This window comes from Haliotis rubra, unplaced genomic scaffold (genome assembly GCF_003918875.1).
Source record: "Haliotis rubra isolate DU_JTF1 unplaced genomic scaffold, ASM391887v1 Scf674, whole genome shotgun sequence".
In the NCBI taxonomy this organism is placed as follows: domain Eukaryota; kingdom Metazoa; phylum Mollusca; class Gastropoda; order Lepetellida; family Haliotidae; genus Haliotis; species Haliotis rubra.
The window spans coordinates 29,732-101,820 of record NW_025767384.1 but is presented as its reverse complement, the minus strand read 5'-3'; the positions used below and the strand labels follow the sequence as shown (position 1 = coordinate 101,820).

Sequence of the window (72,089 nt, the reverse complement as noted above, 5' to 3'; positions counted from 1 at the left end):
GACGCTTGGGTTCTATGTCATTCTAAGACTCATCAAACAAACACTAAATACAAAATGTAAAAATTATCACCGAACACGCCGAATTGATGTTGCCAAAACCAGATTAAGACTAGCAAATTGCAATCTTAATCACTATCTACACAAAATCAACCCTCATCCAAACGGCACTTGCCATATTCCTGAACCAATAGCCCACAATATCTTTTACTGTTCAAAATATAATAAACAAAGTACCCCATTTACCAATGCTTTAAAACAGTACCTCAACAATGCTAACTCTTCTGATCTCAAGCACATTCTAATAAATCCCAAATAATTCAAAAGAATTCTCTCTTTTTATCAACTTCATTTTTTAACCTTTTATATGATTATCATTATTCACATAATAAATATGTTTTTAAACATCGGTCGGTTGAAAAAATACAATAATAATGAGAATAACCATTTACTACACTACATCTATATTAAATTCCAAATCTCTATTACTCTTTACCTATTTCATATGTTATACCTAGTAATATTAGTAACACCACACTTTTAAAATTTATATTTTTGTTCCCCCTCATTTCTTATTCAGTGTACTACCCTGTCGCCGAAATATTTTAGTTGTGCGTGCGATGTTAAATAAAGCAAATAACTAACAAACTGACCATTTCACTTCCAATACGCATGACCATCATATTACATCCTGACTTGTTTCGTGCACTGCACCTCAATGAGAAACAATTTTACCCTTATTTTGAAAGTGATTGGGTGAACAAACTTGTCCAAGTTCAAAAGTTTAAATTGTAGTAATTCTTAAAAACAATAAAATGTCACTGCACTTGGCGATCTCCAAATTCGAAAACAATACAAACAATCGTGTTTCACGTTAACTGTAGAACCAACCGTTTAAGGGTAGGGATTAGGAAAGGGCAGAGATGTATATTCCCTTGATTTGCATGCGCTAAGCGGTGAATTTATATTACTTCCGGGACATACGTGCAAAACTGCGATTTGCATATAACAAAACCCTTTTGCCTGTTTGAATCGCGTACAGATAGGCGTCCATTAAAGAACTGGCATTGTTCGTTATTGTCACATTGCTTGTAATGCCAACTCCTAATCTGGAATATGTACTTCGATGAGTTTTAATCAAGCTATCTAAACCCTCTATCATAATATATGGCGTCGTGCGTTAATGTATATTAAAAGGTGAAACACATGGAAATAATCAGCATACTGATTTTGTTTATTCATGAAACATTCAATACAAATGCAATATCTTCAACTGAAACAAATTCACAAACTGGTTGTTAACTGGTGTGGTGAATACACACGACCTGTTTAGACATTTGTAGCTTTATACAACATTTACATAACATTATACTAACCTATGACTACACAATGCCATAACACTAACCTGTTACAGAAAGGGAATTGGAGAAAAATGAACTTGGAAGTTGTGACAATGACTACGCAAGTTAAAATGCCAGCTTGAGAATCCCTGTTTGTACTCATATATATTTATAAGGGAAAGAACCTGGAAAACAGTCGTTCAAAATATGGCAAGATCACAATCAAACGCCAGAGACCTGCGGCGTCTTCCCAAGCACACTTTCTCCTTTGTGGAGAAATACGCAGAGGACATAACATAAGTTTGGGAAACAAACATTTCGAGAAAGGTTTTAAGTACTACTGTGAGAGCATACCATTCGCAGCATGCAAGGCGACCAGTCCAGATCAGACAGACGTTGTCTGTTGTTTCCACATCCTGTCCAAACAGTCACGATGGAGGAGCCTGACTGATGAGTGAGTGAACATGGATTGCATTCACACACTGTGCAAATATATATGGATGTATAATTATGATCTCTACTCCATAAACACATCTACATAAGAACACTAGAGCGACCATGCGATACATCAAAGCACAGTGAGTGAGTCCCGTTTGTAGACATACAACATATATATATAAAACCAGTCTGCCTTCTGAGGAGATTGCTCTTCACGAGTGCCTGCAACATTTAAACATAAAATATAGAACCCATTCAGAGATTATTCTTTTGTGGTAATGTATGGCTGTGAGGGTTCATTCACAGTTCATCAAAGTTTTTTTTATAATCTAGTGCGTGCAGTCGATGATATTGATTTGTAGAGAGCACGTTAGAGGTTTATGCATGGACGGGTTCGCTTTGAGTTTCCGAAACATTGGGGAAATATGTAATACTGTCGTCGCCATGCGTATCACCAGTTACATCGACGCTGGTAATGACCAACATCTTCTAGAGACCGATGATCGTCGCCGCCGACGTCAAACCACGTCAGAGTCTGCAAGAAGCAGCTATTATAGTAATCTTCGAAGGATCTGCAGACGATGTCTTTAGCATCGACACACAGCTCTGCACATTCCGCAGAAGTCTTAGAATGGATGGTCCTGATGTTGTGTCCTCTGATTGCCAGGTTCACGAAGAGGGTGAAATCAGATCCAAACGACGAGCATTCTGTAAAACAATAAAAGATATTTTTGTATGATTGTGTATTTCACTCTGTGTTATAGGACTGAAATGCCGACAAAAGCTCCCTTAAAAGCAACACAACCATTTGGACCTAAAACGACATCAGGCCCAAATCATTCCTGTAGTTTATTGATACAGAAGCCAGTGATTCATATTCTGGTGAGTTCAGTTTGACCCCGCGCTCAGCAATATTCCTGCTATATGGCGGCGGTCTGTAAACAATCGAGTCTTGACCAGACAATCCAGTGATCAACAGCATGAGCATCGATCTACGCAAATGGGATACAATGGCATGTGTCAACCAAGTCAGCGAGTCTGACCACCCGATCCCATTAGTCGCCTCTTACGACAATCATGGGTTACTGAAGACTAACTCTAACCCGGACCTTCATGGGTGGATTCATATTCTAAGCAACTATCTACACTGTTGCCCAGTCATGGCGGTTACTAAAACAACTATGCTGAAACATAAAAGGCATTTATTACTTTTACTGAAATGTGGCATAAATAACTTGTATTGTGAATATACCGAATACACATGGCACAAAATATTCCAAAAGACGATGCTTATGATGTCCAGTATATTTTAAAGTGGAATAATGTGGAGTCATAACAAGTACACGCTTAAACATATGCATGCACACACTCACATGCATGCACGCACACGCACGCGCGCTCAAGTGACAATAAATGGCTGACAGTTATATAGAGGCTGATGGGAAAGTATTAAATAACTTGCCCCGTTTAACTGCATGGGTACAGTTGTAAAATGTATTTCCGGTATCACGCCGTAGGTTGTTTACCTGTCAGCTTCCTGCACGTAACGCTGGTCTCGTCCAGGTCGTATCCGATGGAACATGTGCAGACACCCCCAGAACAAGTCCATCCAGGAGGTACAGCACAGTCGCTGTCCGTCACACATGTACCGTTATCTGTAAGACACAGAAGTATATTACACACAGAGTGAGTGAGTGAGTTAAGATTAATAGTCACATCGGCAATATTTCATCAATATCGTGACTTTAATAAATTACAAATTCATAAGAAATGCAACTGAATTATAAAAAAACCTGTCGACGAAGGACAGTAAAATAACTAGATTATCACAGATAGAGAATTAAAACTAGCGTGTAACTGTAAAATTTAACAAGTTTTATGAACAATACAATATAAAAACGGGCTTGAGATCACCAGCAACTGAAGGTAGGTCACCATACTAGGGACCGTGTATCTTTGCTACATTAGCCGCTGGCGTTTGTGGGAAAATGTAGCCACAAGATAAAATGACACAAATACTACGTTTACAAATCTGGTAATTATAAATTTACTTTGAAAGTTATGAGACTTACATATCCCTACAGGAGGACAATAATTTTACAAAAATTCAACCCCCCTGTGAGGATACAGCCACTAACAATCAAATTGCTCATTTAAACTACCAATAATATATATATCTATATACAAAACATATCAATCAAAATTTATCAAGTAAATCTACTTCTTTTAGAAATTCAATGATTAAATGATAATTGACATTGTAAAAAGATCCTTCATTGTTTTGACACTGAAATATTTATCCCTTGTGATGAAAAAAATATTACACACAGAATGTACACAATGTGCACCCTGGGTGTGCAAGATATAGAGTTTGTACTTCACCATTGTGGATAAGGAGCCCGAATTGAAAGTAAACTTGTGATGGGTTAAAAATCAAAGTGACTGAGAGAGTTTAGTTTTACGCCTCTTTTAGTAATATTCCAGCAACATCACGGCGGGGAACACCAGAAATGGGCTTCACATATTGTGTGGCTACCCCACCGCCCCTTAAAAAATCAAATCTGCAGCACAACAAGTAATATTAAAATGTAATAATTTGATGTGTGAACTAAAGCTAAGAAACTGAAATAGATCGCCTTTTCGGAACGTTTTAGTGAGTGAGTGAGTGAGTGAGTGAGTGAGTGAGTGAGTGAGTGAGTGAGGTAAAATTTTACATCGCATCGGCAATATTACAGCCATATAGCCATAAAAACAAGGTAATCAATTGAAATAGCTGTCGACAAGGGACAGTAGAACCAACTAGACTATCACAGATATATACTTAAAACTAGTGATAATATCTAAAATACTCTAACTATAGAGGACGATACAATATAAAAACAGGCTATTGATCGCCAACAACTGAAGGTAGATCACCATATTAGGGTCCATTGGGACTTACAGTGCCTTTGCTTCTTGCATGGACCCTAGTTGGAGGAACGTTTTAGCCAAGTCAGTGCAGCTTGTGTCGTTAAATGTGAAAACATGCAAGTGTTGCTCAAATCCCACCATATGCCTCGTGGACTAGCCTCGTGTTTAAAGATATTGCTGGCTGATCTGATACCTTTTTCTGATGCCCGCAGGATATATCACCAATGGCAATAAAGACGCACAGTTTCGTTTTTTAGTCCTGGAGCCTGAAGACATTTGGGCAAAATTTCTTTTGCCGCTATGCCTTCCTCCAGAAACTGAATTGTTACCATTTTCAAACTATAAGCGTTGATGTCTTTCGTTGATAATTCCTACTGCCAATGAAGAAAAAGGCTACAAGGAACAGAACTATTCAGACATGCTCTTTCAGATCTACAACTAAATACATTGAGGAAACAATAATTTCCAGATATATGTAGTTGCGTGTATTTTCCTATCCGGTCAATGAAATAGAGATCCATGTGGCTTTTCACCGTAATATTTAACAATAACACTGTCTCATACATGTACGTACATGGTGGAGTCCAGCTTGCCAGTGTGGCTGTTGAAGTTGATGCTGGAACCGATGTGGCCGCCATAGGAGATGTAGTAGTAGTAGTAGTAGTAGCAATAGTAGTAGTAGTTGATGCCGGGGTGGTGGTTGGGGTTGTAGAAGCGGTAGTGGTAGTAGTCGTTGTAGTTGATGCAGGGTTAGTAGTAGTTGATGCCGGGAAGGTGATTGGGGTAGTAGTAGCAGTCGTGGTGGTAGTTGTAGTTGATGCAGGGGTAGTAGTATTAGTAGTAGTAGTAGTAGTAGTAGTCGTAATCGTAGTAGTAGTAGTAGTAGTTTGTGGTATTAAGCCCCCAATACGTACACATACATGGCTTTTAGCTGTGTTGACGGGGATGCACATGTGCTTGGCATTGCATGGTTGATTGGCACATGGATGAACCTACAAATAACCATATATACACATGATAAAGTGCGTGTGAGAGATTCAGAAGCACGGCAGCATACAACGCCCGACGTTGAAAAGTTTGTATTCTTACGACAAACATGGGTTGCTGACAAGGGTTAAAACAAGGATCTTCACCGGTACCTAAGGGAAGAGACTGTATGCCGCAATTCCATTATTCATCCCACGTAGAGAGATACTGTAAGGGACAGATTAATGGTATTGCCAGTTGATGCAAGTTGTTTTAACATTGCGCATGCACACCATCAAGACTGGGTTAGTCATCACTGGTCACGTGTCTGGTTGACCGCACGTCCTTGAGAGATATAGTCGTGTTTGGCGACGTCGAATATACATCAAATCAAGATCAACCTGAGACCTCATAAAAGATTTGGGGCGGTGGGGTAGCCTAATGGTTGACGCGTTGGCTCGTCACGCCGAAGATCCGGGTTCGAATCCCCACATGGGTACAATGTGTGAAGCCCATTTCTGGTGTCCCCCGCCGTGATGTTGCTGGAATATTGCTAAAAGCGGCGTAAAACCAAACTCAGTCAGTCAGTCATAAAAGATTTAACGGTGGATCGGTTAGGGTGTGGGTCAGCACCACTAGGACTGAGCGAATCCTATTCCATATTGTGGAAGGGATAGTCATTGGACATTACACCACTTCTTTCCTTTGGGAGGACAATTATGTCTATGAGAATTGCCGACCCAAAACAAATTCTTAGTCGTCCGCCTGGCTTTAAAAGCAGGCAGGATAAGTGGAGCCGACAGATATCGGGGAAGTTCGCGGACAGACCAGAATACCAAGAGAAGACCAAGGGAGGGTCAATCCGCCATCTGCTTCCCAGGTGTCAACCTGATTTCGCCGCCATTCGCAGATAGCATCCGTCAGACGCTGTTCGCCCTACCTCTCACAGTTGTACTGCGAGAATAAAACCACCCATTCTTTGTACGACACAACGACTCGTGTTGTTTGGACAGCATCAAAGGTGTTAACGTTGCTTATATTCTATCCGTCGGTTTCTCTGGACCAGAATCAATCATTTACAGGCTGTCGTGATACAGGGGAATATAACCAAAGTACACAAATTCGAATTAAATACGGGATTTAATTCCGACGACTGCAGTCGAAGAGCGGTCTGTAAATGATCGAGTCTAGACCAGACAATCCAGTGATCAACAGCATGATCTGCGCAATTGGGAACCGATGACATGTGTCAACCAAGTAAGCGAGCCTAAGAACCGGATACCGTTAGTTGCCTCTTACGACAAGCATGGGTTACTGAAAATCAATATTCTATCCCGGACCTTCACGGGTCTAAACTTGATAAAATGATAATGAGCTCAATGTGAAATTTAGTTCAATATATATGAGAAATACAATTTTAATCGTTTTCTTTGTCTCGGACCTACGTTAGCATACCGCCGAAATATACAAGTAAAATACAGTCTGTTACCGGTCCAATTCACCCTGGCCAAGCCTCTCTTGTAAATCCAGGCAAAAATATATTAAATAAAATTTCTTGATCTAATTTTTCAATTCTAACATCTAACACACACCCCCACACACCACCCAATCCCCACCCCCATCCCCCACACCCACCCACACACATACACCAGTCATACATACAATACATACACACATACCTGCTGTATCATCTGTTGGATATCAAGTTGATATCAAAATACATACTTACATTGAAACCTTTAGAACATGGAAACAACGTATGTTACGAGGCCTTGAAAATCAGATCAGACTAATTGTCCCTTTAATTTTCACTGTTTAAATTAACTTGAAACAATTTTCAGAAGTTCACCATTAGAGTTAAATTCGAGTTAAATACGGGATAGAATTAGAGTCGAAGAGTTGCCGTGCCTGACGAAACCTGGCCGAGTCATGTCGAATGGCCCCCAAACCGAATTGGCATGAAATATGAGTGAATGCTTTTCTCCATACAAGTATCTCTTGTAAATCCTGGAATTTTTTTATAATAAAAACCCTTGATCTAATTTAACAATTATAACAAAAACGTTCTCCAACCACACACACATATCACTCTCTCTCACACTCACTCACTCACTCACACACACACACACACACACACACACACACACACACACCATTTTCAATTCTAACATCTAACCCCCCCCCCCTACCCCCTATCACCACCACCACTCAATCCAACCCCGCACCCCACCCTACACACCAGTCATACATACAGCACATACACACATACCTGCTGTATCATCTGTTGGACTGGTAGATACGGGTTATTGTCAGACACCTGCAAGGTTTCCCTGTTCCCCTTCTTTGAATCCAGCTGACACTCCCTGGTGGACGATGACCAGTTGACCGAGAGACATCTTGACGAGTACACACAGAGTCGGCTACACTGCTGTTGGGTTGTCCTGAGAAATGACTGGAACACAGATTCGGACAAAACCACATCCTGTGTTCCATCTATCTGTCCCTCTGATGCCCGACACAACGGAAAGGGTAGCATGAGGACAGCTACAAATATTGGATTTGCATCCATTTGTTCCCGTGCACAACGCAGGTCTAACTCGTCTCCTGAACTAGTTGGTTATAATGCAGAGACACGTGACTTCTGGAATCGATACACCAGATTCTTGTTTCTCTGTTCTCCTATAAAAGCCTTTATAATACAGGATATAAACAATTCATACATGAACTTCTCAAACATTGTCTTTAATTCCTTGTTCGGGTTTTAATTAATAATGCTTAGAAAACGTTTAGGTATGGATGCCTTTTAGGACCATTCGTGAATTTTTCTATATTTTTGTATGAAATTTCAAGATACAAAGTTGAACTTTCAAGATAATTTGTTATTACCTATTCTCTTCCAACAGAGGTTACTCCTGTCATATCTTCCTACGTAACCTCTGTTCTAATACGGCCCTTTCATGGTGTGAGCGTTCAAGACTCGTGATTGGAGGCAATCAGATTTAATTGTGCAATCAGCGACGTTGTTTCAAAGGTGATCATTCGCAAGGCCTCGGTAATTTCCGTATGCTTCGAGAAAACTAAACTTTTTCCCCTGCGCGATGCGCAAACGTTTCTTCTAGACAGAACTCAGTCATGTTATGGCGGATCAGTGGCGTCTCCATCGCCCTCGTTGACAACGGACAAGCTAGCCATTAAACGTCTTGTGTGTAACATCAACACAAGTCCCCGGCAGATGGTGGGGTGGGGTGGGGGGCGGGGGTGTGTGTGTGGGGTATTTGTGGCCCCACATTTGCTTGTGTTAGTCAAGTTGAATCTAAGTCGATGTAACACGTGTTCTGATTGGATAGAAAGAAGGAGATAATTCGTGTTGCGATCTTTTGCCGCTAGGGGATTTTACGAGAACCGGGAAATATGGCCGTATTAGAACAGAGGTTCGTAGGAAGATATGACAAGTAACCTCTGTGGGAAGAGAATGGTTATTACCCTAAGAAATGAAAATACATTTGAAGTTAATTATTTTGAAAATTCAAGACCATGTGAATCATGCTGTGGGCCAGCATTTGGTGATTGTCTCTTTGACAGGAAGGATGGCTAACCCAGCCAGATCTCGGGAAAACACAGATGCTATTAGCGCTGACGCAGTAAACGCAAGTGTTGAAAATATGCAGTTGAATATTAGTATTATTGGCCCCGTTACAAGCCCCAGTGCATGACTCTTTGGCTCTTCAGTTATAAACACAAATTGCAGCTTCTCACTGCTATGTTTTGCTTTATGTTATACGGTAGCGGCATTGGACTCCCCCACCCATCACAACTCTAGACGTAACTTCCCTCTGCAGTTAGCGCCGTTTTAAAAATTCATTTTACGTATAATTTAATAGACCAATGTGCGTGTTTTGGCTATTGCGTATAAAAGCCGTATAGAGTTTGTTGTGTGTGTGTCCTTTCTAAGCAGGGGCGGTGGGGTAGCCAAGTGGTTAAAGCGTTCGCTCGTCACGCCGAAGGTCCGGGTTCGATTCCCCACATGAGTACAATGTGTGAAGCCCATTTCTGGTGTCCCCGCCGTGATATTGCTCGAATATTGCTAAAGCGGCGTAAAATTAAGCTCACTCACTCACTCTTTCTAAGCAAATATTTGCCTTCCCGTTTACCATTTTGTAAACACTAACCGAAAGTGTCATAAACCCATGCTAAATTATTTGGTAATTTACAAACCTATTTATTCCAATGTTGGCTTTGTTTTAAGAACAGCATCATGACAAATTGTATTTCTCATATCTTGACCAGACTTGTTCATCCTGTCCCGGTGTGCTAGTTGAACATACATACATATTGTTGACCTACGTCTGGCAATATTGGACCAGATGAGGTGATTGTTATCACATGGCCGACATGAGTATCAATATGGTAACAAAACATACATAAATACAAGCAATAATTTTCCTTTCCTGCTAAATGAGAACGGGTGTCATAAAATCAAATTTGACCATTACCATTCACTTCTTTGAGTGGCATTTTCAGACTTTGGAGAGTCAGATAAGAACAAACGTTATGGATGAACAAGCAGATTGTGGACCTCAGAGTCAAAGCCACAGGGATGTCGACGACGGTAGTAGAAGCAACGAGTCATGTCGTTATGTCGTTTAAGGTATGTTGTTTGTGCCAAGGAAGGGCATCCAGATTGTTGACAGCTGTTGAAAGTTCAATGTAGACGAGGCCTCTTAAGTGGTCGGTCTTGAAACGTCGATGTTAGCAGGCAGATGATCGTAAATCCAAAGTAGTCCCGTCATACATGTCAACAACCATCCCTTCTATACCTATCACACAGTTCCAGAGAATTCCATAAATAGCAATTCCGCACCACCACCATCTAGAAATTACTGGACTCCCTCCGTCTTCCACCCAAGACTGGAAGCAAAACAAACAAAGAGAGTCAACTCCTAAACCTACTCTTAACAGGTGAAATTACATAGCCTAAGTTCAAGATGCGAGTTCAAATCCACATTCGGCGCTTTAAACTTTTGTGACCAATAATTATAGGATAATTTTTTTATTATTATCATAGGATATATATACAGCGCACATATCCACGCAACTAGTGCATGTTCAAGGCGCTGGTATTTTTTCCCCTCGATCAATGGATGTCAATCTCAACGTCACATCGTATTATCAATCTCAACTCCCTGGGGATCATACAACTCTTGCTGCCACTAGACGCACCGAGTTGTTGTGGCTTTCTCATCCTGACGAGATACCCATTCACAGCTGGGTGGACTGGGACACATAGTTCACTGCACGTTGCTTTACCCGGAACTAGGTGTTTGCACGTATTCATGTGGCCACCATCTGGTCATATACCAACTGATTCGTGGGTTCTTTTAAGTGTACAGGTTTGTGTACTGTACACTAGGGGTTGTGACAACACGGAAAGAGTCTGCACACAAAGTTCACTCCAAGGTTGTTACACCCGGTCACAGGTGGGCTCGATCCCGGCACCTCAACCTCGCTGGATCACTAGCCTGGCACAGTAGCCAGCTCGCCCACCGAGTTCATTAATTTGACATTACAATTAACAAAAACACATCCTCTTAACCGTAGATAGAAGATCAGAGCTGTCATTACCTGACCACTTAGCAGAGCAAATAGCTTTGACTCTAAAGATGCCCAGATGGCAAAAAAAACCCACATTGGTTTCAAACTCAGTGGTAACACAATAATTCTCAAGGCACTGCACGTAGGGATTTGGGATTTAGATTAAATTTATGTAATTCCAGTCAGTCACTTACATACACACACTAAAACACCAGGCACACCATGGTTTAAATCATTTAACTGGTATGCGTATCGATTTGAAACAGTAAGCGGACCCGGAATATGTACTTAAAGGGATTCAAACAGAGAAAGCTTAGAAATTGACGATTAAATTTTAAGATCAACTTGGTTTACAAACAATACAGTAAATGTAATACAATGTAATACAATGTAATAACGAAGTGATAATAACAATAAAGACAATGTTTCCCAATCTGCAACAGAGGCAAAGCTTACGAAAGCCCAGTGGGGTCACGTTTGTAGAATTTACTATTTTTCAAATATGGTGGTTTTTTTTCTATACAATGCGAGTTAGTCGATCATATTTTCGTAATTTGAAATTTCCTTATTTGTGGCATACAATATCAAAAATTTATTCCCATATTTCGATTATCCCTCTTCCCCCCGAAATTACATTGTGAGGTATTTTCTCGCTACTTACTTTATTTGCTCGTTATATTAATTATGTAATAACGAATATTTTCCAGACAATTGAAGGATTATTGCAAACCTCGAAATTGGAGAAAATAGTCGCGACAACGCATGTTCAGTGCGGGTCCGACCCGTGTTGTACTGGACTGATTTCCGTTGAACCTGGGTGCTGGATTAATACAATATTATCATCGTATTTTTAATATTGTCAGGCTTTCAATGTCCTTAGCTTCCGTTCGTATTGCCGAGGTTGTTTTTGTTGTTTTGTTGGTTGTTGACGCCGAACTCAGCAATATTCCAGCTATACGACTGTTGTGTGTAAATAATCGAGTCTGGACCAGACAGTTTACTTACTGACACCATGAACATCGATCTAGGCATGTACCAACCGAGACAGAGTCCCTTTAGCTGCCTTTGAGAAATGCATGGGTAAATGAAGATCACTTCTTGTCAGGATCTTCACAGATAAAGTCCTCGTGTCAACAGTTCGAATTCAAGATTCGTCATGTATAGATGCTGATTTGTTTGCACCTTTCCGTAGGTTTTATCAGCTCATGACCTTTTAACGCTCAGTCTTCTTCTTCAGTTAGAAACGGAAGTTTCAGACATAATTATTTGAATGATCGGGCCCTAATATATGAAGATAGAGCTCTGACTTGATGATAAATGTTTGTTGTTTAATTGTTAATCCCTGGGATTCTTTCTCTAGCTGTGTATACTAGGCCAAAATCACTTGATCTACAGAATATGTTTACAATAACACGTCATAGAAAGAAGGGCAATGGGGAGGTCCCGTGGTTAAAGCGTTCGCTCGTCTCGCCGAAGACCTTCGATCCATTCACGACATGGGTACAATGGGCAAAGCCCATTTCTGGTGTCCCTCGTCGTGTTATTGCTGAAATATTGCTGAAGCTGCTTAAATCCATACAGATTCACTCATAGAAGGTTGGCAGAATGATAAAGATCTGCACGAAATGCATTTTACTTTAATATTTTTAAGTTTCTATAATTCCTGAATCCGTTACCCATCAAATAAGTATTCAGGAACCGACATTGTATGTTCATGTATGCTCATTTATGTTTGATATTATTTGCGGCATCCTCGATAATCTTCAGGGTATACGTTACGATAAATCTCCACTATAGTGGATATTATCGAGGATGTATTTGCGGTGGAACAATTATAATGCTCACTCATTAGTCAGTGAAAAAACTCTTTAGTTACTTTCTCATTTAGCAGGAACTTTGAAGGAGAATCATTAATCTTAAATACTCTGACCTCAGCAAACAATACCTGATATGCTATACCTTTAGGATATATCGGATATTTAAACAAGGCACGAGTAGCCAACGAAACATATTCCTTTGGCTCCGAAAAGCAATACAGTTGGGCGAGAACTCCAGGTTTTTGCGAGAAATCTTCCATCCTATCTGTACAACTCACATACAACTAGGGTCCATGCAGGTAGCAAAGGTAATATAAGTCCCCATGGTCCCTAGTATGGTGATCTACCTTCAGTTGTTGGCGATCTATAGCCTGTTTTTATGTTGTATTGTCCAAATAAAGCTATGAGTTTTAACTTTCCACGCTAGTTTTAATTCTGATTGTGATATTCTAGTTGTTTTACTGTGCTTTGACGACAGGTTTATATAATATACACATGTTTCATTTCAATGTCAAATATGCGCTCGTCCCGATATGGCTGAAATATTGCCGATATGACTTTAAATCTTAACTCACTCACTCACTCACTCACTCACAGTTCACACAAAATACTACATAAGAAGTATACACTCCTGACTTTGGACATCGGCATTGAAACCAATCAGACAGTCAAGCGATGCACAAGACATCCATAAGCATATTGTTTAGGCTATATTCTACCTAATTGGGTTGAAGACACGGTTAAACCCTGTTAGCTCCAACCTACTAGGAGATTAGGAGTAATATGCAGTTGGAGACAAGCGTTATGATGTTGTAAGACCACCGTGTCGATAAATACGATGAATAATTTCCTCGAATAAAACATAGTTTACCTAATGCTGAAGTTAACTAGGCCAACATCGTCACGCGACATAATTTATACATATTGCGTTAATGGTGTAAACGAGGTTCCACTGTATAATGTTGGCAAGGGGTATTTTTCAACTCAGCATTCAAACAAACACTCATGAATAAGTGGGCAGAGCTTATGTGACTGGGTAGCCTACTTTAGGTACAAACCTTTTCAAGTTTGTTTCTGTTTGATAAACTGGTTGCACTGTGATTTCAAAACCAAAACCTTGACTGTATTGATTTTTCCATCACAACGGAAAAATATTTCGATGTGAAAATTGTCAAGGATCTCTTTAATAATGTTATTTATCATTTTATTATCGATGTTTTGAAAGAAATAGAATTATTAGATGAATTTTGATTCAAGTTGTGTAAAAAGATAAATATTTTATGCTTGGTAGTTTAAATAAACAGTTGATATTGTTAATGGCAGTATCCTCAAAGGGGGTTAAAGTACTGTAAAATGATTGTCCTCCTGCGAGGGTACGTAAGTCCCAAAACAATTCAAGTATATTTAAACTTACTATGATTTTTAACTGCAGTATATGTGTTATTTTAATGTTATGGAAAGCTTGTGAAAAATTGCTGACAGCTGAAGGGATGGTGTAAATCCAGCTAGGGTCCATGCGGGTAGCAAAAGTAATGTAAGTCCCCATGGTTCCTAGTGTGGTGATCTCCCTTCAGTTGTTAGCGATCTATAGCCCGTTTTTATATTGTGTTGTCCTCATTTACTGTTTAGACTTAATTACTAGTTTTACATTTATAACTGTGATATTCTAGTTGTTTTACTGTCCTTCATTGATAGGCTTTTTATAATTTACCTATAATCATAATTGATATGTAACTTTCTTAGTCACGATATGGCTGAAATGCTGCCGACGTGACTTTAAATTTTAACTCACTCACTCACTCAAAACCAAAACCGATCATAGTTGGTCTCCAATAATCGATGTATATCCTGCTCCTGTTGTCCGTAAAGGAGTGAGTGAGTGAGTGAGTGAGTTTAGTTTTACGCCGCTTTTAGCAATATTCCAGCTATATCAAGGCGGGGGACACCAGAAATGGGCTTCACATATTGTACCCATGTCCGGAATCGAACCCGGGTCTTCGGCGTGACGAACGAACACTTTAACCACTACGCTACCCCACCGCCCCTGTCCGTAAAGCAGGTGGTCATAATCATCTTAATGCATGTGATTGCTTTCAACTTGATTTGGGGAGAACGGAAGTGTTTCCGGGGGTAAAGTCGTCTGCTCTCGGGTTCATCGTGATGGCTTAGAAACCGACCTGCTGTCGCATACCTGAAGTGAAAATCGACCCGGTTGTCCAATATGTCATTCAGTTATTGAAAATAAAATTCAGTTTACCTTTTGTATGTCCTTTTTGTTGTTATCTAAGAACCAGGTATATACCAGAACAATATCTGTCAAATTACCCAGTATCTGCTTTAATTTCTCTTCTTTCTTCAAAAGATAAAACTGGCTATAAATGTTAAAAATGGAGTTTCTCTAAGAAGCAAACTGTTAAATATAATTATGTATCCGAATATGTAAAGCTACTTGTGTGTAACTCCTGTGTATATGGCCTGGATGCCTTAACTGTATTTGATTTCATTTGAAGGTATTTGACCCTTACTCGTGGTTGTATGTGCTGTATACAATAAGCAAATGAAATAAGCCATTGAACAGGATATACTGATCTTTCCAAAGTTTCCTAATGTGTTTAGAATGTTCTTTCCATCGATATTTCCAAATCTAGAAAACATGGAAAATTTTGAAATTTGATTCAGTAGGGTCTTTTTCTCACCAACTCAGTGCAGGCTTTTGCTTGAAATGCATAGATGTGTTGGCAGACAAGATGCTGTTTAAACTCAATGCAATTATAATGAAGCTGCTCATCTTCAATATTTCCTTTTTTAAATTTCTTATTTGTAATTCAATTCGGGCGTTTTTATAGGTTTATTCTTTTTAATGGAAAATCGATGTTGTTAGTTGAGTAAATAAAATGAAGTACAGTCATAATTTCTTTTCTTCTAAACGATCAAACCTACATACTGTGTGGGGGCGGTGGGGTAGCCTAGTGGTTAAAGTGTTCGCTCGTCAAGACGAACACCTGGGTTCGAATCCGGACATGGGTACAATGTGTGAAGCCCATTTCTGGTGTCCCCCGCCGTGATGTTGCTGGAATGATGCTAAAAGCGGTGTAAAATTCACTCACTCACTGTCTTACTGTATGCTGCCTTTCTTTGATAGACATCTGTGCATTCAAAAGTGGGTGCCGTGATAAATCTCGACAGTTTAATAACATGATTGCTGATGAGATGGTATTCCTATTGGTAAATGGGTTACATATTTCAAGGAATTACTTAATCCTGCAACCAATGTAAATGATGAGGGTTTTGATCAAACCACCCGTGAATATATATCAGTTCATGACTGTTCAGACTGTGACAATGAAGACTTCTTATCAGACCCAATAACTAGAAGTGAAATAGAACAGGCAATCAAATCCTTTAAGGCCGGAATATCGCCGGGCACTGACGGAATACCACCTGATTTTTCATACTTCCGTAATAAGAATTGCAGTTTAACGCAATATTAGACGCCAGTGTATTTCCAGACACTTGGAACATCGGTATGATTATACCATTGTATCAGGAAGGTAATAAGCACGACCGAACAATTATCGTGGAATATCATTGTTGAATATGATGGGTAAAATCTTCACTTCTACCCTTAATTGACTCCATATCTGGATGGCATTACATTAGATCTTTCATGAGTGTCAAGCAGGATTTGGAGCTGACTATTCGATTTTATGCAGCTTTTATTGACTTTAGAAATAAGCTTTTATATGTACTTCTAACCAAAGGTATCCATGGTAAAATGTCCACGTTGCTATAGGATATGTATGACAAGGTATCAGCTTGTGTTTAAGTTGGAAATAAGAGATCTGAAATCTTTATCACGTCATCTGAGGTAAATCAAGGTTGCTGGCTTAGCCCAGCTCTGTTTATATTGTTTTCAATGAGCTGGATATGGATAATTGTGGATTAAGAGGAATATTTATCAAAGATGGTTTAAATGATATTTTATTACTGCTTTTTGCAGATGATTTTACCTTGCTTGATGACACTGTTATTTGTTTACAAAGATAACTTGATACATTGTATCGTTCTTGCTCAAAATGGGGTTTGGAAGTCAATCTTGGCAAATCTTGCGTCTCAAGAAATCAGAAAAATGGTTCTATAATGGAAACCAGATGAATGTTGTATCACACTATAAATGTCTAGGTGTTGTTTTCACCACAAAATTGATATGGTCGAAAATATGTGAAACACTAAGTCTTCAAGCCAAAAGAGCCTCGTTTCCTATATCTAAAATGTTTACAGATTTTCCTAATTTATCTTTGAAAGTTACTTCACCAATATTTGATAGTAAAATATCCCCGATATCATTGTAGGGTTGTGATATCTGAGGGCATTCATATCGTCCTCACATTGAGAAACTCCAATGCTTCTTTTTCAAACGTTTTCTGTGGGTTAATGAAAATATTTCTTCCGACACTGTACTTGATGAATGTGACAAATGTGATTTATATGTTACACAAGATGAATTTCAGTTTTTACTTGTGTGTCCATTCTATTCTGTACATAGGAAACAGTATTTACCTAGTTATTACCATACGTTTCCATCAAGATTAAAATTTAAACAACTTTTAAGAACAACAAATGCACATCTATTGAAGGCTATTGCGATATTTTGTGGCCTCTAATACTGAAAATAAACTTCTACTTCTTCTTCTTCTTCTTTTTCTTCTTCTTCTGTGTAATCAAAGACATCATGTATTTTATCATTTCATTTTTTCATCTTTCAGAGTTACCAGAAAAGAAACCCAACTATATTGCCACATGTGAAAACAAAATGCTCTCATGCAGTGTAAAACTGCTGCGGACTGTCTTGTCAGTACAACATTAATTAAGCAAACCAAACAACATAATTAGGAGATGAAGATACTGTGTTCGAAAATCAAAGGTATGTAATGAAATTATAATAGCTCTAAATTTGAATTAAAACCGAACGCGTGGTGTGAGGTTTTAAATAAAAAATATAGAGCTAGTATAATTTCATTATATATCTCTGACTTTCCAACACAACATGTCTATCGCCATTCTACCATAACCACTTTATGAAGATTTAAAAAAAATACATACTGTGTTGGAAAATCAGAGGTATATAACGTGATTATTTATATCTGAATGACTTTATTAACCAATCACAATCCAGTGTTTACTGAAGTCATGGTAGAATAATCAATTAATAATTAAAAATATTTATAATGCGCCTTTCCAGTAAACAGAGGCAATTTTGAACAAACTCACTTCGTAGGTGAGACAACTTGTATCACATGTGCTTCTTTGTGGGGCAGGACTGAAGTCCCAGAAACTCTCAGGAGTCAAGATGCCAAACACGGTCACCCATCCAAGGAATCTCTGCACCCATCGTTGCTTAACATCAACTGATTTGTGACCTGAGCTCTATTTGCACAGGACCACACACCACCATATACAGAACAGTATCAAGAGGAAAGTATTTTATTGTGAAATATCATTGAACTGCACAAACAGACTATGACACAATAACTCTTGAAAACTATAAGTACATCTTGCTGGACAGACACTGAGTTATTATTAATTAACAGCTACAAACAGATGCTTAGAAATTTATTTCTTGACTCTGAAGGTGTTGCCTGGTGTCCAAAGCACCAGTTAGGCTTCAGTCTTCAGGGAATACGATTAAATACAACAGACTGAAAACAAAATTAAGTAACAAAAAAAAAATAGAATCCCCGTCCCCATCTCTAAAGTATACAAAATGGTTGTAACCTTATATGTACTTTGCTACTAAGCACTGAGAAATACAGACAGAAAATGGAAATAAAAATTGTGGGAATATTCTAGCTGTCAGAAACACTGGGGAAGGATTCTGGCTCTGATAAACACATGAGCATGAAGCGTTGAGCAGTATAAATAGATACAACTTTGAGTTGAGAAAAGAAGTAGCATTAATATATCAACTGAATATATCAAAAGAACCATAAACTACTGAGAGTGGAGAAAAGCAGCATAAATATAAACTACTGAGAGTGTAGAAAAGCAGCATAAACATAAACTACTGAGAGTGTAGAAAAGCAGCATAAATATAAACTACTGAGAGTGTAGAAAAGCAGCATAAATATAAACTACTGAGAGTGGAGAAAAGCAGCATAAACATACACTACTGAGAGTGGAGAAAAGCAGCATAAACATACACTACTGGGAGTGGAGGAAAGCAGCATAAACATACACTACTGAGAGTGGAGAAAAGCAGCATAAACATAAACTACTTAGAGTGTAGAAAAGCAGCATAAACATAAACTACTGAGAGTGGAGAAAAGCAGCATAAACATACACTACTGAGAGTGGAGAAAAGCAGCATAAACATATACAACTAAGAGTTGAGAAAGGCAGCATAAATATAAACATTTAAGAGTGTAGAGAGAATCAATATAAATTCAACCAACCGAGACTGGAAACAAACATAAAACACTGGAAAGCTCTTGCAGAGAAATTCATTATTCAGGATAAAATTGACTTGTTCATAATAAGTTGTGTAAACTATAAAAATAAAGCAATCCTGACTAAACATACGAGACAAAAGAAGGACAAATGACATGGTCCATGAAGACTTGCTAGGAAAACCAGCAAATATTAATCATACTCACTAAGGTAGATTGAAAATATCTCTAGACAAACTGTTATGTGACTCACTGTGTGACATATAGATTATGTATTTGCAGGTACATGTATTATTCAATCAAAGATTATGCATCACATACCAGTTACAATTTGCCCACAGTAAACACGATCAATTTTCAACAATATCAACTCATCACACAATTTGAAACATTGCTCTGAAATAGTTAGCAACATTATATACCTCAAAAGCCCAATAAAAAAGCAACAACAAAAAAACAAAAACAAAAACAACAAGACAGGAGAAATACCATAAGATCGTATATCCTTTGAGATTAAATAAATCCCCAAAGACTAAAGTTATTACTGAATGTCCAAGTTACAAAATGTTCTCATGTTCTTCACAAGATGGCAGTCATACAAACATAGCCCATTTGTATGTTCAGTTGTCAAGTTGTAACATTTTAGGTGGTGCATTAAAAGTAACTGTAACAGTCTAGTAAATGATTAAATAAACATGGACCTAAATAAACATCAATTATTTAGCACAAATGTTGACACCTCTGTCAGTTAAAAAAGTTGCTACATGGCCAAATGTTTTAGTACTTGCAGGTTTGATCACAGACTACTTTGTGTATCAGAGGAAAATGTGCATGTATTATTGACTTGGAGTGGGGAAAAAGACTTATTGAAATGACTAAAACCATAAAACACTGACAAAAGTCACAGATCTCCACCAAAACAGAGGTAAAAGAGGAACCACAACTCAGTTTTAAAAGATACAGAAAAGCTGTACATTTTCCAATGCATGATTGCCCGTTAAAATATTAAAAGTTTCTGGGTTAGTATGGATATGGGTTTTTGAAAGATCAAACTAAAAGACAGTAGGAAGCTAGGCTTGCGATAGGTCAAACCAAAAAGTCATGTGATAATATAAAAATGGCCATGTTATATTATTTAACCCACATCCTAATCTTGAAGCAATATCCTGAATGTGTCTCTGTCAATCTAAGATGTGAAAAATGAAACATACAACTTTATGGATGACAACATTTTATCGATTGCATATAGCGACATATAGATGTAGATTCTGACACCGTTATCAAGTTAAAAGTGAATACAACCAAATGATGAGAGGTATGTATACATAGTGTGTTTTGACAAACAGCAGATAACATTAACAAGAACATGTAATTGACTGACAACTGGTACATATTTGGGAGAGGCCAGTAGGGGACTAAGAAAAACAAATAAGGCTGGCGATGAAGCCAATAAACAAGTGGCATTAGGTCGTAATAACAAGCTGATAGAGTCTATAGTTTGATTCATTCTTCATAGGTCGATGGTATGTAGTATCCTTGGTCTCGGGTTTGTGGCGGAAGATTTCGATGGCGTCCAGATGTTCTCTTTTCGTGAAGTTGTGATACTTTATTTGATAAGATTTCGAATTTGTCAAACTTGATCAAGTTGATGGTTAGGGAATTTCGGTTGGTGATCTGAGAGGGTTGATTTGCTGTCTGCTTTGGCTGGTTAGGTTTTATGTTCTTTTATGCAGGCATTAACGGGACGGAAGCTTTCACCTATACAGGAGTCACCACATTCACAATTAATCTTGTATATCACTCCTTTGAGGGGTTGCTGTATGTTGGAGGGTAGGATACGGCCGTTGGCTATATGCAATAAATAAGAAGTTATCATCCATAAAGTTTTACATTTCATTTTTGAGATAAGACAATGTGGATGATGCCACAACATGGAATAAAAAACGTAATGTAACGTAATAAAACCATTCAGATCGAGAGTAAAACTATTTACAAACAAATGTCTCCTGATCACATTGTTATCTTTTTAGGTCAACACTCTCTTGGCTTGAACAGGACAGTAGGATTTGAGTACTATTCACAAGCCATCAATATTGATAATAAAGCTACGAGTAAGACCCTGAAGTTTTATGTCCTGAAGAAACATATATTCAACTTTGTAACTTTTTTTCATCAGCAAAATCTTTCAGGGAAAGTTGCATCAGTGTCATAGGAGTGAGTGGGTTTAGTTTTACGCCGCTTTTAGCAATGTTCCAGCCGTATCATGGTGGGAACACCAGAAATGGGCTTGACACATTGCACCAGTGTAAGGAATCGAACCTGGGTCTTCGAACCTAGGCTACTCCACCACCCCCAATGTCATAGGAGGCTCACAGAAAGTTTGGCGTTAAGAAATTTTGGCGGCCATCTTTAAAAAAGGAGAGTTTTGGGGATACTTTACACCATAATTGGATATCATGCACATAACTAGACAGATGGGGGCCAACATGACATGAGATAAAATAAGGTGAAGTGGACTAGAAGTTTCCTTCTATGTTTTCACCTCTCAATTTTATACTGACTGACTGACTGAGTTTAGGTTTTACGCCGCTTTTAGCAATATTCAAGCAACATCACGGCGGGGGACACCAGAAATGGGTTGCACACATTGTACCCATGTGGGGATTCGAACCCGGGTCTTTGGCGTGACGAGCCAACGCTTTAACCAATAGGCTACCCCACCGCCCCTCAATTTTATACGAGTCTGAACTTAGGGCTTCTGTCGAATGAATATGAGAGTTAACAGAGTTAACTGACTCAATTCCAGTTATATTAAGCACTGAATCAGCTGTGACTGAAGATGATTTGACACTGGAGAGAGTAACAGTGAGATGACAACAGATCTAGATAGCAAGCAATAGACAACAGATCCTACAGTCTGACAAGATCAATTCTAAAAGCAGTAGGTATATTTCCTGATTTGACACACTGTACATTAGTATACTCGTTGGCACATGTTAAGACAATCGGAAGGAGGCAACGACTTAAGTACTGTCACGTGTAAACATTAAGAGGTAGCCTATCTGGGATTTCTTGTTCTGACTATACAGACACATTTTATAATACATCACAAGACAAATCAGGCATGATTTAAGATCAGGATTGTGTAAAAACAAAATATCTTTATAAAAATGTGAATGAACTTATGATTCAACTGACAATTTTACAATACTTAATCCTCCATCATAACCTGTTCAGTCCAAACTGTGGGTTGGCTTAGATTGGAAATAATTTGTCCAAATCTCAAATACAAATAATCTATTATGAAAACATAATACAGGATTTTAAGGTGAACATGATATCCGAGTTAAGTGCCATGTTTACCAGGATCTGTTGTGACCTTGAAAGCCATGTTCGGCCATATTGCCACCAAGAAGACTCATGTTATATGATCTCATGTGTCTTTGGTGCAAACAGCCACCAGCCACAATTTATGAGTGAATAATCTTCAAATTGAACCTGTCATTTGACACAACCACGATAGTTCTATAATTAGTCTTCAGTAATAGGTAAATAATTTGATATATATCATGATATATAGTCCCTGATATTTGAGACATATTATGTTTTCAAGTCACCTTTTGTGACCTTCACCTTCAGACAGCCACCTAAAGGTTTAGGCATAATTGTAAAAATTTAAGCTGTAGTGTACACATTGAATTTCACACCTTGACCTTCAATGTCCTCCAATCACGCTAGTAAATGTCCATACAGGTTTGCAGTCCTTGCAATCATAGTTTGGTCAGGTTAAAACATTTTCCACAGATTATTCCCAACACACTATAGCCAGTAAGGCAATAACACATGTAGATTTCATGAAAACGGTCTTACGCTGTAAGAATCTGTCCGTTGAAATGATGGGAGCTTAACGTCAGGTAGGAGTTGTACCTACAGGAGTGGACACTTGTATATGCCGAATTAAACATGCCGAATTAAACAGAACCTATTAAATCAAGAAATTACCTCTGCTAGTTTAAAGCTTTGTCATCATAGATAACAGATTCTTCAGTCAAAGGCTACAGAAGAAGATTTACATATAATTTCTAGAGAAGTTTCACCAATGGCTGGTTTCCATGGTGACACGTCTGCTGTCATTAGCTGCTCTTCTCCTTCTTCAGTAATGCCTTCTCCAACCCCATCATGGGGGACTCGAATGCCAGGGACACGACGAAGGCAGTCATATTGGAGCAGACGAGGAGACCCAGAAACCAGATAACCTGTAATGACATCCACCATTACACACACTTCACCTTTAACAAAGTACACCTGCAACAAACTACAGCTCTAGACACAGTACACCTGCAACAACATATAGCATCACACAGTGAGTGAGTTTAGTTTTACGCCACACTCAGCAATATTCCAGCTATATGGCAGCGGTCTGTAAATAATCGAGTCTGGACCAGACAATCCAGTGATCAACAGCATGAGCATCGATCTGCACAATTGGGAACCCATGACATGTGTCAACCAAGTCAGCGAAACTGACCACCCGATCCCGTTAGTCGCCTCTTACGACAAGATAGTCGCCTTTTTATGGCAAGCACATGGGTTGCTGAAGACCTATTCTACCCCGGATCGTCACGGGTCAGCATCACACAGTACACCTTCAACAACATACAGCATACACATAGTAACTCTGTTGTGTATCCATTGATTATATAATCCGATCCCCATGTCTTCAATATTCCATGAACCATTTACAGATAAAAAACCTATGGTGCATGTACAATAGTGCACCAACGGCAACTTTACTTGTTAACAAAACATTTTATTTAAAAATTTTACAGGTAATTGAACAACTGTAAAAACGTGAAACATATGACAAAGCATTCAAACCGAAACATGAGTCTCATTAACCAATTCCGACAATGACCTACTTTTCAGCCGATCCGAATTCTTTCGTGTGAAAGTGAAAAGAGACACAACAAACAACTATGGTATCTTTTTCTTGTTTCATAAGAAAATGGTTTTTACAAATTGATTTTAATTATAAAGTTTAAAACTATCGTATTTCTATATTTTATGTCGAGGTTTAGGCAGCATGTCATTAACCAAGACGTCACAGACTGCCCCTTTTTGAAGAGGTCGAACAATGATTCACAATTCATCTGGCTCACTGGTTACACCTGTTTTGTGTTCTTTGTGCTAATTAAGTGTATTTTTGTAACCTACAATGTGATTGATGTAATATCAAGTCCGTACCAGACCGCTAAACTGTTCTAGCGGCCCAGCCTCGTTTTGAGATTTCCACTATTTCCTGATTTCCGTTTGTCAGAGCACGCTGTACAACAGAGCACGCTGCACGACGTGTTTGCAAGGATTAGAAGGAGAGTAGTGTTGCAATAAACTAGTGATTAGATGTATCAAATAATTTTGAATAATATTTATATATCCAGTTGAATGATCATGAGTTGGTCTCAAAATTCTGAACTGGTTATTGTTCTAAGGTGCGCATTGGTACGGAACCCAGTCAGCAGGAAACGAGATTGCTGTATAAGCAATGTTTTCACTTGACTTGGCAAGATTTGTTCAATTTTAATTGCATTTGATGGTAGGTATTCACTTGCAAAAATTAAGAATACAAAGGTGTTTTCTTGTGAAGCAAGTCGAGCAAGTTGCCTGATAACTCTGTTAGCATCTACACCGAAGAAGTTATCAATCCTTAAAACTTGGTTTTCTTCACTATAAATAGTTGCGGTGTATACTGGGAGGTGTGGTGTATGCTGGGAGTTGTGCATGCTGGGAGTTGTGGTGTTTGCTGGGAGTTGTGGTGTATGCTAGGAGTTGTGGTGTATGCTGAGAGTTGTGGTATATACTGGGAGTTATACTGTACGCTGAACATACTTACCACATTAAGGTCTGAGAGGTGGAGCAGTGTATGCTGGGAGGAGAAGAAGACGTACATGACGATGGGATGTACAAGATAGGCGCAGTACGTCAGGCGGCCCAGAGGGACGAAAGCAGACCACGACAACAGAGTGTTCACAAAACCTGAAAAACATCCCCATTGTTACAGGGTGTATGATGGAGAAAGTGGACGAATAGAAACACATTGTCAGCTTCTTAACTTGGCTTCTTCTAAACAGCCAACCCAAACATGGCCAAACAGGCAAGTCTACTGACGGAAATGTATAAACACCACTTGACGCACTCTCTCATTGAGTGAGTGAGTGAGTGAGTTACATCTCTTTGTTGGACACAAGGAATGGGCTTTACACATGTTGAGACCATGTTGAAAATCCAACCCAGGTGTTCGGTGTGGAGAGTGCACGCCTTATCCAATCGGCTATCCCGACCCCTTCTATCACTGACGGGCGGTGGGGTAGCCTAGTGGTTAAAGCGTTCGCTCATCACACTCTATCACTGACAGGCGGTGGGGTAGCCTAGTGGTTAAAGCGTTCGCTCATCACACTCTATCACTGACGGGCGGTGGGGTAGCCTAGTGGTTAAAGCGTCGCTCATCACACTCTATCACTGACGGGCGGTGGGGTAGCCTAGTGGTTAAAGCGTTCGCTCATCACCCTCTATCACTGACAGGCGGTGGGGTAGCCTAGTGGTTAAAGCGTTCGCTCATCACGCTCTATCACTGACGGGCGGTGGGGTAGCCTAGTGGTTAAAGCGTCGCTCATCACACTCGATCAGTGACGGGCCATGGGTAGCCTAGTGGTTAAAGCGTCGCTCATCATGCTTTATCACTGACGGGCGGTGGGGTAGCCTAGTGGTTAAAGCGTCGCTCATCACGCTCTATCACTGACGGGCGGTGGGTAGCCTAGTGGTTAAAGCGTCGCTCATCACACTCTATCACTGACGGGCGGTGGGGTAGCCTAGTGGTTAAAGCGTCGCTCATCACACTCTATCACTGACGGGCGGTGGGTAGCCTAGTGGTTAAAGCGTCGCTCATCACGCTCTATCACTGACGGGCGGTGGGGTAGCCTAGTGGTTAAAGCGTCGCTCATCAAACTCTATCACTGACGGGCGGTGGGGTAGCCTAGTGGTTAAAGCGTCGCTCATCACACTCTATCACTGACGGGCGGTGGGGTAGCCTAGTGGTTAAAGCGTCGCTCATCAAACTCTATCACTGACGGGTGGTGGGGTAGCCTAGTGGTTAAAGCGTCGCTCATCACACTCTATCACTGACGGGCGGTGGGTAGCCTAGTGGTTAAAGCGTCGTTCATCACACTCTATCACTGACGGGCGGTGGGGTAGCCTAGTGGTTAAAGCGTCGTTCATCACACTCTATCACTGACGGGCGGTGGGGTAGCCTAGTGGTTAAAGCGTCGCTCATCACACTCTATCACTGACGGGCGGTGGGGTAGCCTAGTGGTTAAAGCGTCGCTCATCACACTCTATCACTGACGGGCGGTGGGGTAGCCTAGTGGTTAAAGCGTCGCTCATCACACTCTATCACTGACGGGCGGTGGGGTAGCCTAGTGGTTAAAGCGTCGCTCATCACACTCTATCACTGACGGGCGGTGGGTAGCCTAGTGGTTAAATCACTGACGCTCATCACGCGTCGTTATCACACTGATCACTGACGGGCGGTGGGTAGCCTAGTGGTTAAAGCGTCGCTCATCACACTCGATCAGTGACGGGCCATGGGTAGCCTAGTGGTTAAAGCGTCGCTCATCATGCTTTATCACTGACGGGCGGTGGGTAGCCTAGTGGTTAAAGCGTCGCTCATCACACTCTATCACTGACGGGCGGTGGGTAGCCTAGTGGTTAAAGCGTCGCTCATCACACTCTATCACTGACGGGCGGTGGGTAGCCTCGTGGTTAAAGCATCGCTCATCACACTCTATCACTGACGGGCGGTGGGGTAGCCTAGTGGTTAAAGCGTCGCTCATCACACTCTATCACTGACAGTAGTTATGTAGTTAGTAGCAAAAAGTGTTCACTGAAGAAGGGAAGAAATTCTGGAAACTTTTTTAATCCAAAAGATATTCCATGGAATGAATGTACAAGCGACCAACACAAGCTGAAGAATCAGGGAACACATTTCATATGCGTGTTGTTTGACTGATTTACAACCTTCTCAAAGCTACACGTTAAGTTCTTGACTATCGCCTTCAATACCGTCAAAATAAAGTTCTTTTGAATACACGGTTATGCAGATTAAAGAGAACTGGGAAACCATTGTGTAATCGTTAAACGGCAAGTTAAGACCATCAACTGTGCTCTAATCAATAACATATGGAGATAATGAATACACTATGGCTTTGTCAAATGTCACATTTGTTATCAAGCTTTAACAGCTGACACTGACAATTTTCAATTTTCACTTGCCAAAGTCGTACATAAGATATGTTGCCCAAAACGACCAGTTGTTGAACAGCATTTTTGTGGAAGTTGCACTGACTGAGTGGGTTAGGTCATGAAGGCGAGAGTGAGGGTTTGAATCCCCAAATGAGACCCGACCCCAAACTTTAACAGAATCTGTATTTTACTGAGAAAGTGTAATTTTACTTGCTACATTATTCATAATAGATTTTCACAGCGCTTTCAGAGATTATGGTCGACATGATGTTTGAATCTCACCTCCGTAACCTGTAGCACATGCGAAGATGACCCAGCACAGACAGGCGCCCCAGACCGACCTATGAACTGCGTTGTAGAATGCTGCGACATCCACGGAGACTGGGTGACCGTTGTTAAAATCATACAGGCCGTACAACACGGCCAGAGCTGACGCTGTTGCTACACACCAGCCCAACAGCACAAGCCACTGAAACAAAACAATATGGCTTTGATGTTTGTGTGTTAAGCCAGGATGTCGATGATGTATAGGAAGCTGTGATACGATAAATAATATTCGTCTGCACATTGAGCTTGAAATATATCATGGTGTTTGTGGCTGGTTTGAGTGAGTGAGCTTAGTTTTAGGCCGCTTTTAGCAATGGTCAAGCAATATCACAGTGGCAGACACTGTGGGGAATCAAACCTGGGTCTTCGGCGTGACGAGCTAACGCTTTAACCACTAGGCTACTCCACCGATCCCCTGGTTTGTTATGAATACACTGAATGATGGCGTGTGGCAGACTATGAATATGCCAGGAATCAATATAATGATCAACATTTAGTTCATAAGACGTCCCCATGGTCCCTAGTATGGTGATCTACCTTCAGTTGTTGGCAATATATAGCCTGTTTTTTACCTTGTATTGTCCTATAGTTAGACTGTTTTAGATTTGATTGCTAGTTTTAAATTCGAATCTGTGATAATCTAGTTATTTTACTGTCCTTCGTTGACAGGTTTTTATAGTTTCCCATTGTTTACTATGCATAAAATTAATTGTTCTCGTCACGATATGGCTGAAATATTGCCGATGTGACGTTAAATTTTAACTCACTCACTCACTCATAAGACGTTAAGTTGAGATATGCATCAGCGACTGGTTGTTAAAAACTTCAGCCAGTTTGGGTCTGTAATACAAACAATCAGACACAGTGGATGTTAAAGCTGAGTAGAATTGGTTACACCACATTTTTAAAGTGCAAGTCTGTTGCTATATGTTCATTCTCTGCTAAATGTGCATGTTATTACATATTCGAAACAAAAACAAAGACTTTCGTCCTGGATAGTTCTACTTATGCCAATCAGTAGCCTGGCATCAGAGGGAATTCATAAAATGATGACCTGTTGTGCTGGGTTAGAGATACTTAACATGCTCATGTCCAACCTAACATGAAACCAAAGACGAGTCAGTAATGGGATGCTACGTCTCTACTTCATCAAATGAGGGGATAGAACTGTGCGAGTGACCTCTCGCCACCCAACAGTCAAACCCATGTCCCACCGTTATTACAAACAGACCATCGTATCAGACAACACTATTCCCCAACTTATGAGCACAAACAATCCTACCTACCTAATGAGTCAAAATATTCTCCACCTTATGAGGTCAAACAATGTTGCCCATCTTCTGCATAGTCTCACTCACCTTATGAACTCAGACTCACCCAACTCATGAATACCAACAGTCTCACCCACCAATATCGGACCACCTCTTCTTTCATTTCAGCAATATTTGTCAGATTTTTCTTATTGACACTTTCCTTCATAAGTCCCAAACATTTTCTATTGGATTTAGGTCAGGGCTATAGCTTGGCAAATCTAATAATGTCATATTTTGGGTCCGAAACCAGGCCTGTGAATGCTTTGAACGATGTTTTTGGTCGTTGTCCTGCTGGAAAATCTAAAAATTTACACAGAACACGTGAGCAGATGGAAGTAAATGTCCCTCGAGAATATCTGTGTACCGCTCACTGTTCATATTCCCTTTAAACACACAAAGGGGCGTTGCCCCTAACACAGATATGCCATCCCACACGTTAAATTTCGGACTGTACTTTGGGCGCTGATACAAAGGTTTTTCAGTTTTTTTGGTCAAGAATTTCAGTGTATTTGGAAACAGCCACACAGAACTTTCATCTGAGAAAATCCCATTGTCCCAGTTAAAATTTCTATGCCGTAAGCACCAGTTCAACCTTCGCTCCTTGTGTTCAGGTTTCATGATGGGTGATGGAATTCCTCGACTTTTCCGCCAACCCATTGCATGCAGCTGAGTTCTAATTGTCTTCTTACAGACAGCCACAGTTCCTCTATCAATCATATCCAGCCTTAAGTTTTCTAAACTTCTTCCTTTGTTTTTAGAAATAAGAATACCAAGCCGCCTCCTTTCACCGACAGTCAATTTTCTGGGCCTACCTGCGCCTCCCTTGTGCTCAATGCCATATCCATTTGCAATATTTTTCAAAACACGATAAACAGTGGACAAAGGGATGCCTGTTCTACTTGAAATGACTTTAGCTGATCTGATGTCCTTGTTATAATACTCTAAAATCAAATTCCTCTCTTAAATCATCCATACTGAGGATCACTGAAAATGTCGTCTGCTAGCAAGTAAACAAAGGGGGATAACTCTTCACAAACTAATGAAAAAGGATTAACGGAGTTGTCTCTCTTGAATGAAACCAAGCACTTGATAGCTGGTCAAGGTTGTTTATACTAGAAATCCAATTAAACATATTCCTAAAATTCTCAATAATTTCTGGTCATACTATATGTTCCAACTATCAGGATAAAGAATGTATAGAATACATGTTTCTAAGATAATATAGTTGATTTATGCAGCATACAATAAGCTGCTTCAGTATACCACACAGATGTTATACCATAGCAACGTACTGTACGTTATATCATAGCTACATGCTGTATGATAAACAATTGGCATATACTGTACCGTTATGTTATACCTCAGCAACAAACTGTAAGATATGTCAAAGCAACATGCTGTATGTTGGGACCACACTGCATGTTGTCATTGCAACATTTTACACAAACTAAAATAGCAACGTAATGTGTTATATCAAAGCAACATACTCTGTATTATGCATAATTGTTTGGTTACAACTTTACTGTTTATCATATCATAGCAACATGGCGATATGATATAAGATGATAACAAACTGTATGTTATACCATACCAACATATTGCATAATGTACCTATGGTATATATGTAAGCGAGTGAGTGAGTGAGTTAGGATTTTAAGTTACATCGGCAATATTTCAGCCATATCGTGACTAAAACAAGTTAGATATTTATAATGATTAAAAAATAAATTATAAACACCTGTCAACGAAGGACAGTAAAACAACTAGATTATCACAGGTATATATTTAAAACTAGTTATTAAATCTAATATACTTTAACTATAGAGGACGATACAATATAAAAACGGGCTATAGATCGCCAACAACTGAAGGTAGATCACCATACTAGGGGCCATTTGGTATATATGTAGTATGGTACTATGTTATAACATAAAGCAAGTAGTAGCCTTTGACACATTACCTTGTTGAGTCTGATCTTGCAGTCCGTTCTGTACAACAGATAGCCGGTTACCATGCCGACGATATATGGCCCCATGCGGCAGTACGGTGTGACGTAGTAGTCATAGAAGTATGCCATGGGGTCACTGGAAAGTGAATAAGTTCATGTATTTAATGTCGTCTTTTGCTTTAAAGTGACCAAGAATGCTAAAAGACATGATTAATAAAAGCAAGATGTTGAAATGTAGACATGCTATCAAAACTTATCAATGATTAAATGAAATATTTGTAGTAAAATATACTACCCATCAAAATATAGACTTACTAGTGTAAATGTAGGCACTTACTTCAGTCAACTGGCCTTAACTAGATTTTGCAAAATATTCCATACTGTTTATAAAGGAACTGTTTACACATGAACACATAAAACAAATTCGTAACGTTGAAAACATTATTGTCATGAGTTCAATAAATAATGAAACTCAGTGGAAATTGACGAATTCTTAAGAAAACTTTACACCCAAACGCAGGTGTTCATATGCACGATATTTGCACATGCTTTTCAGCAATTTGATGCATGATCCTCGTGTAATTCATCTGCATAAGGTTTGCAGTTGGTTCATTCAAGTTAGTGGAGAAATTCATCTTCGATGTAACCATATGTATATGCATAACATAATGTGAATGCTTTAAGTCTAAACTTTTGATGGGTAGTATATGTGTAATTCGAATTCAACCTTGATGGATATGAGCCATTAAGGAGAAGCTTAAAGGGAAACAACTCAGCCTACTCTCCTCCTCCTCCTCCGAAGCCCCCTGTAATTGATGGGGACATGTTGTGTATCCTGGATAACACCCCCTGCCGTGATAAAGACTGCCAAGAGGAACGCCAAGACAGCGATCGTGCCCAGGATGCCAGAACTACATGGAATGAATACTGAGGTAATTATACACAAACACACAGGACTTACTTTCTAAAAACAAAAAGTATATAAACATCCTGAAACGAAAAAATGTATTACTGTCCTGAAATGTTTACATCCGTATTTCAACAATATATCATGAGTATTCAGGGACTACTAGAGCCATATCATGTTATTGTACAAGAACGGCAGAAAAACGACCCAAAATGAGAACAATATATCAATTACACTCAAGGAAAGCAAAAGCTCAATTCCAGCATTAAAATATATACAGCAATGCAACATATGTAGATTCGAAATTTTGTTGCACTTTTTAAAGTCAATATTTTGTTTTTTTCTGGGCATTGTTTACATCATATCTAATGTTCACTCACAAGAACAGCGGCACAAAAATGAGAGGCGACAAGATGTAGAACTGCATGTCATTGGCCAGATACCAGGACCAGCCCATGCACTGAAACAAGGGAGATACATCACAGAGTTTATTTTATAAGAAAAGAATTAGCTTGTTTGTATGCTTACAAAGTAGATTGACCAGTGAATCATCCACAAAAGACGTAATTTTACATTAGAATGTGGCCATCATCAACCTTAATTCGACTCCCTGTGTCATATATCCTGAAGATAAGTCAGGAAGAACCTCCACCTCCCCAGAATCAGCCAGGAAATGACCTGACACAGGTATATCCACAGAATCATCCCAGGCCCTGTTCCCAAGATGTCGGATCATGGACAGGTGATAACCATAGTGCTCCTTCAACCTAATCTACCACAAATTTGTGATTAAATTACCCCGTGGAAATAGTGTAAATTGATGTGTTTATACTTACCATCTCCTTGACATTGACCAGGTTGTTGACATACAGTAAGTTGGTCCACCATGAGTTCCGGCACTGGTTGATCTCAATACCCTGTTGAGGCCACAGAGGGCCGTTACTGATGTAGGGGAAGAGTGGGACGTACACCATCAGCACCAACATGTATGGAGGCGTCAGTCTAAAAAACATACACGTTGTTACTATGGTTTCCATCAAATTAAATGCTACACATCTTGTGTATGAACGGGGGTTATGCTGACAGTGAGTATTAGCAACACACCAACGAAATATAAACCATGTCAGTGATGAGGGCTGACATTTCTAGGTGGTCAATCATCAAAGATATTTCCTTTCATAACAGCCATTGTAGTTGCCTTTAGTCAGCATTGCCGAACAGCACCTCCAAAGACTACCTCTCACAACCATCTTCCCACAAACCACACCACCACAACCACTTGTAAGCTAACAGTCACCTCTCACAACCATCTCTAAAGCTAACAATCACCTCTCACAACCTTCTCCCACATTCCCCTCTCATTATCACCTCCTTAATCACCTCCCACAATGCATCTCCCATAAATACCTTCCTCATTCACCACACAAACACCAAACTCACACAACCACTTCACATAACTATCCGTAAAAGTCAAATCCCACAATCACCACCTAAAAATGACACACACCCCCACCCCCCCCACCCACACACACACACCTCCACAACCACTTCAGACCACACTTCATAACCATTTGACAATCCTCCTCAACGATCAACATCCACAAACACCTCCCACAATTACCGCCATCAATCATCTGTCACAACCACATCCCACAGTCGTCATCCATCCTCCTCATTCGACATCACTCACCTCCAGAACCTGTGGAAGTAGAACATGAACCAGTTGATCTTGCCACCAGACTGCCTCATCTCTTTCAGTACCAGGAATGTCACTAGCAGCCCACTGGAACATACATGAACAGTGTGGTGACCAGGCAACCATCGGGTTAACAGGCCACATGATACCAGGCACAGACAATACATGTTACATGGTGATGATGTGACCAACATATTTTCATGTCATGTTACATAAATAACATAATTTCATGGTATGTCACTCAGCCGACAAGTGGTACTGTCATGTCACTTGTCATAGAAAAGAAATATAGTTGCGGGCAACGATGAGGTCTCCTTGGCTTTACTTTCTATCTATTGTATCTGAGGGCTAGATATCATCGTCCAAAACGGAGCCAGAACACATGTTTTGACAGGCGAGCGGATCTTCCAAATACAGCCACGGGGGTCATGTACCTTTTAAGTAGTTCCGGAGAAGAAATAGTTCCCTCTTTAAAAGGCTGTATCTCAGTTGTTCTTGGGTCTACGTTCAAAACAATTAGTGTTCTGGAATCGCCAGGACATCATCTACCATACATTTTGGGAGTTAACTACTCAGAAAAGCTGAAAACAAAAATAACTGCCAAACGGTACGTTTTAGCGACTTGACCCGTCTAGGCAAAATTGTTGGGTATTCGATTGTACACCAGTACAAGAAATTTGGAAGTGTCGGAACAATTAGTTCTTGATATATTTGCTGTCAAACGTTGAAATTTTGGAATTAATTTTGAATTATCGCCCCTTTGCTATTGGGCCAAGAGCCTAGAGATTTTTAAGGGAATATCTACACCTCGGTGCGCATCTGTGTGATTGTTTGTAAGTGATTCGGAGCATTGGTTTAGGAGTTATGTTTGGTACAAAAATCGGCGGAATAATAAATAATAATAATAATAATCCGAACGATTACAATAGTTCTCCTGCCTAGAGGCAAGGAGCCCTAATAATTCACTTGTATAGCGCCTAAATTCCAGGCCAGGCCTGCTCAACGGCGCTTTTGAGGAAAGCAGTGGAAAAGAGTTAATGGCTAAACAAAAATGTTTTTAGAGACATCTTGAAGGATTGAGTGAGTGAGTTTAGTTTTACGCCGCACTCAGCAATATTCCAGCTACATGACGGCGGTCTGTAAATAATCCAGTCTGGACCAGACAATCCAGTGATCAACAGCATGAGCATCGATCTGCGCAATTGGGAACTGATGACATGTGTCAACCAAGCCAGCGAGCCTGACCACCCAATCCCGTTAGTCGCCTCATACGACAAGCATGGGTTACTGAAGATCAATATTGTAACCCGGACCTTCACGGGTACTTGAAGGATTGAACAGAGTCCACAGATTTGACGTCCATTGGGATGGAGTTCCAGAGTCGAGGAGCATATACAGAGAAGGCATTTTCAGGGAGTTGTGTAGACGGGATGGAGAGTTGCTGCTTGATTGAGGATCTGAGAGTTCTTGTGGGCTGGTACAGATTAAGGAGGTACTGTGGTGAGGAGTCCATCCACATTAAGTGTCGAGTACGTGAGAAGAAGACGTTTAAATGTGATATGATGCTTAACAGGCAGCCAGTGGAGTTGCTTTATAATGGATGAGATGTGTTCAGTTGGGCGAGTACGGGTGATTATTCGCGATGCTTTGTTCTGGAGTCGTTGAAGGTGCGAGATGACAGTTGATCCGGACAAAAGGGAGATACCATAATCTATAATTCATGAGAGTTTTGCAAGTTTCCGTATCAATGTACTTGCGGATTTTGCCTATTTAACTGAGATGGTAATTTGAAGTTTGAGCGGCTTTGAGTGCCTGAGCTTTGCTGGACATCAAGCAGTCCATGATTACTCCAAGGTTCTTTACCCGCAGGGATTGATGGACAAGGACTGAATCCACTTTAATGCTCACAGGAGCGAGTTTTTATAACTGTTTCTGAGTACCAAAAACGATGAGGTCTGTCTTGTCACCATTCAATTTCAAGCAATGTGCACACATCCATTCGTGGACATCCATTTGTGATGAAGTGATTCATCGTTGTGACGGCACTTGACTCATCTGTCGGTTTTATGGTTATATACTACTACTGATCATCAGCATATCCATGGAACAGCAGTGAGTGACTCCTTAATATATGTCCCAGAGGCTGAATATATACTGAAAACAGTACCGGGCCCAAAACAGATTCTTGTGGGACGCCATGTTGGATTGATACTGCCCTTCGATTGACCTGCCCTTCGAACAGGGTTCCAGCCATCTTAAGGCCACATCGGTAATACCAAAGGTATGAAATAGACGTGACAGAAGAATGTCATGACTGATGGAATCAATGGCCGCTGAGAGGTCAAGCATGACAAGAAGTACGACTTCTTGCTTGTCCATATCTCCCAGTATATCGCTGTGAACACGTACTAATGCTGTTTCTGTTGAATAACCTTTCCGATAGGCAGATTGGTACACTTCTGACAAATTGTGATCAGTGATGTGAGACTGTAATTGAAAGGAAACAACTTTCTCCAAGACTTTAGAGATGAACATCAAATTAGAAACTGACGTTTAGAAAGCTTTTCAGGTCTGATGGAAGAATGTTTATTTTCTTTGGAACAGGTGTGATTATAGCCTTCTTGAATGAATCTGGAACACATCCACTTGAAAGTGATGTAAAGCAAATCACAGGTGGCAGTGATGATTGTGGATGAACAAGATTGGAACAGCCAGGATATGGTATAGGGTCAAGGGAACAAGTCTTACTTCTCATTGAAGTTCATTGACTGGCTTAAAGGCAGTAAGGTGTTAACCTGCAAATTCTCGCTCACCGGCCAAAAGGGCTGATGCCTGTTTGAACAGATGCAATGTCCGACACAGTGTTATTGACCTTCTCAGTGAAGAAATTGGCCAGCTTCTCCGCTTGAGACTGAGATTTCTCGCAGGATTTGTTTGGAACATTGCATTTGACGTCAGTCAAATTTCTTGCAATAGAGAAGAGATGCCTTGAGTTACCTTTACTGTTTTCCACCTGATCTTTTATGTGAGGCAATTTAACCTTTTTCAACAGAAAGTTGACGTTATTCCGGCATTTCTTAAAGATTTATCTATGGACCTCCAGTTTTCTTGCCCTCCATGACGTTTCGGCTTTCCGACGCTCATGCTTAGCCTTCAAGCTATCTTCTGTAATCCAGGGACACTTAAGACGGAGAACCACTGTTGCTGTTTTCTCTTAGGTTATCTTTTAGGATATTATAAAAAAGCGAGCTTTCATGTTAACGTCAGAATTTGTCTCATCAGAGCATGTTTCAGTACCATCTTTGTATTTGCCTTCAAGGTCATTTTGAAAATATTCCATATCAATTGATCTAGTTTTTATTGTAGATTTTCCGTCTCCGAATCGGGGAAGGTTTGTTTAATTTAAGCTAACAGAAAAGGCTGAAATGGTCAGAAATGTCATGATCGGAGTACCTCAATTGAAGACACAATGCCACTGTCCTCCTTGGTAATGATCAAGTCTAGTTTGTGGCCATTCCTATGGGTTGAGTCAGTTACATGTTGAACCAGTCCAGCAGAGAACAGAACATGTTTGAATGCATTGTCACTTGACCAACATGCTTTAATGTCATGTCACTTGACCGACATGCTTTAATGTTATGTCACTTGACCAACATGTTTTAATGTCATGTCACTTGACCAACATGTTTTAATATCATGTCACTTGACCAACATCTTTTAATGTATTGTCACTTGACCAGCATGTAATGTTACTTGGCAAATATGCTTTAATGTCATGTCCCTTGACCAACATGTTTTAATGTATTGTCACTTGACCAACATGTTTAATGTATTGTTACTTGACCAACATGTGTTAATGTATTGTCACTTGACCAACATGTTTGAATATCAAGTCATTTGGTGAGTATGTTTTAATGTCATGTCATTTCACCAGCATGTTTTAATATCATGTCATTTCACCAGCATGTTTTAATGTCATTTCTTTGACCAGATGTTTTATTGTCATGTAACATGACCAACACAATTTCACGTTATGCCACTTGACCAACATGTTTTAATGTCATGTCTTTTGATCAATATGTCTTAATGTAATGTTACTTGGCAAATATGCTTTAATGTCATGTCCCTTGACCAACATGTTTTAATGTATTGTCACTTGACCAACATGTTTTAATGTATTGTCACTTGACTAACATGTGTTAATGTATTGTCACTTGACCAAAATGTTTGAATATCAAGTCATTTGGTGAGTATGTTTTAATGTCATGTCATTTCACCAGCATGTTTTAATGTCATGTCATTTCACCAGCATGTTTTAATGTCATTTCTTTGACCAGATGTTTTAATGTCATGTTACATGACCAACACAATTTCACGTTATGCCACTTGACCAACATATTTTAGTGACATGTTACAAACATTTTCCATGCTATGTTATTTGTCCTGCATCTATTCATGTGACATCATTAAGTCATGAACAAGACTTAATCATGCCAGTCTAAAACACTTTAAAATTTAAAATGTGAAGTTGCTTAATATATGACTGACTGACTGACTGAGTTTGGTTTTACGCCGCTTTTACCAATATTCCAGCAACGCTTAATATATGACCATGAGTTTATATATTTGCCAACTCTTGGGCATTCCAGGTTAAAATTGGGTCCTGTGATTGTTATAAAAGGAACTCAAGTGATCTCATGTGACGTTGGCTATTATTATGTTTGTGTCTCATTTGATACTCCATTGGCCACAATAGCTGAACTGTTCATGATAGTGTGACAACTCAAGGAAACAAACATATTTAGCACTGACCTCAGAGTGAAGAAGGAGTCGACAGACACTGTAGAGTTGATAATGGCCTGGAACGTGAAGCGCTTTATGACATCCGGGAAGTAGCTGATGAAGTTGTCTGCAAACGATGTCAAACAGTCACACAATGATGATACTTGTGTAGAATATCAGCACCACATACTGATATTGGCAGTATGGAATGATATTGATGCGAAACTGGCATTACAGTGTTACATCGACTCTGGAATAATATCTATATAACTATGGATTGATATTGGCACCATTGAATAATATTTGCATTAGGGACGATACTGGCCCTGGATATTGAGTCTCCACTGGTTCCATTTGATCCATGAATCTTCAAATGTGGAGATGCCATACATTTTTATCTAGTGCCCAACACAAAAAAATGTGGTGACGACAGAACCAACTCTTATAACAAACATTGCTGAAACACTGAACTGGTTATTGGTTCATTGGTTTCCTATGTTACATATCCAGACTCACCTACACTCGACAGGCCAAAGAGCAAGGTGTGCCCCAGGATTACCCATGTCATGGAGAGGAAGCGGATACCGTTGATGGCGGTGAGACTTCCAGCTGACTGTTTGGTGCTCAGCAGCTTGGAGGCATTGGTGTACACAGAAAACGATAACAGGATCTTGCCACCAAGACCTACAAGGGCATGTGCATATGTGTATATATGTGTATACATAACAAGGACATGCTGTATATATCAAACCAAGCGTATATTCTGTTACCATTTACATATATGAAGACTTTTGATTGGTTCAAAACTATGATGGATGTTTTTGTGTTGATGGTTAGTTTTGTGTTGCAACAAGGGCATAGTTTGTGTTGCAACAAGGGCATAGTGTGTATATTCTAAGTCCTCCTGAACAGGGCCTCCTTTCACAAAGCACCAAAGTGATCGTAAGTCACTAATTAGGTAACCTTAGTGCAATGTTAAAGAATGGGAGTTAAGGTCAGCCTTAGTAAAGGTTGCTTCGTGAAAGGAGCCCCAGGTCAATAAGAATCGACCTTAGTAAAGACTGTCTTCTAATAATACATACTTGGTTGAGGCTGGCTAATCTCTGGTTTTCCTTTGTCGCCAATCAGGGGAGTTTTCTCCTCTTGTTTATGCTTGATGTTCAGTGCTGAGTAAGTGTCAGTTCCATTCAACAAACCATTTGCCTCAGCAGCCAACACGTACCAGCGTGGAAGCTGGATAATGACAATGTCATAGACTGTGCCAATCACCATTAGCGCAACAAACACCATTGCCACCACACTGGAAACAAAACAGTGAAACAAACTTAAGCTTATTACATAAGCAAGGAGAAATACATTTCTCTGGACCAGAATTCCTTCATGCCTTGGGGCCGCCTCCGTGGTGTAGTGGTTAGAGCGTCCGCCCGGAGAGCGGAAGGTCGCGGGTTCGATCCCCGACCGCGTCATACCAAAGGACGTTAAAATATGGTACTTGTTGGTCCTTGCCAGTGATCACACCCCACACCATTACGGAGTCACCCCTAAAACAATCGTTCTAATTACCAGCAGGGAAATGATCATTCCGCCTATACCACACTCTGTTAAACCTGTCAAGGAAGTTCAAAGCAAACCTCCATTCATCTGAAAACATACTGCTTGGTCCAACGCTTCTCTAAATATTAACAACGTCTTCCAGTAGTGTGATGGCCTAATTGTAGGATACCACGTAGGCATCAGGCATGAATCACTCTTTAAGTCTTACACATGTACCTCTGTCAAGCTCATCTCCAGTTTCAAAGGCACTTTGACCGAAGTTTCGTAACGCAGTCAATCTGATGAAACAGCCTTTTGTCATCAAACTGTTTTATGTCGTTGTTGTGATAGCAGTCAGTTACTGACTGAGATGTGTTAAGATCTTAAGCCACAATGTTCTGCCTTGTTCAAACTTTTAACATGCCAACTGCATGTGGTCCTACCTGACATTACACCGTTTAAAACATGCAAAACAATTTCAGTCTGTTTTCTTAAAAATGTACAAATGTCACTGTTAATTCCGAATTTTAGCCAGACGATGGTCACCTGACATCAAGAAATTCCTTGCTGAGATATTGTGTGTTTGTATGAATTTCAAAACATGCTGTGAATGGAATAATCATTTTCTAAATAACGACACAGTCATACAACTTGGTTCCCAAATAATAACCCCCACCCCCCAATGGAACATACCCTACCTTTATTTAATCGTATAGCTTACAATTCCAGAAATATTTTGTTTGACATTGATACAGAGGTCCTCCTGGTACCTTCATGTTCATCTCAAGACCTTTACATCATCCCTCGGGAGAGAAAGATGCAGGTAAGTCACGGGTGTACTCAGATCAACTCACAAGACAGCGATGGCTTTAGTGTCCCACTCCAGGTTCTCCTCCTGGCACACGGAGCGCTTGACCTTGAACTGTGTGGTGATGTTCAGCTGCTCAAGCACCAGATCCAACACTGCAGGAAGACAAATATAACAGGAACCTGCTCAAACACTTCCGTGAGACCAACATATCAAGCACCTGCTCCAACACTACAGTGAGACCAACATAACAAGCACCTGCTCCAACACTACAGTGAGACAAACATAACAAGCACCTGCTCCAACACTGCAAGGAGACAAACATTACCATCACCTGCTCCAATACTACAGGGAGATAAACATAACAAGCAACTGTTCCAACACTGCAGGAAGACAAATATAACAAGCACCTGCTCCAACACTGCAGGGAGACAAATATAACAAGCACCTGCTCCAACACTGCAGGGAGACAAACATAACAAGCACCTGCTCCAACACTGCAGGGAGACAAACATTACCACCACCTGCTCCAATACTACAGGGAGACAAACATAACAAGCAACTGTTCCAACACTGCAGGAAGACAAACATAACACGCACCTGCTCTAACACTACAGTGACACAAACATAGAATCCACCCGCTCCAACACCACTGGTATAGCATGCACCTGCTCCAACAATACACTGAGTGAAACAAAACAAGCACCTGCTTCACACTGCTGGAAAAGAATATATTCAGAAAATCTTTGTTTCCTAATACTCATAACAGAATTTTAAAAAAGGTGTTACACTATGTAGTAAGGTACACAATATGGCAGGCAACAATTGTAGGCTTAAGAATGAACCTTACTACATCAAGAGTTATCTCCCCTGGTGTAGCAGACGACTTCCTTTGTTGACATGGCAGATTTGACAGCAGACGAGAAAGGAAAGCTGATTCCAGATGATTTTGAAAAGGGTGTGACTACTGCAAAAGAGTAAGCTGGTAGATATGACAGAACTTTGAAAAGAGTTGAGAATATCACAAATGAGATGATTAACAGGGGAAGACCTCAGGTATGTAATGAAACCCTTAGACAAGAATTACAAACACTTACCTGGGTGAAAAAGCGCGGAATTCCCTCACCATTGATGAATGATGCACAAAAAGAAAGACGGTTTAACTGGTACAGAGCTCACGAAATTCAAGATTAGTTTAATGTTGTTGTTTCTAAGGAAAGTTTCCTCTGGCTTTCTCCGAACTATGTGACACTTTGGACAAACAATACCGTGGAAACTATCTACAAACGCCCAAAACATAGACCACAATTTCACATGTGGGGTGGGATATCATTACATGGTGATATTTTCACCGGAGATTTGACAAAGAAACGATATGTTGACATCTAAAATGATGACATATTTCAAAAGGCCCGAACAGTGTATGACGATAATTGGATTTTCAAGCATGATAACGACCCTCAACTCACTGTAGGCTACACAAAACAGTGGTTGTCGGACGAAAATGTTCAAGTTTTAGACTGACCCAGCTACATCCCAGGTCTTAACCCTATAAAGAATGTGTGGGGACTAATGAAGGACAGAATAAACCTAAAAGGACTTAGAAATGTTGAGGATATGAAGAAATAAGTGGTCGAATATTGTGATACGCTGTCACATGATTTCCTACAAACTATGATCGGTAGTGTACCGAGGCGCATTATATATAAATGGACTTGTAACAGCCATGTATAGATCATGTACAAGTGGAATATTCGTCACCCAAGATATTGAAAACTTGATGCTCCTACTTTTTGCGGATGACGTTGTGTTATTTTCGTTTACCATCATCGGCTTACAGAGACAGCTTAACACATTGGAATCCTACTGCTCAGAATCAGGATTACAACTGAATTTTAATAAATCCAAGATTATAGTTATTAGAAATGGTGGAAAACTAGCACAGAATGAAAAATGGACTTATAAAGGACTGCCTATCGAAACCGTCACCTATTACAAGTACCTTGGACTTATCTTCTCATCACGACTGGTATCGACAAAAGCATGTGACACTCTCGCACAGCAAGCTAGTAAGGCATGCCTCGCAATAAATAGATTCCTACAGAAAAATAAAGAAATAACGTCTTCAACTGCATGTACGATATTCGACACTAAAGTTTTACCAATACTCCTCTATGGAGCAGAAGTGTGGGGATGCAAGTATTCAGCTTCAATTGAAAAAGTTCAGTCAAACTACTTAAACACCTTCTCAAAGTTGGAAAATTTGCTTCAAACAAGGCAATTCTTGGGGACACTGGAAGATATTTGATTTATATATCAACAGTAAAGTAAGGGCCATCAAGTACTGGATAAAACTTCTACGAATGACAACCGATCGCCACGCACACCAGTGTTACCGAATGCTTAAATCACTCGATGAGAAAAAGAAACTGGACTTCTGATATTAGAGAAACATTGTTCAAGATAGGATTCTCACATGTAGGATCGCACAGGATGTCGGAGATGTAAATAATTTCTTATCATGTTTAAAACAGCGCCTCAAAGATATATCACACCAACACTATCATCATGAGATAAACAGTTCAAGTTTCCTTACCCACTACGCTTCATTCAAGTTTTCACTGGAAAGAGAATCATATATCACGAACATCAGGAACAAACAACTAATAAGAGTCTACATCAAATTTATAGCTTCGCTAACAAACTTCAAGATAAACAAGCTAAGAACCAATAAAGATACAACGGCAATCAACCCCATCTGTGAACTTTGTAATCATAACCTTAATGAAGATGAGAACCATGTATTGTTTGTGACAAGTATAATCAAGCCAGAACTCTATATCTACAGAAGCTACAATCAGTCTACAGAGGCCCACTAACCATTCAGGCACTTTTCATGTCACAAAATAGTAATGTACAGCATCTAACAGCTATCTATCTCAATGAGATATTCAAAATAAGATCAATATGAAACTCAAATGTTTAGGATCACGTGTAATTTAAATTGTATTTGTCAACTGTATCATAGGCCTTATGGCCCAAATACTACTGAATAAACTTCTCAGTTCTCAGTTCTAGGCGCGTTCAGTTGTGTATTGAAAGGCAGGGATGTCTCATAAAGTACAGAAAAGACACTTAGGCTGTAAGAGAATCATACCTCAACATATTCATTTAAGTAAAACTTCTATAGTTTATATACATGTATTAGATATTTGCCGAAACAACTTTCTCAACAATTTCTGGGAATAATATATAACAAGCACCCACTCCAACACTAGAGGCAGAGGTTCCAATTCATCGATAGATCTGCCTGTCTAAGCCTACCAATACCCTACTCATCATTGGTTATAGTTGAATAAAGACAAAACAAGGTATGACGCTCAACAATCCTCTGACAGTTGGAGACTTAAAATTAAAAGCTAAACATTTAAACAGCCTGGCTAAATGTAGATATACTTACTGTCATTGAGAATCAATGTTACATCCTCGCCACTACAGGAGTCGGGGAAGCAAAGTCCAATGGTGATGTCAGAGAATGATGGAGTATTTGCAGCTGGAGCTGGACTCTGTTAAATAACACATTGATGGGATTGGTCCTTGGCACTGAAGCTAACATGCATTACGATGACGTTATGTTTGTTTGCTTATTTAACCCTGGCAATAATCCAGCTATACGTTGGCGGTCTGAAAATAATCGAGTCTGGACGAGACAATCCAGTGATCAGTATCATGAGCATCGATCTACGCAATTTGGATACGATGAATGAGTCAACCAAGTCAGCGAGCCTGACCATCCGATACCGCCAGTGCTGAGGACCAATTGTAACCATGATCTTCACGGGTTTAGGAAGACGTACTGATGCAGATGTTATGTAAAATACACAATCCACACTAGGTTTAATTATTGACAATCGGGCATATTTGTTGTATATTCTACTACTCTAAACCTGAACGTGTATTAAAAAAGGGAGTTTATGTTTCCTTATCACAGGTGAGGACCAGTGTTCTGGATTAAGTTTGAAAGTCAATGTATCTATTCATAACCTTAACGCTGAACAGATTATATTACCCAAACAAATGAAATATCCATGCATGTATACTGTATATTTTATGTTCCCTTAATTAATAGCAAGAGACGGTAAGGCTGACTATTGACATAGATCATAGAGGTGAATAGTTGTTGACTAAATATCAATCGATTGTCCATGAATATCGGAGACATAATTTTGACCAAAGGTGACAAATATATCCGAAATAAATCAGCATATTTCACATCGCTTGTGACTTTTAACAATTTGTTCTCACTTGGGAACTGGGCTGAAGAGGGATGCTGGCTCTGCAGTATTTCCCATTGAAGATCGGTTCTGTGACATTGTTGATTGTCTCCGTGGCTTTGACCCCCAAACACTCATCGTATGATCCCAAGAAGTTGAGGTTCAACTCAAGTAGTCTACTGCCTGGCTTCCCTGCTGCATCAATCACTGGGGATAGAGAGAGCCTATGTGTTACCATGGTTACCATCCCAACACTCAGAGTATAGAGAGAGCATACATGTTACCATAGTTACCTATGAGAAGACATGTTTCACAATGGTGGGAGAGAGAGAATACACATTAATATGGTTAGTAATTGGCTACCATCACAACACCCAGGATGGAGAGAGCATACATGTTACCATGGTTACCTATGAGAAGAAATGTTTCACAATGATGGGAGAGAGAGAATACACATTAATATGGTTAGTAATTGGTTACCTTCCTAGAAGTAGGTAAGAACAATACATACATGTTACGAAGGTTGCAACCATAAAAATAGATACATTTCACACCCAGGATGAATATAGCATATATTTCACAATGGTTACCACTCTCAGAAGTAGTATCAGCCCACTTGGAGGGCAGATCGTTCATACGTTACCATGTCTACCGCCCTTGCAGAAATCATGACTGAAACTGGTGGCAGAAGAATACATGTTACCATGTTACACTTTGGGTAGAGGGAGCACCATTCACGTTCACGTTTTTACCACTTAATAAGTTAAATGTGTGTGTGTGTGTGTGTGTGTTGTTTTGTTTGTTTTTTGTTTGTTTTTGTGTGTGTGTGTGTGTACGCGCTTGTGTGTACGAGCGTGTGTGTTGAGGTGGAATGTGCATACATGTTTCATGTCCATCTACCTACCAAAGTGAAAAAAAATGTGACATACGATGTTCCTTTTAAGAAATAAAAATGTTCAACCTGTTAAAACTATAGTTAAGAAGATCCACGATGTTTTAGAAGCGTGTCCATGATGTGTCTGAATTTTTTTCAGAATGTTTCAGAGAAACTGTTGACACAGAATTGATGATCACATTTTACCCGTCGTAGGTGATCGAAACCTGATCCATACATGTATGCGCATTTGTAACTTTTCACTTATAAAGAATGGCAACTTTGTTCCCACATTAAAGTTTAAATCAACTCGCCTCTTTCGTCTGTTCATTGTCTCAACGTCTTCTCCCACAATATCTTGTTATGGCTGCAAGGTGTCGCTTATTACTCCTCGTATCACAATCATGATATAATAAGTTTAAATTTGAAATATTTCTTTGAATCCTATATGTCACTGTAATAATACTGCACGTTATTGGGAGATGAATGGGTGAATATTTCATGAGATAATACATTGTGAAAAGTGAAAGAAGATTTTATCATTTAGAAAGGTGTCTTTGAGAGAACTGTAGAATCCTAAATAAAAATGGTTGTTTTTCAATTTCCTGTTTACTGTTGTAGGCCAACATTGTATGAATGCTCATTATGTGTGTTTCAAATAGCTGTCAAGGAGACTCACAATATTCAGTTCAAATATAAGGAAGATTGAGACATACATAAATCCAAATCACTGATGATATCTCTGAATTTGATGTCCTATATTTTGCTGAAACACATTTAGATCCATCTGTAAATCACTGGATCTACTGACAGCTATAGTCTGTTTGGATCAAAATGATACCGATGAATCACAATCTCCAAATCGGTTCATGATCAAACATTCATTTCAACGCAATGCTTCCCGCCCTTGAGGCTGTTCCTGTAACAGTACTACTGTTACTTTACCCTCGTAAAGCTTCATACGGAAAATCAAAACAAAAAGATGATAGTTTTTTAAGTGACTTGTTGACATGAACCGATTTGGAGTTAGATTGTGATTCCTCGGTATCATTTTGACCCAGACAGACTACAGTGATTGTTCTACAGTACGAAGAGGTGGGGACTGTATCTGGAGGTGGCTTCAGTGGTCATCATTTTTACGATCGTTTTAAGTAGACCAAAAATTAGGATTACACAGATAAGAAATAATGAGGTTTCATACATGTTAACTTCAACAGTTCACTTATATATGTGAGTGCCCTCGCACAGAACACTAAAGTCTAAATCACCGGTGAAGCGCACTAACCTAATCACACTAATTGATACGTACGCTTCACCCAATGATGCAATAACGAACCCTCATGGTATCATGTGAGTTATCTCCCACCGGCCAATCTCATATCATATTGGGATTATCCTTCAACAGAAACAGTCCAAATGTTTTATACAAGTGTTGTACAAGTTGTAGACATAAAAGATTTGTTGTATATCATTATACACCATGATATTATGGAGAGCAAATATTTACATGATATCATTTAACAGCCGATGGATAATACATAACCCTTAGCCACACTTACTGACCCTGGTGTTAAAAGCTGGGACAGTAATCCAATGAAAGCCTGTGCCTTTCACTTTAGCTTTGATATCAGTGACCACAAGGGACTTTTTTGTTACTCTTTTCCATTGTATCAACTTTCAAAGTCTGAAGTAAGCGTGTCTAACTATAAAATCTAGGTGATTATAAGTGTCAAAACCAGCCTATTGCTCCTACAGCTGGGAAGAAAGGTTTGACTCATGCAATAGCACTCTTGAGTCACTATGGACCGCCTCCATGGTGTAGTGGTTAGAACGTCCGCCCGGAGAGGGGGAAGGTCGCGGGTTCGATCCTCAACCGCGTCATACCAAAAGACGTTAAAATATGGTACTTGTTGGTCCCTGCCTGGCGCTCGGCATTAATGGGTACAACAAGGACTGGTCGATTCGGAGTCAGTATAATGTGTCTGGGTGGGGTATTCATGCTTCACTGCGGCATGGTATCTCAGTGAGCTAGCACTAAAAAACCAGCTTCAGTCTGGGCTAGTACAAGCAGACGCACATACACATACACACGCATGCACGTCGTCATATGAGCGAAATATTCTCAAGCACGACGTTAAACCCAAGTTCACCTCACCTCACCTTGAGTCACTATGTGGAATAGTGTGTCACCTCGACATAAGATATGATAAGATTAACGGATAAACCCTCATTTAACAGTGATGTTCAACTGTTGATTTGGATTAGCGACACACACAAACATAAGGTACAATTATCCCTGCCCTTATGGATAATAATAAAATCTGTCTAATCTAAAATGTCAATATAAAAATGTTAGGTAAAAAAACTCTCTCGCTCACTCACTAACTCACTCACTCACTCACTCACTCACTCACTCATTCAGTCAATCAATATGCTATAGAGCTCAAAATGAGCCGATTTCTGTTAAATGTTTATATGTACTTTTTTTGATTACACAACATATTTTCACACATTATACTTACTCTGTAATGCCCATTGTTCGCCAGCCAGCAAAGCTTCCAATACCTTGGCAGTTTGGTCCGAGCACTTTGTGGAGATGTTACCGTTAGCTCCCACGGCCTGGGGGTCTGTCAGTAGCCCACCCTGGGGACGCAGCACATGGGAATCCTGAATCATTCTGGCAACTTGGGTAATATCTGCCCGTCTCAGGGTCTCCATTGACTCCTTCACCCCCGAGGATAGATCAGGGAGGGGATGTAGACCCCGGGTCAGCATGCTCACATAGTCACTGATACCCCCAACACCACAACCACACAACAACATCACATACAACACGATGATTATGTTTGTCAATTTCATTCTGTACGTACAAAACAACTAGCAACACTATCCACGGTGATCAACGCGATCAGAAATCACAAACACGAACAATGGCTATCTGCAAGAAATCCTGACACTGTCCAGGTATGTTGACAATCCCCCCTGTTCGTCTATGTGTGATGTAGTTATGTTTGGTCTAAGTAAGTACACCTGACCTCAAACCACCGTGACATGCTAAAGCAACGCTGACTAGTCTTTCATCACCGAGGGGAGGTCGTCATTCGGAGGGGCTACACCGAGGTCCGCGCGTCTTGCCATGCAGTTAACTCAAGGAGTCATGATTTGTGGTGGGGGTAGTACTGGCGGTGGGTGGAGGCGGTATGTGTGGTGGGGGTAGTACTGAGGGTGGGTGGAGGCGGTATGTGTGGTGAGGGTAGACTTGACGGTGCGTGGAGGTGGTATTTGTGGTGGAGTTAGTACTGACGGTGAGTGGAGGCGGTATGTGTGTGTGGTGGGGGGGTACTGACGGTGGGTGGAGGCGGTATGTGTGGTGGGGGTAATACTGACGGTGAGTGGAGGCGGTATGTGGTGTGTGGGGTAGTACTGACGGTGGGTGGAGGCGGTGTGTGTGGGGGTAGTACTGACGGTGGGTGGAGGCGGTATGTGTGTGTGTGGGGGGGTAGTACTGACGGCGGGTGGAGGCCGTACGTGTGTTGGGGGGTAGTACTGACGGCGGGTGGAGGCGGTATGTGTTTCGGGGGGAGGTAGTACTGGCGGTTGGTGGAGGCGGTATGTCGGGTGGGGTAGTACTGACGGTGGGTGGAGGCAGTATTTGTGGTGGGGTAGTACTGACGGTGCATGGAGGCAATATTTGTGGTAGGGGTTGTACTGATGGTGGGTGGAGGCGGTATTTGTGGTGGGGGTAGTACTGACGGTGGGTGGAGGCGGTATTTGTGGTGGGGTAGTACTGACGGTGGGTGGAGGCAGTATTGTTGGTGGGCGTAGTACTTTCGATGGATGGATGGTGGTGGGGTAGTACTGACGGTAGATGGGGGCGGTATTTGTGGTTGGGGTATAGTACTAATGACGGTTGGGGTATAGTACTACTGACGGTGGACGGTGGGTGGGTGGTGTAGTATTTGGATGGTATTTGTGGTAGGGGTATTACTGACGGTGGATGGGGGCGGTATTGGTGGTGGGGTAGTACTGACGGTGGATGGGGGCGGTATTTGTGGTGGGTGTAGTACTGACGGTGGGTGGAGGCGGTATTTGTGGTAGGGGTAGTATTGTCTGCACGTTGGTGGAGAAATAACGAAGATAAAAACCTCCCGTTTCAATTTGACCTATATTCAATTGACAATGTACAATGACCTATAGATCACGATTGCACAACTCCAATTCAACTGATATAGAGAGTTCAGAAACTGGGACTCATTCGGGTCATTCTTCTGCCCTGGGTTCTATACATTCACGGGTATCCAAGGACCTCCGTTACACAAGCCAGCTACAGACTCGTCACTTCTTTTTACAGTGCGAGTCCCTACTCCACCACCTCAGATATTCCCATACAGTGAGTGAGTGAGTGAGTTAATATTTAACGTCACATCGGCAATATTGCAGCCATATCGTGACGAAAACAAGCCATACAATAAAAAGTAGAAACATTTTGAAGATTAAAACCTGTCGACGATGGACAGTAAACAGACTAGAAAATCACAGGTATAAATATAAAAACTAGCGCAAAGTTAAAATATTCCAATTAAAGAAGACAATACAATATAAAATACGGGCTATAGATCGCCAACAACCGAAGGTAGATCACCATACTAAGGCCCATGGGGACTTACATTACTTTTGCTTCCTGCATGGGCCCTAGCTGGATTTACACCATCCCTTCAGCCATTGGCGTTGATGCTCAGATTTAGCCATACAGTAAAAACACAAAAATACTACGATTAAAAACCTGGTACACTTAAATTGACTGGAAATGTTTTGGGACTTACGTACCCTCTCAGGAGGACAATAATTTTACGCTACTTCAACCCCCTTTGAGGGTATTCCCATACACGGCTGTTTGACTTATCAATGTATAAGGTGGTATAACGTACGACCCCGGTGTTCCCCCAACAAACAAATATGTTTAGTAATAATATATTTGTGACACCAACACTGTTTATACTTTAGAAAATGACTCAGGATTGTTTTCGTACTTAAAACACACAACATGAGTTCAGACCGCCGGCTTCATCATATATATAAATGGAATATGAGTGCGTCGTTAACCAACTAACAAAATACTGTAGATATTGCATAAGGATATTTTGCATCGAAATATGGAGAATTGACCAGGCCGATTGTCATTCAGTGCCCATTCAAATCCCACATATGTTTATATAATGGCGTATATTCATTACAGGCGAATTCTACGTTTTGCAGTGCGAATGGTTTTGCCCTGCTCCCGGCAACAAGCTGGTTGTATCGCGGCGGGGGACAATAGAGGCCGGGTTTAACCATCCTATGACTCCATGTTGGGAATCGAACCTGCAGTTTCGACGAGTCAAACGATCACTTTGATCACTTGGCTACACAACGACTGCTTTCATGGCTTTGATTGATCAGTCTAAGACTCACTTCAAGCGCCTGTTTTTATATTGTATAGTCTTCTATTGTTAAAATATTTTAAATTTAAGTACTGCTTTTAGATTTCTATCTGTGATAATCTAGTTGTTTTACTGTCCTTCGTTGACAGGTATTTACAATTTCCCTTTAATAATTTTAATCTGTAACTTGATTTAGTCACGATATGGCTGAAATATTGCCAAAGTGACTTTAAATTTTAACTCACTCACTCACTCACTTCAAGCAGCATGTTTAACTGTTAGATGTTTGCGTCCTCTCGATTTTCCCGGCAGTGGGAATACTTGGAAAACAGAAAAACACGAACCCAAATGTCAACCCTGACTAGTCCTCAACAATATGTCATTGCTTGTGATGAGAGGTGACTAAATGTGGATTTGTGGCCAGGCACGTCGATTTATTATTAGGAGAGACCGTACCTCGACAATGTGGGATGTTGCTCGTATAATATCCACTACTGTTTGGTTTGGGGGGTTTGTTGTTGTTGTTTTTTCTTTTATGAAGCCGAATTGTTTTAGGCCAACGTGACACACCTGTTATACTGCTGAATGTGGCGGAAAAAAACAATCACTGAAAACAAAATTGTCACAATTTATTTACTTTTTGGTTTCGACTCAATCACATCCCAGCTCACCCTCCAACGGTGAAGATCTGGGTTAGAATTGGTCTTAAGCAACCCATGCTTGTCGTAAGAGATCAAGCTCGCTGACTTGGTTGACACATGTCATCGTGTCCCTATTGCGTAGATCGATGCTCATGCTGTTGATCACTAGGTTGTCTGGTAGAGACGAGATTATTCACAACAGCCGTCCTGTTGCTGGAATGTTGCTGGTATATTGCTGAGTGCGGCGTTAAACAACAGACAAACAAACACAACTCACCCCACCCGCCACCACCATCTCTATATATGGTTCAATATCCGAACATGAATATTTAAGTCCTCTATGTTATTTTTGTTATTTATGTTTAAGTTGACGAGTTGATTGTTTGTGTAACCTGTTCTTCTTTAATTCCCCACATGGGTGCAAAGTGTGAAGAATATTTCTGGTGTCTCCCTGCCGTGATATTGTTGGAATATTTCTAAAAGCGCCCTAAAACCATACTCACTCACTCACTCACTCACTCTTCTTTGAAATCGAAAGCACTTCACATGCAGCCACATGCAAGTTCACTATCTATAACCTTTCTACCTGAGTAAAATATACAGTCTTGTTGATAATACAGATATATGCCTGCTGGACAAGCTTGTCCTACTATATCACTTGACGAACCTGACCTGTGCCTTGTAACCAGTATACAGGCTGTTACATGATCTAGATATATCTCTGCCAGACAGACTAGATTTGCAACACGACTTGACGAACCTGACCTGTGCCTTGTAACCAGTATACAGGCTGTTACATAATCTAGATATATCTCTGCCAGACAGACTAGATTTGCAACACGACTTGACGAACCTGACCTGTGCCTTGTAACCAGTATGCAGGCTGTTACATAATCTAGATATATCTCTGCCAGACAGACTAGATTTGCAACACGACTTGACGAACCTGACCTGTGCCTTGTAACCAGTATGCAGACTGTTACATAATCTAGATATATCTCTGCCAGACAGACTAGATTTGCAACACACGACTTGACGAACCTGACCTGTGCCTTGTAACCAGTATGCAGGCTGTTACATAATCTAGATATATCTCTGCCAGACAGACTAGATTTGCAACACGACTTGACGAACCTGACCTGTGCCTTGTAACCAGTATACAGGCTGTTACATAATCTAGATATATCTCTGCCAGACAGACTAGATTTGCAACACGACTTGACGAACCTGACCTGTGCCTTGTAACCAGTATGCAGGCTGTTAGATAATCTAGATATATCTCTGCCAGACAGACTAGATTTGCAGCACGACTTGACGAACCTGACCTGTGCCTTGTAACCAGTATACAGGCTGTTACATAATCTAGATATATCTCTGCCAGACAGACTAGATTTGCAACACGACTTGACGAACCTGACCTGTGCCTTGTAACCAGTATACAGGCTGTTACATAATCTAGATATATCTCTGCCAGACAGACTAGATTTGCAACACGACTTGACGAACCTGACCTGTGCCTTGTAAACTGTGTACAGTCTGGCGGATAACACAGATCTGCCCTAGCTAGACAGACTGAACGTGCAACACGACTTGTTGAACTTCAGCTGTGTATTGGACACTGTATTCAGTTGGATAACACAGATTTATCCAGTTAGACGGACTAGGTGAGCTATATTACGTAACGAACATGACCTGTGTGTTGTACACTGTATTCAGTTGGATAACACAGATCTATCCAGTTAGACGGACTAGGTGAGCTATATTACGTAACGAACATGACCTGTGTGTTGTACACTGTATTCGGTTGGATAACACAGATCTATCCAGTTAGACGGACTAGGTGAGCTATATTACGTATCGAACATGACCTGTGTGTTGTACACTGTATACAGTTGGATAACACAGATCTATCCCAGCTAGACGGACTAGGCGAGCTATATTACGTGACGAACATGGCCTGTGTGTTGTACACTGTATACAGTTGGATAACACAGATCTATCCTGTTAGACGGACTAGGTGAGCTATATTACGTGACGAACATGACTTGTGTGTTGTACACTGTATTCAGTCGGATAACACAGATCTATCCAGTTAGACGGACTAGGTGAGCTATATTACGTGACGAACATGACCTGTGTGTCTTTTACACTGTATTCAGTTGTATAACACAGATCTATCCAGTTAGACGGACTAGGTGAGCTATATTACGTGACGAACATGACCCCTGTGTTGTACAGTGTATTCAGTTGGATAACACAGATCTATCCAGTTAGACGGACTAGGTGAGCTATATTACGTGACGAACATGGCCTATGTGTTGTACACTGTATACAGTTGGATAACACAGATCTATCCAGTTAGACGGACTAGGTGAGCTATATTACGTGACGAACATGACTTGTGTGTTGTACACTGTATTCAGTTGGATAACACAGATGTATCCAGTTAGACGGACTAGGTGAGCTATATTACGTGACGAACATGACCCCTGTGTTGTACAGTGTATTCAGTTGGATAACACAGATCTATCCAGTTAGACGGACTAGGTGAGCTATATTACGTGACGAACATGACCCCTGTGTTGTACAGTGTATTCAGTTGGATAACACAGATCTATCCAGGTAGACGGACTAGGTGAGCTATATTACGTAACGAACATGACCCCTGTGTTGTACAGTGTATTCAGTTGGATAACACAGATTTATCCCAGCTAGACGGACTAGGTGAGCTATATTACGTGACGAACATGACCTGCGTGTTGTACACTGTATTCAGTTGGATAACACAGATCTATCCCAGCTAGACGGACTAGGTGAGCTATATTACGTGACTAACATGACTTGTGTGTTGTACACTGTATTCAGTCGGATAACACAGATCTATCCAGTTAGACGGACTAGGTGAGCTATATTACGTGACGAACATGACCTGTGTGTCTTTTACACTGTATTCAGTTGTATAACACAGATCTATCCAGTTAGACGGACTAGGTGAGCTATATTACGTGACGAACATGGCCTGTGTGTTGTACAGTGTATTCAGTTGGATAACACAGATCTATCCAGTTAGACGGACTAGGTGAGCTATATTACGCGACGAACATGACCCCTGTGTTGTACAGTGTATTCAGTTGGATAACACAGATCTATCCAGTTAGACGGACTAGGTGAGCTATATTACGTGACGAACATGACCCCTGTGTTGTACAGTGTATTCAGTTGGATAACACAGATCTATCCAGTTAGACGGACTAGGTGAGCTATATTACGTGACGAACATGACCCCTGTGTTGTACAGTGTATTCAGTTGGATAACACAGATCTATCCTGTTAGACCGGCTAGGTGAGCTATATTACGTAACGAACATGACCCCTGTGTTGTACAGTGTATTCAGTTGGATAACACAGATTTATCCCAGCTAGACGGACTAGGTGAGCTATATTACGTGACGAACATGACCTGTGTGTTGTACACTGTATTCAGTTGGATAACACAGATCTATCCCAGCTAGACGGACTAGGTGAGCTATATTACGTGACTAACATGACTTGTGTGTTGTACACTGTATTCAGTCGGATAACACAGATCTATCCAGTTAGACGGACTAGGTGAGCTATATTACGTGACGAACATGACCTGTGTGTCTTTTACACTGTATTCAGTTGGATAACACAGATCTATCCAGTTAGACGGACTAGGTGAGCTATATTACGTGACGAACATGACCCCTGTGTTGTACAGTGTATTCAGTTGGATAACACAGATCTATCCAGTTAGACGGACTAGGTGAGCTATATTACATGACGAACATGGCCTATGTGTTGTACACTGTATACAGTTGGATAACACAGATCTATCCAGTTAGACGGACTAGGTGAGCTATATTACGTGACGAACATGACCTGTGTGTTGTACACTGTATTCAGTTGGATAACACAGATCTATCCAGTTAGACGGACTAGGTGAGCTATATTACGTGACGAACATGACCTGTGTGTTGTACACTGTATTCAGTTGGATAACACAGATCTATCCAGTTAGACGGACTAGGTGAGCTATATTACGTAACGAACATGACCTTTGTGTTGTACACTGTATTCAGTTGGATAACACAGATCTATCCCAGCTAGACGGACTAGGTGAGCTATATTACGTGACGAACATGACCTGTGTGTTGTACACTGTATTCAGTCGGATAACACAGATCTATCCCAGCTAGACGGACTAGGTGAGCTATATTACGTGACGAACATGACCCGTGTCTTTTACACTGTATTCAGTCGGATAACACAGATCTATCCTAGTTTGACAGACTAGGTGAGCTATATTAAGTTACAAACCTGATCTGTGTCCGGTACACTGTATATTTTCTCGTGGATAAAACAGTTCTATCCTAGCTAGACAGACTAGGTGAGCTATATTACGTGGCCTGCAGTCTGTATCTAGGCCAGGTGCTTATCGAGTAGGGTTTTACTATATAAGAGCATGTGACAATCCCCCCACTGGGGTGTATCGTGCTGTTCCAGTTGCGGTCTGGCTGAGTAAGACAACGCTTGCACTTAAAACACTTTGCAAAGTTTAGCAGTCTGAGTAAACTTAGGCTCTGCATTATTCGTTACATGAACACTGCTGTACTGAGACTCAGTATGGCAGTGTAACTGAGCCTATAAGTGTACTTAAACTGCAAAAAATATCAATGTAAATATTCCAGTTGGTGTTCCAGTGATTCATGTCAGAGTATCTGAATTAGTAGTGCTGCTTACCTATCCCAGACGAATAAACAGTTATATCCTGGTCTAAGCATACCGTGCTGTCCCAGTCTAAACGCACAGCGATGTCCCACGATGAACATACATTCCTACCCCAGGTTCAACATACAATGATATCCCAGGTTCAACATACAGTGATATCCAAGGTGGTTCAACATAGAGTGAGTGAGTGAGTGAGTTAATATTAAACGTCACATCGGCAATATCTCAGCCATATCGTGACGAAAACAATTCAACATACAGTTATATCCCAGGTTCAACATACAGTTATATCCCAAGTTCAACATACATTGATATCCCAGGCTCAACATACAGTGATATCCCAGGTTTAGCATACAGTCATACCCCAGGTTCAACATACAGTGATATCCCAGTCTAAACATACAGTGATACCCCAGGTTCAACATACAGTGATATCCCAGGTTCAACATACAGTGATATCCCAGTCTAAACATGCAGTGATACCCCAGGTTCAACATACAGTGATATCCCAGGTTCAACATACAGTGATATCCCAGTCTAAACATACAGTGATACCCAAGGTTCAACATACAGTGATATCCCAGGTTCAACATACAGTGATATCCCTGTCTAAACATGCAGTGATACCCCAGGTTCAACATACAGTGATATCCCAGTCTAAACATGCAGTGATACCCTAGGTTCAACATACAGTGATATCCCAGGTTCAACATACAGTGATATCCCAGGTTCAACATACAGTAATATCCCGGCAACATCTCAGCCATATCGGCTCAAAATACAGTGATATCAACATACAATGATATCCCAGGTTCAACATACATGTATACCCCAGGTTCAACATACAGTGATATCCCAGTTTAAACATGCAGTCATATGCCAGGTTTAACATACAGTCATATCCATGGTTTAACACACAGTGATTTTCCGGGAAAAACATAAGTCATATCCAAGGGCCGACATATTGAAGAAAATTGTACCCATGCATAGGGTGTAAACCCTCTCCTTTGAATTTCTAATATTTTTCACTCTGAGTATGGTTGCTCACCCATGACTTTTAAACAAGCATTGCAGAGACCAGGTTGCGATCTGAGTGAGTGGAGTGAGTTGTGTTTTACGCCGCACTCAGCAATATTCCAGCGCTATGGCGGCGGTCTGCGTAATTGGGAACCGATGACATGTGTCAACCAAGCCAGCGAGCCTGAACACCCGATCCCGTTAGTCGCCTCTTACGACAAGCATGGGTTACTGAAGATTCATTCTAACCCAGACCTTCACGGGCGGTTGCGATTTGAAGTCAACTTCATCGAAATAATTACAAAATTCATGAAATATTTGATTGCAACATTATTGTTTGAAAATGTTGGATCTGCCTTCCAAATGTACATGTACAACAGTACTGTACTGAGTCCCGAATACACCCTGTGTACACCCCCTGGATATGACAGGCCTCATACACCTGAACACGGGTAAAGTGTTGTAGACAGTCTTTCAGTATAGGTAGAACTGAGGCATGTGTCACATTCAATGCTTGTCTGGGTCAAAACACTCTGTTGTTTACCCGAGTCAGGCGGTCCGAGCAACACTTGCATACTCAGCTATGCAGTGACTGAGTGAGTGAGCGACCGAGTGAGCGAGTGAGTGAGTGGGCGGGTGAATGAGTGAGTGAGTGACCACTTGATTATGACCATTTTATTGCCTTACTGTCACATAAGGTAACAATTCCGTATAGTTTTTGGGTTATGATATAATATGCTTGTTCTAATAATTCGGGTGATGTTATAACATAAGGTAATACAAAGAGTCAATAGGCTGGAGTGACAGGGGGTTAATACTGAGTATTACTGAGGTACATGTGACGGGGTTCACACGACGTGAGTGAGTGAGTGAGTGAGTGAGTGGATGGGTGGGTGGGTGAGTGAGTGAGTTGATAACTGAGTGAGTGAGTGAATGGATGATTGGATAAGTGAGTGAGTGAGTGAGTGGATAAGTGAGCGAATGGGTTTGGTTTTCGTGTGAGTGATCCGGTGGTCATTCCCCGCGAATAGCTGTAAAAGAAAAAGAAAAAGAAACAGTGCTTGATATTTAGTTCAGTGAAATAAATTACACAGCATTCGATATCGTGATCTAACCTCTGTGAAAATGCAGGGACGTATTGTGATATTGCAGCAGGATAATGGTCAACTTGTACGTGTTGTGACGCACTGTTGGGGCACACATGTCTGTGATGTCAATGCCGACTGTTTCCCTTGACATGTCTCCGACAGAACACGTGTGAGATGAGTACGAGTGAGTGAGCCAGTGAGGATATGTTTACGCCGCTTTTAGCAATGTTCCGGCGGGGAACACCAGAAATGGGCTTCGCACATTGTACCCATGTGTGGAATTGAACCTGGGTCATCGGCGTGACGAGCAAATGCCTTTACCACTAGGCTACTCCGCCGCCCCCTCACCTGTATGAATTTAAATCGTAGTAACACCCGATATAACCGTGAACATCCGGGTTAGAATTAGTCTTCAGTACCCATGCTGGTCCTAAGAGGCAACTAACGGGATCGGGTGGTCAGGCTCGCTGACTTGGTTGACACATTTCCTCGTATCCCAGTTTAGTAGATCGATCTCATGCTGTTGATCAGTGGATTGTCTGGTCCTGACTCGATTATTTATAGATCACCGCCACAAAGCAGGAATATTGCTGAGTGCGGCGTTAAACAACAACAATCAATCAAGGACAACCGAGGGGTTTATCTAGGGTGTGTCACTGTGTAGAATTGCCAGCTATGTGGTTTGTCAACAGACTTCCTGTATAAAACATTGATAAGATGAATCAATCAATGAACCTGGATATATTCTAGCAGTCAATACATTCATACCGTGTACTTTGGAGATCTTAAGAATAAACACCTTATACTTTTTGTGATGTTTGATTTCTTTACAATGAATAAATTACATTAAAATAAATCACACTGATTTGAACAACGTATGTTCAATTGAAGGAAGTGCACGCCAAATATAATAATAATAATGTGTCCATTTATACAGCGCCAACCTCCCCATCAGGTATGCTCATAGCCCTAACAATCAATAAGGCATTATTGAAGTCCATAGAACTTTTTGTAGAGAAAGGTTTTGAGGTGACGCTTAAAGTTTTCAAGGGTTGGAGACAGCTTAAGGTCATCAGGGAGAGAATTCCAACTGACCGATGCCATGTTCTGGTAAGACTTGTAGCCAAATGATTTGAGGTTCCACTTTGGTACACGGAGCAGATTAGATGAGGATGAACGCAGAGTTCTTGTTGGCATGTAAGAGAGAGGAGTTCTTGAAGATACACAGGTGCAATACCATGAATGGACTGATAAGCAAGTGTAAGGATCTTATAGTCAATGCGAGTCAAATATCACTCTCTGCAGTCTAGCAGTATCAGAAGGGATATTAAGAACATGGTGGAAATTAGGTGATAAACTGAAAATGGGCTTAACCATGCTCAAGATTATTGCACTCTGATCCACATTCACGCATGCGTGTTGGCGGTAGCTACCACTGTAGGTTTGAATAGTGCTATCGCACGATAAATATTGTTTTACACTATTCTCATTGTATACGTTACCATTCCATTCCTTGCGACAGTCTGCTCTTCACTTTATGACAGCTCCTAGCCATGTGCACCCTACTCATGGGAATGGCCGTAGCCCTAGTTACATTTCTAGGGTTGTTATGGTACCAATACAAAGGCTAGATTGTGGCGGATTGTTCATATCTAATGATGATTTTCTCATACGGATCTACATCCTGCCAATTGCACTTAAGGTAATATTTAACGTCACATCGCCAATATTCCAGCCATATCGTGACGAGAACAATTTATACAATAATAAGTTAGAGCTTTAAACTATAAAGCGTCGTCAATAGACAGTAAATCTACCTTAACATCATGGATGTCAACTTATAACTTGCATGTTATCATAAAAAGATATCACTATAGAGGACGATACCAGTATTGTTTTCGTCACTGTATCTTCCACATTTCATACACTTATTCGACTTCCAAAGGCACATCCGATAGCTGATCTTTGATTCTCCTTGAGCGGAATTAGGTGGCAGTCTATTAACGATATAGGGAGTTAACGTGTGACAGAACAAAGACAGCAAACCCTTGTTAACCGGACTACAGTTCAAAACCCCTATCAACATTTACATTTTGTTTTCTGTATAAACTGTTGGTTCCTTTCAAGAAACTGATGTTCGGATCTACTTCACCGTTGGTCATTATTGAAAATCTGGCAGTGGTTGGAACCCAATTCATTGTCTATCATAGGACGAGTTTTCCTAATACTGTTACGTTCCACATTTCAAGAGAAGTGACGACAACACTCAGTATCGACAGGGTTCAGAAAGCATGCAAGACCATGTTGACATCACATCCGTTTTGAAAAAACGTTCGCTCGTCACACTGAATATTCGAGTTCGATTCCCACATGGGTATAATGTGTGAAGCCCTTTTCTGGTGTCCTCCGCCGCGATATTGCTGGAATATTGCTATAAGCGGCGTAAAACTAAACTCACTCTCTGAACAAGGAAGTGTACAGCCAAGCAAAGGGACCGGTACCTATAAACGAGGTTGACGCCCGTGTGTACAGTATTTTAGTCTTGGCGTATTTAACATTTCTGTAGTGATGCCGTTTGGCACTAGTAAAACGAGCCGACAGGATCGTCATGCTTACAACCTTATGTGGAATTCGACCTGACGATCGATGGATCCTGGTACTACATGTGACCTGGTGAAAAGTTAACAAAACGATGAATTTAATCATTAAACTTTATTGAAAACCAAATGTACAAATATCATGCAGATATGTAGCATACAAACGTGTATTCAACACTGTGTTCAATGTTACTCACGTTTGGTATTGTCCTCCTGAGAGGGTACATAAGTCCCAAGTCAATTTCGCACAACCATACTTTTTAATCGTAGTATTTCCGTTATTTTAACTTTCGGCTAAATCTTCCTACATCGCCAGCGGCTGAAGGGGATGGTGTAAATCCAGCTAGGGTCCATGCAGGTAGCAAAACTAATGTAAGTCCCCATGGTTCCTAGTATGGTAATCTACCTCCAGTTGTTGGCGATCTACAGCCCGTGTTTTATATAGTATTGTCTTCTTTAATTAAAATCTTTTAGTTTGACATGCTAGTTTTATGTTCATATATGTGATATTCTAGTATTTTTACTGTCCATCGTCGGCAGGTTTTACTCTCTAAAATGTTTTCATTTTTATTGTATAAATTGTTTTCGTCACGATATGGCTGAGATATTGCCGATGTGACGTTACATATTAACTCACTCACTCACTCACTCACTACTCACGTTTGGTGACCAATGGGATCAAACCATTGAGATACAACGTGAGTGAGTTAAGATTTAAAGTCATATCGGCGATATTTCAGCCATATCGTGACTAAAACTAGTTCTAAATTTATAATACATACATATAATATATAAAACCCTGTCAACGAAGGACAGTAAAACCACTAGCTTATCACAGATTGAGTTAAAACTAGCTAGCATATATCTTAAAAAGTAGAACATTATTTCTGGACAATACAATGTAAAATTGGGCTATAGATCGCCAACAACTGAAGGTAGATCACCATACTAGGGACCATGGGGACTTACAGTGCCTTTGCTACCTGCATGGACCCTAGTTGGGATTTACACCATCCCTTCAGCCGCTGGCGATTGTAGGACAAGTTTAGCCGAAATTTAAAGGAACACATATACTACGTTTAAATATCGGGTAAGCAACAATTAACTTTGAAAGTTTTGGGACTTACGTACCCTGTCAGGAGGACTGAGATACAACCACAGAAACAAGCTTGACGTATGGAAATATTCACCGTCTTAAGGTGTTTGTTAATTGTTGCTGCTTTAAGTGGCATTTGGGCGGTGGGGTAGCCTAGTGGTTAAAGCGTTGGCTCGTCACGCCGAAGACCCGGGTTCGAATCCCCACATGGGTACAATGAGTGAAGCCCATTTCTGGTGTCCCCCCGCCGTGATATTGCTGGAATATTGCTAAAAGCGGCGTAAAACCAAACTCAGTCAGTCAGTCAGTCAGTCAGTCAGTTTAAGTGGCATTTCAAAATATCAGTATAGATATCTGACTATGTAACCTCAACTGCCGAATCTACAATTGTATGATGTCACCCCTTAGTAAAGTAAATACTTAATAACTAAATTTCGGTTTTGGCGATTGTATTTGAAATTACAATTGTAAATTGACTCCAAGATCTGTTGAACGTTTCCATGAAATTGACGTGGATACAGTGTAATTCTTTTAAGACTCCCAACTTGAATCCAAAGCTTGCTTGAGGGTATCATATGAATAGATCCAGAGTAGCATGGCTAAACCACATATGTATATTCTGACCAGGACCGAACTAAAGTGTTATAATGATCATGAGCAAGGAAGGAAGAATTTGGGGCTGTATGTGAACCTTTTTAATTACATGTATAAAGACTAATTAAATTCTTCACATTAGAGAAACACTGACGTTTAGTCTGTGCTTATTGAAATTTGAAGGTATACATCCAGGGTAGCATGGCTCAACTGCACCGGTATATATCCATCCTCCCGATAGAGACCAATATACATTTCATGTGACGGTTGAGTAAGTGGTAACACAACATGGGTAATTAGAGTTGCCAAACAATAGGATTGCTATGTGGTGATTGTGTTATGAAACACTGACAATAACGTTAACGTAACGTTGGTGTCCCATTTAACCCAAGCGCTTAATTAAGTTTACTAGCAATGTGTAATCTAACAATAACAGGAGTTTGATTTGAATACTTTTGATAATTACATTTAGGAGATAAACCTACTGTGTGGGAAAATCAGAGGTATATAACGAAATTATAATAGCTCTAAATTTCATTTAAAACCGAACGCGCTAAGTATAATAGTTCTAAATTTCATTTAAAACCGAACGCGTAGCGTGAGGTTTTAAATGAACAATTTAGAGCTATTATAATTTCGTTATATACCTCTGATTTTCCAACACAGTAGGTTTATCTCCATTCTACCATGACAATTTTTATGAACAATTTCAGGCGGAGCTCTTTCTTTGGTTACGAGTCAATACGTGAAGCGGCCTCGCATTCCAATCTCAAGTGGCATCGCCCGAAACGGGGTGATTGGTGGCAAAACGTCAATGGCTAACAAACTCCAGATTCAGTAATAACAAATCACGTTTGGTTTTTTTAATGCATCAATCACCAATCATTAACTGATAAGTTGGAAAACATATATCAAATAAGTTTAATAAGCTTGGTTCACATTTGAAAATTCCACCGTAGACCCTTTCCCCACCAGAATAATGGCAGCAACCTCATGGACTTGACCTTTTCTCGGAAGTCATTGTTTACATTTACGTCCAAATTTGGAAAGATGCGACAGGAGAGCCTCTGACAGTTTGCGCAAGGTTAACCTGATTGTATGACTGAGATAGTCTTTGATATCTAATTACTGGTACTGGTACAATATTTAAGAGTACAGGCGCTTTTGCTGCAACGAGAAGTCCGTGTTGTACCGAATTTAGATACTGTTGAATTTTGCGCCCTGTCAACTTGACGATTTCACGCACCTCTACGTCTGCGTGCGACAACTGTGGTGACTCTTACACACTCATGTGTGTACTTTGTGCTCAAATTCGATTCTACGGATATTATTTTCTACATTTTGGAAAGTACTTTGTGACCTAGTGGCTTCAAAGTGTAGTGAATTCAAATTGAATCGGATTCGCTGGCATGTTCGCGAGTCTGTTGACAAAGAGCCAGATTAGTGGTGATATTTCCAAAAGGATGGATCAGGACATGAGGGTGTACCTCTGGCATAAACACGGTAAGGTAATTAATTATACTTTAATAGACTACTTTAGATCAAGCAGTGTAATGGATAAGAGAGATCATGACTAAGCTAAATAACTTTTTCAACGATATTACACTTTTAGAAAAAAATATGTTAGGCTAAACAGAACGGTTTGCAGATTCTGTAATTGTGTTTTACTACCGCTAAATTTGAAACAGTACAAATTTCAAAATATCATTTTGTTTGAATTGATAACCCAACTATTTCTTCGGCGTTCGATGTTAATGCATCCTCCGTTACCGGATCAAGATCAGTGGCGATGTCGTTGACGAAAGCTGATAATAAATTTAACACGGAAATTATGTAGCAGTCTATTGCTGGATCTATTCTGACATAACATAGAATCAACGTAAACATATTTGTTTTTGCTGAATATTTATTCGGAAAGCAGACGATGTTTTGAACTTGTTCGACTGAATATTTGTTTCCATGCTTTCGAAGTACTTTTGTATGTATAAACACCTATTGCTGTGATTTACGCAAGTAGTGAGTCGAGCCCGTCATCGCTAAATCCATCTTTAAAGACATATGTGTAATTTCCGACGGCAAAATCGCCGTAATTCATCGATGCATCGGTAGGTTGTTTGCTGTCCGCCATGTTGGTGGGCAGACAAAAATAGTGCATTACCGTAAACCATGTATGATTGCGAACGGAAAATCAGAGACCGGTATAACGTGATTATATACCTCTGAATGACTGTAATTAACCAATCACAATCCAGTGTTTACTGAAGTCATGGTAGAATGATTGATATATTTACCTCCATGGTGCTGATAATGATGACAATAGTTGTCGTATTGTTGTCTTCACTGACAGGTGCGAGCAACATTGCCATTGGGGGAGAGTCCATTCCTTGACTTTTGATCTGGGAGAAAATGCCTGTTGGAGAGAGACGGTGGATCATTAGAGATGTACAATAAGTCAAAAGTAATATCACTGAAAGATTTGACAGACAGACAGACGGTATATTTAGGCCATGGGCCCAAAACAACAGTTACAAAATTCAGAATTGCACAGTCGTGAGTGTTTGTGGATGTACATAGTTTGATATACAATAATTTAACAGAGAAATGATAGATGGTAACCCAAGAGTAAATAATTATAACATGTCCATTGTACTTTCCATTTTAAAGATATGATAAACATATTTAGCAATACTAATCAATAGATGTACATAAGTAGTTTATAACTTGTTCACAAACTTTATCATACTTGGTCTGGCAATGACATGCTTTGGTAGATAACGATTCCTTATACATGTACTTAATATTTTAGACAAATGAGCAAGATATGGTATTCATCTTCAAGATCGTTCACACAAAAGGGACACAGTCGATCGTGTAATGGTGTTTTAGGTGTAGTCCATTAGACTACAGATTAGACAAATTAGAACCAAATTACACATTGTAGCAACTGCTATATTATGACGGGTGATATTGCGATGAGTGAAGTAATCTATTCCGAAGATATCAACATGAAAGCATATTTCGCAGTGATATTGGACACATGCCTATGGGTAATAGAATCTGACAATTGGGATCATTCAACAACTTCTGTCCAAGGTTGTAGGTGAATTACAGTGATATTTCTAGATTTCCGTAGTATTCATTGGGTACACAGATACTCCACAGGGCTTATCGTTCAGACACTCACCACAGACTGAGTGTAAGCAATTGCAGTAGAAGGAGAAGGAAGTCTAAATGCGAGCATATATATGCAGCAGTGCAGTTTTTATACTAACCTTAAGAGTTGATTCTGTTCATATGCCCATCTTATTGGTAGATGCCAACTCCATACCGTAGTATCACTCATAATTAGGAACACGCGTACGTGTCTCCAACTCATTATCAATGATGAAAAAAACAACTTTTCATATGTGGTGATTGTTCAACCAAAGGTAATTTGATATTTTTACAACACTGAAATACATCAGAACAATCGTTTTATGCAAAAAGCTTTGAATCAATAACATGCCAAAAGACTTTCACCAAGTACAGGCGGCCCAGAAGATGCTTGAGAATACAACCAAGACATCGTTCAGCTAGAAGGTGAGCCATGTAACATGAAAGACCCCTCAACACCTCAAAGCTGCTGAGTCATCAGTAGGTACCCACGGGACACCGGCTTGGTTTGTAGGTGGTCGATCATTTAGGGGATAACTGTACTGCTTACGTAAGCTTACGCGTCGCCGATATAACTTAATTTGCGGCTATATAACCACCGGCATACGTCCCCAATTCGTCAAACACAGTACAGTTATCCCCATTCTAATTCAACTCGTTTTACGTTGTTTTTTCGTGAAAGAAATTCATTATTTAAACCAGGTCAAAGCTCCTCTAGGTCAAAGGTTAATCATATCACTCCTTGAACTTACACCATCGCCAGAAAAAGTAGTTCCCTTTTCAAACCACACAGGTTTATTATGTGCACACAGACTAAATCTGACAATGATGAATAGATCATAGTTTTAAAGATAAAATAGTTACAGAAATGAGCGGCCCGCTGATTCCTCAACTACAGGCCATTATCAGTTCTGTTGTCAAATGACGTCACAGCAGGTGACGTCACGCGCCATAATGACGTCATAAATCTTGTTGCATGATCTAACAATGTTGGGTCAACAGCCCGTTGCGAGTAAGTTGTTTGAACTTAAAATTAAATTTATGATACTGTTTTGTCTTTTTTAACACAAATTCCACCTATTTTAGCTGGATAGGGGAGTTAATTGACCAATGGCTTCTGCAAATGCCAATGTCCTACAAAACAGCGTTACCCCAATAGAGTAGGGATACATTCAAAGGTTTTGGTGAATCAGTTTTCAAATTGCGACCGTATATGCTGATTATACGGTCGGAAATTTATAGCATTGACCAATCATAACTCGTGTTACATACTAAGTTGAATTAGAATTCACGTTTACATCGAAAACAGATTGCATTAACATGTAATCTTTGCATCATGCTGGGAATTAACAAATTGCCGAAATAGTTTACTTCCGCGACAAGATATTGTTAGTAGTTCAAGTTGACACGCAATAAAATAGTTTATATGGAAACTGCTTTGGATTTCTTAGTCATGGATACAGTGAGTATCATAGGGAATATATTCCTACACATGAAGCGGTTTAGGTTGTGCAGTGTTAAAAAACAACTAAATTTAGGTTCATAGTGATCACTGGTAGGGAACTTGGTTACAGTGAGAATGGAGTCTGTGATCCTTTTGACGGAAACTTTGCGGTATGTCACAGAGTCTTTGCGATTTTAGCATCAGCAAGGGTAAGGTACGATAAATGGTCTGTATATTTACAAAATCAATATTACAGGAGAGTCGAATTCACATTTACTTACAGTAGGTTTCCATCAGTAAACGAAATAGTTTATGCAGAGAGGTGAATATGGAGTATATGAAGGTATCAATCCTGCACATGAAGCGATGTAGTTGGCAGGGGGTTTTGAAGGTAGCCGTGTTGCTAATCGTACACTCATACTGGAAACTCGTCAGACCACCAAGTCAAGAGCTGTTCAAGTAAGGTAAGCAGAAACTTAATAACGATTCAAGGCAAAACATGTTTGCCCAAGAGAATTAATTCCTGCGGTACGATTCACATTTAACAGTTTACTTACTGCATGAGGAAAGGTGACACAAGGTTGAAGTGGTGTCTAACGGTGGAGGAGGAAAGATTCATTGCCGGCTTGACGTTGGAGCTGTTGACTGTGGACTGGAAGGCAACTGGGGCTGGCAAATGATGGTAGATACATTAAGGTCAAGAGTTGGCGGCCTGATGTCCTAACGTCGGCGTCGTTGTTGTTGTTGCCGTCGTTGTTGCTGTCGTTGGCAAATAAATATTGCCTCTTCTGTCGTAACAACATCTGAAGTGGAAATCATTTGAGTGAATATGTAAAAACAGGTAATGAAAAGTATCAGGACGGAAACATGTACATATGTACAAGTATAAGTTGATGTGTAGATTGTGTATTGTCAACACAGCTGGGGACAATCTCTTCGAAGAATTAGGCTATGATACTCATATATTCATAGTTTACTGTTTGAGATATTTGCAAATTCTGCAGAAATCAAGAAGTAAGAATACTGAGTATTATTACCCATACGGGCTAGGATACACAGGTGATTATTTTTGTGATAATCGCACATGTGCTTTTCAGTGATTCTCAACGTTGATTGGTCAAAGAAGAAATATGATTGGTTGACGGAACTACTTTTCATGATCCACGTTCATTGACAACTTTTACCGTTTCATTGATAATTAGAACGTGCTGTAATCACACATTCCGAGATTTAAAAAAGAAAAAGGTTAAAGAATATGAATAATCATTTTTTAGACGTTATTATTTTGCAATAAAATTGCGTTATAAATAGTAGTCTTTTTAATTTTTTTAAAAAAAACACCAAAACAAAAATCGTTTGCATTGTTTGTAAACAAACATGGCCGCCATTAGGCTAACCCCGATCAAGGTCACTTACCTAGTTAAAGTTGACGGTGACCAAATAGGAAGAGTGATAAGAATTTTACAGCCCTTGAATTCCCAAAACCTGTTTGTTGTTAAAACTGAATTCGGGGAAATAGAAACAGCAAGATACCGACTAAAGATGTTATCTGACAGTGTAACAAGTGAGTCGGACACGGCGTCCATGCCATCGAGCCAGAAAACAGCTCCTTTCTTACCGGAATCAGTGCTAAATGTTCTTCTTCAAGATGACTTTTTATATCCTATATGCATTCCTAATCAATCCGAGAGGTTGGTCCCACTAGCCGATGCAGAGATTGACACATTTCATAGACTCGGATTCCGACTAGAGTTATCCTTCTTGGAACTGCTGTACTCTACTAAGACGAGAGTGTAACACGCCTTCCACAGAACAAAATGTTGTTTAATCTTCAAACTTGTTGAATTTCTTGACAGAAACCTTTTTCTAGATGTATTCGTGGGATAATTGTCTTTTAGATTTCCCAACTTTTAACCGTTGACTTTCCCAAAAATTGACAGGTTTTTGCCAGAGTGTGTTTCAACACTACACCGTCACCCGTCACTAAAAAACACGTCAGTCGTGAATGAACGATGTTCCGTCGCACTGACTTGATCGAATAAAAGTTTAGCTGTTATTAAGTTCAATGATATATTTAAAAGATCATCTTATCATATTAACAAATGTTAATTAATTATTCCAACCATAATAATTTTGTTTTATTTTAAAGCGATTATATGATATACTATTTCCATAGCGTAGTTATGTTATTACCGCTGGAGAAGTTAGGTTTAATACGCGCAGTCTCCAGGTGTTTTTTCTTTCGTGGTTCTTCTTTTTAAATTACATTATGGGTATGAAATAGAATAACCAACTCGGTACGAGTGATTACGGCAAATATGCCCGAGTTGAAATACTGTTCACATTATTTTAACGAGGGCATATTTCCCGTAAACCCGAGTTGAAATAATGTTCACATTATTTTAACGAGGGCATATTTCCCGTAAACCCGAGTTGAAATAATGTTCACATTATTTGAACTCGGGCATATTTGCCGTAATCACTCGTACCGAGTTGGTTATTCTCTAAGTATGTCGCCAATGGACTAAATGCTACTTTGAAATTAGTTCATTCCATGTTAAACAATTTGATGTATTGTACGTTGTTAGTGGACAAAGATCCCCCGGGAGCCTGTAATCTGGATGTCCAGGGAATGACTTTATTCACCGCTTTGAATGGTTGTAAAATACAGTCATGTTTAAAACACACGATGGTATTTGCTAAGTCAACAGAACAACGTGTTGGGGCAGTAGCGCATGTCTGATCCTGTAGTTAGTGGTGAACATTGTCCCAAGAAAACCAGAAAGGGAAATTATTCAAACACCAGCCAAAGGTATGTTTCAGTCGTAATATTCTTGACAGCAGCAAACACATGACTGGCAAGCAGATAATGATTGCAGTGGACTGTAGAATAATCTACTGGGGCAATGTACATTGTATTCAACCAAAAGGATACTGTAGAGGATTAATTAATAAGTATTCACGGTTTTCCCCTCGAGAATATAGACGGGGAGTGAGTGAGTATAGTTTTACGACACTGGTGCGTGCGACACCAGAAATGGGTTCACACATTGTAGCCATGTGGGGAATCAATCCCAGGTCTTCAGTGTGACGAGCGGACACTTAACCATTTGGTTACCCCCCGCCCTATAGACGGGGAAGTAACAGCGTGAAATCAGGTTGGTATTTGAAAACATGTAACTATGGGTCAAATAATCTCATCAGTGGCGGAATTACCATTGGCCTCCTGAATTAAGTCTGCTGAATGACCGGCAGTCTGACCAGGCAATCCTGTTTGTGATCTCTTACCACACTCATGGGTTGCTGAAGGTGTAAACGTTACTGGGTGAAATGTGGGCGAGTGAGTGAGTTGTTATACCTGTATAGTCATTGTACCAATATCAGGGCGTGGCACAAGGATGAAGTCAATAAATGTTATGAGATAAGACTACTTGTTCTGAAGACATTTTGATAGATAGATAGATAATTGAAAGTTTGATAGGTGTCGGGCAACTGGGCCCATTTACACCTTGCCCATCATAAAGGTTTGCTAAGTTTATACACTTTTATAAAGTAGTTAAGCTGCCACACGCTTTAATGTAAGCAAGAATGACATTCTGAACATCATTGCGAGTGATATTACTTGTACACAACAGTCCAGTCAATGAGATAAGACATTTTGATTTTTTCACTGAAAGTGCTCGCCCAAACGCACCCAGTGCAACTGGTCGTGTCGCACAAATACACCCGAAGATGGGTATGAGAGCACGTGAAATACGAAGTAGTTTGGGGTACATAAGACGGTGGTAACGATACACCGGCCCCATTCGTTCATATTCGTCCCATTCGGTTTTTAAGCATTAGACACCGGACTGATTTGTTGTTAGGTATTAGTCTTGTGGATTCATTCAGAAGTTACATTAAAAGTTCGTTTTATTCACTTTAAGAGGTTTAGTGGATTGTAAATCATCCAGTTTTCTCACTTGTAATAGTTGTCACGTTTAGTTCCTTGTTTAGACCAAAGGTTAGTTCGAAATTTAGTTGA

General features: G+C 40.2%; 2 protein-coding genes across 2 annotated transcripts; both read right to left on the bottom strand.

The window, feature by feature from the left end:
• Window positions 1–2,038: 2,038 nt before the first annotated feature.
• LOC124257817 lies at window positions 2,039–5,323 on the bottom strand. Its single transcript, XM_046691957.1, has 3 exons — window positions 5,260–5,323; window positions 3,302–3,430; window positions 2,039–2,483 (listed from the first exon to the last, which is right to left on the bottom strand). The coding sequence occupies exons 1-3, from the start codon at window positions 5,321–5,323 to the stop codon at window positions 2,227–2,229; spliced, it is 450 nt and encodes a 149-aa protein (XP_046547913.1). The 3' UTR covers window positions 2,039–2,226.
• A 17,543-nt stretch (window positions 5,324–22,866) lies between these two features.
• Window positions 22,867–49,267, bottom strand: LOC124257825 (nose resistant to fluoxetine protein 6-like). Its single transcript, XM_046691965.1, is given in 16 exon segments — window positions 22,867–23,762; window positions 25,397–25,539; window positions 28,084–28,270; window positions 31,402–31,525; window positions 32,162–32,238; window positions 32,240–32,300; window positions 32,677–32,756; window positions 33,133–33,298; window positions 33,987–34,079; window positions 38,805–38,901; window positions 39,291–39,458; window positions 39,857–40,074; window positions 41,162–41,270; window positions 44,576–44,681; window positions 45,421–45,596; window positions 48,786–49,267. Coding segments are annotated over 16 exon segments (2,265 nt in total). The 5' UTR covers window positions 49,123–49,267; the 3' UTR covers window positions 22,867–23,639.
• Between the last annotated feature and the right edge of the window lie 22,822 nt (window positions 49,268–72,089).

What these genes read in the sequence shown, in the direction of transcription:
- LOC124257817 (XM_046691957.1), bottom strand. Translation starts at nt 5,323, where the DNA reads ATGGCGGCCACATCGGTTCCAGCATCAACTTCAACAGCCACACTGGCA. An exon ending in GGCAAGCTGGACTCCACCAT is followed by an intron (nt 3,431 to 5,259) that starts GTACGTACATGT and finishes TGTGTCTTACAG; the next exon opens with ATAACGGTACATGTGTGACG. An exon ending in TACGTGCAGGAAGCTGACAG is followed by an intron (nt 2,484 to 3,301) that starts GTAAACAACCTA and finishes ATTGTTTTACAG; the next exon opens with AATGCTCGTCGTTTGGATCT.